The sequence below is a fragment of the Phalangium opilio genome, unplaced genomic scaffold (genome assembly GCF_054372755.1).
Source record: "Phalangium opilio isolate 3A_F unplaced genomic scaffold, DU_Popi_V2 ptg000037l_1, whole genome shotgun sequence".
Classification (NCBI taxonomy): domain Eukaryota; kingdom Metazoa; phylum Arthropoda; class Arachnida; order Opiliones; family Phalangiidae; genus Phalangium; species Phalangium opilio.
In genome coordinates, this window is record NW_028324160.1 from 2,317,048 (window position 1) to 2,389,136 (window position 72,089).

Below are 72,089 nucleotides of genomic sequence, written 5' to 3' on the forward strand. Positions count from 1 at the left end.
ACTTTTTGTCTCACTTATTGTTAGAAGGTTACTTTTGATTTTTGAAAATAAACTTTGCAGGCTCGTAACTCTGTTTCTACTGGAGATACGGGGATGTCCTTTGAGTATGTTATAGACCAATTTGTCCCCCATCTAGCCATACTAAGAATTAGGGCTACGACAAACAGTAGTCGAGTAATTAAGCTAATCGTAAACAAACAAACCCCTCCATAGGAAATACATTGGACTAAATTCTGGAGGCTCGTAACTCTGGTTCTACCAGAGATACGGGGATGTAAATAATGTGACCTTGACACAAATGTTCGGATAATTATAAAGGTCTTTGCATGTTCCAAGCAAAAAAAAACTTCGCGGTTTCGAACCTGTGGCCTTCCGGGAGGGAGGCGGATGCGATAACCGCTACACTAAAGATATGTTATTGTTTTTAATCGAAAGAACAGGGTCAAGTAATTAAGCAATACGTGAACAAACAAACCCCTCCATAGAAAATGCATTAGACTATACTTTGCAGGATCGTAACTCTGTTTCTACTGTAGATACGGGGATGTCCTTTGAGTATGTTATAGTCCAATTTGTCCCCCATCTAACCATACTAAAAACATTGAGCTACGAAAAACAGGGGCCGAGTAATTAAGCTAAACGTAAACAAACAACCCGTCCAAAGGAAATGCATTAGACTATGCTTTGCAGGCCCATAACTCTGTGTTTACTAGAGATACGGGGATGTCCTTAGGATATGTTATAGTTCAAATTGTACCCCATCTAATCATACTAAAAACATTGAGCTACGACAAACAGGGGCCGAGATATTAAGCAAAATGTTCGTCAACTTTGGTATCGTCTCACTTATTTTTATTATGTTACTTATGATTTTTGCACTAAACTTTGGAGGCTCATAACTCTTGTTCTATAAGAGATACTGGGATCTCCTTTGGATATGTTATAGTACTCTTTGCTCCTCATACAAGGATACTTTAAACTTGAGGCTACCTCAATATCGTCGTCAACTTACTTTTTGTCTCACTTATTGTTAGAAGGTTACTTTTGATTTTTGAAAATAAACTTTGCAGGCTCGTAACTCTGTTTCTACTGGAGATACGGGGATGTCCTTTGAGTATGTTATAGACCAATTTGTCCCCCATCTAGCCATACTAAGAATTAGGGCTACGACAAACAGTAGTCGAGTAATTAAGCTAATCGTAAACAAACAAACCCCTCCATAGGAAATACATTAGACTAAATTCTGGAGGCTCGTAACTCTGGTTCTACCAGAGATACGGGGATTAAAATAATGTGACCTTGACACAAATGTTCGGATAATTATAAAGGTCTTTGCATGTTCCAAGCAAAAAAAAAACCTCGCGGTTTCGAACCTGTGGCCTTCCGGGAGTGAGGCGGATGCGATAACCGCTACACTAAAGATACGTTTTTATTTTTAATCGAAAGAACAGGGTCAAGTAATTAAGCAATACGTGAACAAACAAACCCCTCCATAGAAAATGCATTAGACTATATTTTGCAGGCTCGTAAATCTGTTTCTACTGTAGATACGGGGATGTCCTTTGAGTATGTTATAGTCCAATTTGTCCCCCATCTAACCATACTAAAAACATTGAGCTACGACAAACAGTAGTCGAGTAATTAAGCTAATCGTAAACAAACAAACCCCTCCATAGGAAATCCATTAGACTAAATTCTGGAGGCTCGTAACTCTGGTTCTACCAGAGATACGGGGATGTAAATAATGTGACCTTGACACAAATGTTCGGATAATTATAAAAAAAAACTTCGCGGTTTCGAACCTGTGGCCTTCCGGGAGTGAGGCGGATGCGATAACCGCTACACTAAAGATACGTTATTATTTTTAATCGAAAGAACAGGGTCAAGTAATTAAGCAATACATGAACAAACAAACCCCTCCATAGAAAATGCATTAGACTATACTTTGCAGGCTCGTAACTCTGTTTCTACTGTAGATACGGCGATGTCCTTTGAGTATGTTATATTCCAATTTGTCCCCCATCTAACCATACTAAAAACATTGAGCTACGGCAAACAGTAGTCGAGTAATTAAGCTAATCGTAAACAAACAAACCCCTCCATAGGAAATGCATTAGACTATATTTGCAGGCTCGTAACTCTGTTTCTACTGGAGATACGGGGATGTCCTTTGAATATGTTATAGTCCAATTTGTCCCCCATCTAACCATACTAAAAACATTGAGCTACGACAAACTGGGGCCGAGTAATTAAGCTAAACGTAAACAAACAACCCGTCCATAGGAAATGCATTAGACTATACTTTGCAGGCCCATAACTCTGTGTCTACTAGAGATACCGGGATGTCCTTAGGATATGTTATAGTCCAATTTGTCCTTCATCTAGCCATACTAAAAACATTGAGCTACGACAAACAGGGGCCGAGTAATTAAGCTAAACGTAAACAAACAACCCGTCCATAGGAAATGCATTAGACTATATTTTGCAGGCCCATAACTCTGTGTCTACTAGAGATAAGGGGATGTCCTTAGGATGTGATATAGTCCATATTGTCCCCCATCTAAACATACTAAAAACAGTGAGCTACGACAAACAGGGGCCGAGATATTAAGCAAAATGTTCGTCAACTTTGGTATCGTCTCACTTATTTTTATTATGTTACTTATGATTTTTGCACTAAACTTTGGAGGCTCATAACTCTTGTTCTACAAGAGGTACTGGGATCTCCTTTGGATATGTTATAGTACTCTTTGCTCCCCATACAAGGATACTTTAAACTTGAGGCTACCTCAATATCGTCGTCAACTTACTTTTTGTCTCACTTATTGTTAGAAGGTTACTTTTGATTTTTGAAAATATACTTTGCAGTCTCGTAAATCTGTTTCTACTGGAGATACGGGGATGTCCTTTGAGTATGTTATAGACCAATTTGTCCCCCATCTAGCCATACTAAGAATTAGGGCTTCGACAAACAGTAGTCGAGTAATTAAGCTAATCGTAAACAAACAAACCCCTCCATAGGAAATACATTAGACTAAATTCTGGAGGCTGGTAACTCTGGTTCTACCAGAGATACGGGGATGTAATTAATGTGACCTTGACACAAATGTTCGGATAATTATAAAAAAAACTTCGCGGTTTCGAACCTGTGGCCTTCCGGGAGTGAGGCGGATGCGATAACTGCTACACTAAAGATATGTTATTATTTTTAATCGAAAGAACAGGGTCAAGTAATTAAGCAATACGTGAACAAACAAACCCCTCCATAGAAAATGCATTAGACTATACTTTGCAGGCTCGTAACTCTGTTTCTACTGGAGATACGGGGATGTCCTTTGAGTATGTTTTAGTCCAATTTGTCTGTCATCTAACCATACTAAAAACATTGAGCTACGACAAACAGGGGCCGAGATATTAAGCAAAATGTTCGTCAACTTTGGTATCGTCTCACTTATTTTTATTATGTTACTTATGATTTTTGCACTAAACTTTGGAGGCTCATAACTCTTGTTCTACAAGAGATACTGGGATCTCCTTTGGATATGTTATAGTACTCTTTGCTCCCCATACAAGGATGCTTTAAACTTGAGGCTACCTCAATATCGTCGTCAACTTATTTTTTGTCTCACTTATTGTTAGAAGGTTAGCTTTGATTTTTGAAAATAAATTTTGCAGGCTCGTAACTCTGTTTCTACTGGAGATACGGGGATGTCCTTTGAGTATGTTATAGACCAATTTGTCCCCCATCTAGCCATACTAAGAATTAGGGCTACGACAAACAGTAGTCGAGTAATTAAGCTAATCTCCAGTAGAAACAGAGTTACGAGCCTGCAAAGTATAGTCTAATGCATTTCCAACGGAGGGGTTGTTTGTTTACGTTTAGCTTAATTACTCGGCCCCTGTTTGTCGTAGCCCAAAGTTTTTAGTATGGTTAGATGGGGGCAATTTGGACTATATCATATCCTAAGGACATCCCCGTATCTCTAGTAGAAACAGAGTTACGAGCCTGCAAAGTATAGTCTAATGCATTTTCTATGGAGGGGTTTGTTTGTTCACGTATTGCTTAATTACTTGACCCTGTTCTTTCGATTAAAAATAATAACATATCTTTAGTGTAGCGGTTATCGCATCCGCCTCACTCCCGGAAGGCCACAGGTTCGAAACCGCGAAGTTTTTTTTTATAATTATCCGAACATTTGTGTCAAGGTCACATTATTTACATCCCCGTATCTCTGGTAGAACCAGAGTTACCAGCCTCCAGAATTTAGTCTAATGTATTTCCTATGGAGGGGTTTGTTTGTTTACGATTAGTTTAATTACTCGACTACTGTTTGTCGAAGCCCTAATTCTTAGTATGGCTAGATGGGGGACAAATTGGTCTATAACATACTCAAAGGACATCCCCGTATCTCCAGTAGAAACAGAGTTACGAGCCTGCAAAGTTTATTTTCAAAAATCAAAAGTAACCTTCTAACAATAAGTGAGACAAAAAATAAGTTGACGACGATATCGAGGTAGCCTCAAGTTTAAAGTATCCTTGTATGGGGAGCAAAGAGTACTATAACATATCCAAAGGAGATCCCAGTATCTCTTGTAGAACAAGAGTTATGAGCCTCCAAAGTTTAGTGCAAAAATCATAAGTAACATAATAAAAATAAGTGAGACGATACCAAAAATGACGAACATTTTGCTTAATATCTCGGCCCTTGTTTGTCGTAGCTCAATGTTTTTAGTATGGTTAGATGGGGGACAATTTGGACTATAACATATCCTAAGTACATCCCCGTATCTCTAGTAGACACAGAGTTATGGGCCTGCAAAGTATAGTCTAATGCATTTCCTAAGGACGGGTTGTTTGGTTACGTTTGGCTTAATTACTCGGCCCCTGTTTGTCGTAGCCCAAAGTTTTTAGTATGGTTAGATGGGGGACAATTTGGACTATATCATACCCTAAGGACATCCCCGTATCTCCAGTGGAAACAGAGTTACGAGCCTGCAAAGTATAGTCTAACTCATTTCCTATGGAGGGGGTTTGTTTCTTTACGTTTTGCTTAAGTACTCGGCCCCTGTTTGTCGTAGCCCAAAGTTTTTAGTATGGTTAGATGAAGGACAAATTGGACCATAACATATCCTAAGGACATCCCGGTATCTCTAGTAGACACAGAGTTATGGGCCTTGCAATGTATAGTCTAATGCATTTTCTATGGAGGGGTTTGTTTATTCACGTATTGCATAATTACTTGACCCTGTTCTTTCGATTAAAAATAATAACTTATCTTTAGTGTAGCGGTTATCGCATCCGCCTCACTCCCGGAAGGCCACAGGTTCGAAACCGCGAAGTTTTTTTTTTGCTTGGAACATGCAAAGACCTTTATAATTATCCGAACATTTGTGTCAAGGTCACATTATTTACATCCCCGTATCTCTGGTAGAACCAGAGTTACGAGCCTGCAAAGTTTATTTTCAAAAATCAAAAGTAACCTTCTAACAATAAGTGAGACAAAAAATAAGTTGACGACGATATTGAGGTAGCCTCAAGTTTAAAGTATCCTTGTATGGGGAGCAAAGAGTACTATAACATATCCAAAGGAGATCCCAGTATCTCTTGTAGAACAAGAGTTATGAGCCTCCAAAGTTTAGTGCAAAAATCATAAGTAACATAATAAAAATAAGTGAGACGATACAAAAGTTGACGAACATTTTGCTTAATATCTCGGACCCTGTTTGTCCTAGCTCAATGTTTTTAGTATGGTTAGATGGGGGACAATTTGGACTATAACATATCCTAAGGACATCCCCGTATCTCTAGTAGACACAGAGTTATGGGCCTGCAAAGTATAGTCTAATGCATTTGCTATGGACGGGTTGTTTGTTTACGTTTAGCTTAATTACTCGGCCCCTGTTTGTCGTAGCTCAATGTTTTTAGTATGGTTAGATGGGGGACAAATTGGACTATAACATACTCAAAGGACATCCCCGTATCTCCAATAGAAACAGAGTTACGAGCCTGCAAACTATAGTCTAATGCATTTCATATGGAGGGGGTTTGTTTCGTTACGTTTTGCTTAAGTTCTCGGCCCCTGTTTGTCGTAGCCCAAAGTTTTTAGTATGGTTAGATGGGGGACAATTTGGACTATAACATATCCTAAGGACATCCCCGTATCTCTAGTAGACACAGAGTTATGGGCCTGCAAAATATAGTCTAATGCATTTCCTATGGACGGGTTGTTTGTTTACGTTTAGCTTAATTACTCGGCCCTTGTTTGTCGTAGCTCATTATTTGTAGTATGGTTAGATGGGGGACAAATTGGACTATAACATACTCAAAGGACATCCCCGTATCTCCAGTAGAAACAGATTTACGAGCCTGCAAAGTATAGTCTAATGCATTTCCTATGGAGGGGGTTTGTTTCGTTACGTTTTGCTTAAGTTCTCGGCCCCTGTTTGTCGTAGCCCAAAGTTTTTAGTATGGTTAGATGGGGGACAATTTGGACTATAACATATCCTAAGGACATCCCCGTATCTCTAGTAGACACAGAGTTATGGGCCTGCAAAATATAGTCTAATGCATTTCCTATGGACGGGTTGTTTGTTTACGTTTAGCTTAATTACTCGGCCCTTGTTTGTCGTAGCTCATTATTTGTAGTATGGTTAGATGGGGGACAAATTGGACTATAACATACTCAAAGGACATCCCCGTATCTCCAGTAGAAACAGATTTACGAGCCTGCAAAGTATAGTCTAATGCATTTCCTATGGAGGGGGTTTGTTTCGTTACGTTTTGCTTAAGTTCTCGGCCCCTGTTTGTCGTAGCCCAAAGTTTTTAGTATGGTTAGATGGGGGACAATTTGGACTATAACATACTCAAAGGACATCCCCGTATCTCCAGTAGAAACAGAGTTACGAGCCTGCAAAGTATAGTCTAATGCATTTTCTATGGAGGGGTTTGTTTGTTCACGTATTGCTTAATTACTTGACCCTGTTCTTTCGATTAATAATAATAACATATCTTTAGTGTAGCGGTTATCGCATCCGCCTCACTCTCGGAAGGCCGCAGGTTCGAAACCGCGAAGTTTTTTTTTTGCTTGGAACATGCAAAGACCTTTATAATTATCCGAACATTTGTGTCAAGGTCACATTATTTACATCCCCGTATCTCTGGTAGAACCAGAGTTACGAACCTGCAAAGTTTATTTTCAAAAATCAAAAGTAACCTTCTAACAATAAGTGAGACAAAAAATAAGTTGACGACGATATTGAGTAGCCTCAAGTTTAAAGTATCCTTGTATGGGGAGCAAAGAGTACTATAACATATCCAAAGGAGATCCCAGTATCTCTTGTAGAACAAGAGTTATGAGCCTCCAAAGTTTAGTGGAAAAATCATAAGTAACATAATAAAAATAAGTGAGACGATACCAAAGTTGACGAACATTTTGCTTAATATCTCGGCCAACGTTTGTCGTAGCTCAATGTTTTTAGTATGGGTATATGGGGGACAATTTGGACTATAACATATCCTAAGGACATCCCCGTATCTCTAGTAGACACAGAGTTATGGGCCTGCAAAATATAGTCTAATGCATTTCCTATGGACGGGTTGTTTGTTTACGTTTAGCTTAATTACTCGGCCCTTGTTTGTCGTAGCTCATTATTTGTAGTATGGTTAGATGGGGGACAAATTGGACTATAACATACTCAAAGGACATCCCCGTATCTCCAGTAGAAACAGATTTACGAGCCTGCAAAGTATAGTCTAATGCATTTCCTATGGAGGGGGTTTGTTTCGTTACGTTTTGCTTAAGTACTCGGCCCCTGTTTGTCGTAGCCCAAAGTTTTTAGTATGGTTAGATGGGGGACAATTTGGACTATAACATATCCTAAGGACATCCCCGTATCTCTAGTAGACACAGAGTTATGGGCCTGCAAAATATAGCCTAATGCATTTCCTATGGACGGGTTGTTTGTTTACGTTTAGCTTAATTACTCGGCCCTTGTTTGTCGTAGCTCATTATTTGTATTATGGTTAGATGGGGGACAAATTGGACTATAACATACTCAAAGGACATCCCCGTATCTCCAGTAGAAACAGATTTACGAGCCTGCAAAGTATAGTCTAATGCATTTCCTATGGAGGGGGTTTGTTTCGTTACGTTTTGCTTAAGTTCTCGGCCCCTGTTTGTCGTAGCCCAAAGTTTTTAGTATGGTTAGATGGGGGACAATTTGGACTATAACATACTCAAAGGACATCCCCGTATCTCCAGTAGAAACAGAGTTACGAGCCTGCAAAGTATAGTCTAATGCATTTTCTATGGAGGGGTTTGTTTGTTCAAGTATTGCTTAATTACTTGACCCTGTTCTTTCGATTAATAATAATAACATATCTTTAGTGTAGCGGTTATCGCATCCGCCTCACTCTCGGAAGGCCACAGGTTCGAAACCGCGAAGTTTTTTTTTGCTTGGAACATGCAAAGACCTTTATAATTATCCGAACATTTGTGTCAAGGTCACATTATTTACATCCCCGTATCTCTGGTAGAACCAGAGTTACGAACCTGCAAAGTTTATTTTCAAAAATCAAAAGTAACCTTCTAACAATAAGTGAGACAAAAAATAAGTTGACGACGATATTGAGGTAGCCTCAAGTTTAAAGTATCCTTGTATGGGGAGCAAAGAGTACTATAACATATCCAAAGGAGATCCCAGTATCTCTTGTAGAACAAGAGTTATGAGCCTCCAAAGTTTAGTGGAAAAATCATAAGTAACATAATAAAAATAAGTGAGACGATACCAAAGTTGACGAACATTTTGCTTAATATCTCGGCCAACGTTTGTCGTAGCTCAATGTTTTTAGTATGGGTATATGGGGGACAATTTGGACTATAACATATCCTAAGGACATCCCCGTATCTCTAGTAGACACAGAGTTATGGGCCTGCAAAATATAGTCTAATGCATTTCCTATGGACGGGTTGTTTGTTTACGTTTAGCTTAATTACTCGGCCCTTGTTTGTCGTAGCTCATTATTTGTAGTATGGTTAGATGGGGGACAAATTGGACTATAACATACTCAAAGGACATCCCCGTATCTCCAGTAGAAACAGATTTACGAGCCTGCAAAGTATAGTCTAATGCATTTCCTATGGAGGGGGTTTGTTTCGTTACGTTTTGCTTAAGTACTCGGCCCCTGTTTGTCGTAGCCCAAAGTTTTTAGTATGGTTAGATGGGGGACAATTTGGACTATAACATATCCTAAGGACATCCCCGTATCTCTAGTAGACACAGAGTTATGGGCCTGCAAAATATAGCCTAATGCATTTCCTATGGACGGGTTGTTTGTTTACGTTTAGCTTAATTACTCGGCCCTTGTTTGTCGTAGCTCATTATTTGTAGTATGGTTAGATGGGGGACAAATTGGACTATAACATACTCAAAGGACATCCCCGTATCTCCAGTAGAAACAGATTTACGAGCCTGCAAAGTATAGTCTAATGCATTTCCTATGGAGGGGGTTTGTTTCGTTACGTTTTGCTTAAGTTCTCGGCCCCTGTTTGTCGTAGCCCAAAGTTTTTAGTATGGTTAGATGGGGGACAATTTGGACTATAACATACTCAAAGGACATCCCCGTATCTCCAGTAGAAACAGAGTTACGAGCCTGCAAAGTATAGTCTAATGCATTTTCTATGGAGGGGTTTGTTTGTTCAAGTATTGCTTAATTACTTGACCCTGTTCTTTCGATTAATAATAATAACGTATCTTTAGTGTAGCGGTTATCGCATCCGCCTCACTCTCGGAAGGCCACAGGTTCGAAACCGCGAAGTTTTTTTTTTGCTTGGAACATGCAAAGACCTTTATAATTATCCGAACATTTGTGTCAAGGTCACATTATTTACATCCCCGTATCTCTGGTAGAACCAGAGTTACGAACCTGCAAAGTTTATTTTCAAAAATCAAAAGTAACCTTCTAACAATAAGTGAGACAAAAAATAAGTTGACGACGATATTGAGGTAGCCTCAAGTTTAAAGTATCCTTGTATGGGGAGCAAAGAGTACTATAACATATCCAAAGGAGATCCCAGTATCTCTTGTAGAACAAGAGTTATGAGCCTCCAAAGTTTAGTGGAAAAATCATAAGTAACATAATAAAAATAAGTGAGACGATACCAAAGTTGACGAACATTTTGCTTAATATCTCGGCCAACGTTTGTCGTAGCTCAATGTTTTTAGTATGGGTATATGGGGGACAATTTGGACTATAACATATCCTAAGGACATCCCCGTATCTCTAGTAGACACAGAGTTATGGGCCTGCAAAATATAGTCTAATGCATTTCCTATGGACGGGTTGTTTGTTTACGTTTAGCTTAATTACTCGGCCCTTGTTTGTCGTAGCTCATTATTTGTAGTATGGTTAGATGGGGGACAAATTGGACTATAACATACTCAAAGGACATCCCCGTATCTCCAGTAGAAACAGATTTACGAGCCTGCAAAGTATAGTCTAATGCATTTCCTATGGAGGGGGTTTGTTTCGTTACGTTTTGCTTAAGTACTCGGCCCCTGTTTGTCGTAGCCCAAAGTTTTTAGTATGGTTAGATGGGGGACAATTTGGACTATAACATATCCTAAGGACATCCCCGTATCTCTAGTAGACACAGAGTTATGGGCCTGCAAAATATAGCCTAATGCATTTCCTATGGACGGGTTGTTTGTTTACGTTTAGCTTAATTACTCGGCCCTTGTTTGTCGTAGCTCATTATTTGTAGTATGGTTAGATGGGGGACAAATTGGACTATAACATACTCAAAGGACATCCCCGTATCTCCAGTAGAAACAGATTTACGAGCCTGCAAAGTATAGTCTAATGCATTTCCTATGGAGGGGGTTTGTTTCGTTACGTTTTGCTTAAGTTCTCGGCCCCTGTTTGTCGTAGCCCAAAGTTTTTAGTATGGTTAGATGGGGGACAATTTGGACTATAACATACTCAAAGGACATCCCCGTATCTCCAGTAGAAACAGAGTTACGAGCCTGCAAAGTATAGTCTAATGCATTTTCTATGGAGGGGTTTGTTTGTTCAAGTATTGCTTAATTACTTGACCCTGTTCTTTCGATTAATAATAATAACGTATCTTTAGTGTAGCGGTTATCGCATCCGCCTCACTCTCGGAAGGCCACAGGTTCGAAACCGCGAAGTTTTTTTTTTGCTTGGAACATGCAAAGACCTTTATAATTATCCGAACATTTGTGTCAAGGTCACATTATTTACATCCCCGTATCTCTGGTAGAACCAGAGTTACGAACCTGCAAAGTTTATTTTCAAAAATCAAAAGTAACCTTCTAACAATAAGTGAGACAAAAAATAAGTTGACGACGATATTGAGGTAGCCTCAAGTTTAAAGTATCCTTGTATGGGGAGCAAAGAGTACTATAACATATCCAAAGGAGATCCCAGTATCTCTTGTAGAACAAGAGTTATGAGCCTCCAAAGTTTAGTGGAAAAATCATAAGTAACATAATAAAAATAAGTGAGACGATACCAAAGTTGACGAACATTTTGCTTAATATCTCGGCCAACGTTTGTCGTAGCTCAATGTTTTTAGTATGGGTATATGGGGGACAATTTGGACTATAACATATCCTAAGGACATCCCCGTATCTCTAGTAGACACAGAGTTATGGGCCTGCAAAATATAGTCTAATGCATTTCCTATGGACGGGTTGTTTGTTTACGTTTAGCTTAATTACTCGGCCCTTGTTTGTCGTAGCTCATTATTTGTAGTATGGTTAGATGGGGGACAAATTGGACTATAACATACTCAAAGGACATCCCCGTATCTCCAGTAGAAACAGATTTACGAGCCTGCAAAGTATAGTCTAATGCATTTCCTATGGAGGGGGTTTGTTTCGTTACGTTTTGCTTAAGTACTCGGCCCCTGTTTGTCGTAGCCCAAAGTTTTTAGTATGGTTAGATGGGGGACAATTTGGACTATAACATATCCTAAGGACATCCCCGTATCTCTAGTAGACACAGAGTTATGGGCCTGCAAAATATAGCCTAATGCATTTCCTATGGACGGGTTGTTTGTTTACGTTTAGCTTAATTACTCGGCCCTTGTTTGTCGTAGCTCATTATTTGTAGTATGGTTAGATGGGGGACAAATTGGACTATAACATACTCAAAGGACATCCCCGTATCTCCAGTAGAAACAGAGTTACGAGCCTGCAAAATTTATTTTCAAAAATCAAAAGTAACCTTCTAACAATAAGTGAGACAAAAAATAAGTTGACGACGATATTGCGGTAGCCTCAAGTTTAAAGTATCCTTGTATGGGGAGCAAAGAGTACTATAACATATCCAAAGGAGATCCCAGTATCTCTTGTAGAACAAGAGTTATGAGCCTCCAAAGTTTAGTGCAAAAATCATAAGTAACATAATAAAAATAAGTGAGACGATACAAAAGTTGACGAACATTTTGCTTAATATCTCGGACCCTGTTTGTCCTAGCTCAATGTTTTTAGTATGGTTAGATGGGGGACAATTTGGACTATAACATATCCTAAGGACATCCCCGTATCTCTAGTAGACACAGAGTTATGGGCCTGCAAAATATAGCCTAATGCATTTCCTATGGACGGGTTGTTTGTTTACGTTTAGCTTAATTACTCGGCCCTTGTTTGTCGTAGCTCATTATTTGTAGTATGGTTAGATGGGGGACAAATTGGACTATAACATACTCAAAGGACATCCCCGTATCTCCAGTAGAAACAGATTTACGAGCCTGCAAAGTATAGTCTAATGCATTTCCTATGGAGGGGGTTTGTTTCGTTACGTTTTGCTTAAGTTCTCGGCCCCTGTTTGTCGTAGCCCAAAGTTTTTAGTATGGTTAGATGGGGGACAATTTGGACTATAACATACTCAAAGGACATCCCCGTATCTCCAGTAGAAACAGAGTTACGAGCCTGCAAAGTATAGTCTAATGCATTTTCTATGGAGGGGTTTGTTTGTTCAAGTATTGCTTAATTACTTGACCCTGTTCTTTCGATTAATAATAATAACGTATCTTTAGTGTAGCGGTTATCGCATCCGCCTCACTCTCGGAAGGCCACAGGTTCGAAACCGCGAAGTTTTTTTTTTGCTTGGAACATGCAAAGACCTTTATAATTATCCGAACATTTGTGTCAAGGTCACATTATTTACATCCCCGTATCTCTGGTAGAACCAGAGTTACGAACCTGCAAAGTTTATTTTCAAAAATCAAAAGTAACCTTCTAACAATAAGTGAGACAAAAAATAAGTTGACGACGATATTGAGGTAGCCTCAAGTTTAAAGTATCCTTGTATGGGGAGCAAAGAGTACTATAACATATCCAAAGGAGATCCCAGTATCTCTTGTAGAACAAGAGTTATGAGCCTCCAAAGTTTAGTGGAAAAATCATAAGTAACATAATAAAAATAAGTGAGACGATACCAAAGTTGACGAACATTTTGCTTAATATCTCGGCCAACGTTTGTCGTAGCTCAATGTTTTTAGTATGGGTATATGGGGGACAATTTGGACTATAACATATCCTAAGGACATCCCCGTATCTCTAGTAGACACAGAGTTATGGGCCTGCAAAATATAGTCTAATGCATTTCCTATGGACGGGTTGTTTGTTTACGTTTAGCTTAATTACTCGGCCCTTGTTTGTCGTAGCTCATTATTTGTAGTATGGTTAGATGGGGGACAAATTGGACTATAACATACTCAAAGGACATCCCCGTATCTCCAGTAGAAACAGATTTACGAGCCTGCAAAGTATAGTCTAATGCATTTCCTATGGAGGGGGTTTGTTTCGTTACGTTTTGCTTAAGTACTCGGCCCCTGTTTGTCGTAGCCCAAAGTTTTTAGTATGGTTAGATGGGGGACAATTTGGACTATAACATATCCTAAGGACATCCCCGTATCTCTAGTAGACACAGAGTTATGGGCCTGCAAAATATAGCCTAATGCATTTCCTATGGACGGGTTGTTTGTTTACGTTTAGCTTAATTACTCGGCCCTTGTTTGTCGTAGCTCATTATTTGTAGTATGGTTAGATGGGGGACAAATTGGACTATAACATACTCAAAGGACATCCCCGTATCTCCAGTAGAAACAGATTTACGAGCCTGCAAAGTATAGTCTAATGCATTTCCTATGGAGGGGGTTTGTTTCGTTACGTTTTGCTTAAGTTCTCGGCCCCTGTTTGTCGTAGCCCAAAGTTTTTAGTATGGTTAGATGGGGGACAATTTGGACTATAACATACTCAAAGGACATCCCCGTATCTCCAGTAGAAACAGAGTTACGAGCCTGCAAAGTATAGTCTAATGCATTTTCTATGGAGGGGTTTGTTTGTTCAAGTATTGCTTAATTACTTGACCCTGTTCTTTCGATTAATAATAATAACGTATCTTTAGTGTAGCGGTTATCGCATCCGCCTCACTCTCGGAAGGCCACAGGTTCGAAACCGCGAAGTTTTTTTTTTGCTTGGAACATGCAAAGACCTTTATAATTATCCGAACATTTGTGTCAAGGTCACATTATTTACATCCCCGTATCTCTGGTAGAACCAGAGTTACGAACCTGCAAAGTTTATTTTCAAAAATCAAAAGTAACCTTCTAACAATAAGTGAGACAAAAAATAAGTTGACGACGATATTGAGGTAGCCTCAAGTTTAAAGTATCCTTGTATGGGGAGCAAAGAGTACTATAACATATCCAAAGGAGATCCCAGTATCTCTTGTAGAACAAGAGTTATGAGCCTCCAAAGTTTAGTGGAAAAATCATAAGTAACATAATAAAAATAAGTGAGACGATACCAAAGTTGACGAACATTTTGCTTAATATCTCGGCCAACGTTTGTCGTAGCTCAATGTTTTTAGTATGGGTATATGGGGGACAATTTGGACTATAACATATCCTAAGGACATCCCCGTATCTCTAGTAGACACAGAGTTATGGGCCTGCAAAATATAGTCTAATGCATTTCCTATGGACGGGTTGTTTGTTTACGTTTAGCTTAATTACTCGGCCCTTGTTTGTCGTAGCTCATTATTTGTAGTATGGTTAGATGGGGGACAAATTGGACTATAACATACTCAAAGGACATCCCCGTATCTCCAGTAGAAACAGATTTACGAGCCTGCAAAGTATAGTCTAATGCATTTCCTATGGAGGGGGTTTGTTTCGTTACGTTTTGCTTAAGTACTCGGCCCCTGTTTGTCGTAGCCCAAAGTTTTTAGTATGGTTAGATGGGGGACAATTTGGACTATAACATATCCTAAGGACATCCCCGTATCTCTAGTAGACACAGAGTTATGGGCCTGCAAAATATAGCCTAATGCATTTCCTATGGACGGGTTGTTTGTTTACGTTTAGCTTAATTACTCGGCCCTTGTTTGTCGTAGCTCATTATTTGTAGTATGGTTAGATGGGGGACAAATTGGACTATAACATACTCAAAGGACATCCCCGTATCTCCAGTAGAAACAGAGTTACGAGCCTGCAAAATTTATTTTCAAAAATCAAAAGTAACCTTCTAACAATAAGTGAGACAAAAAATAAGTTGACGACGATATTGCGGTAGCCTCAAGTTTAAAGTATCCTTGTATGGGGAGCAAAGAGTACTATAACATATCCAAAGGAGATCCCAGTATCTCTTGTAGAACAAGAGTTATGAGCCTCCAAAGTTTAGTGCAAAAATCATAAGTAACATAATAAAAATAAGTGAGACGATACAAAAGTTGACGAACATTTTGCTTAATATCTCGGACCCTGTTTGTCCTAGCTCAATGTTTTTAGTATGGTTAGATGGGGGACAATTTGGACTATAACATATCCTAAGGACATCCCCGTATCTCTAGTAGACACAGAGTTATGGGCCTGCAAAGTATAGTCTAATGCATTTGCTATGGACGGGTTGTTTGTTTACGTTTAGCTTAATTACTCGGCCCCTGTTTGTCGTAGCTCAATGTTTTTAGTATGGTTAGATGGGGGACAAATTGGACTATAACATACTCAAAGGACATCCCCGTATCTCCAGTAGAAACAGATTTACGAGCCTGCAAAATATAGTCTAATGCATTTCCTATGGAGGGGGTTTGTTTCGTTACGTTTTGCTTAAGTACTCGGCCCCTGTTTGTCGTAGCCCAAAGTTTTTAGTATGGTTAGATGGGGGACAATTTGGACTATAACATATCCTAAGGACATCCCCGTATCTCTAGTAGACACAGAGTTATGGGCCTGCAAAGTATAGTCTAATGCATTTCCTATGGAGGGGTTTGTTTGTTTACGATTAGCTTAATTACTCGACTGCTGTTTGTCGTAGCTCAATGTTTTTAGTATGGTTAGATGGGGGACAAATTGGACTATAACATACTCAAAGGACATCCCCGTATCTCCAGTAGAAACAGAGTTACGAGCCTGCAAAGTATAGTCTAATGCATTTTCTATGGAGGGGTTTGTTTGTTCACGTATTGCTTAATTACTTGACCCTGTTCTTTCGATTATAAATGATAACATATCTTTAGTGTAGCGGTTATCGCATCTGCCTCACTCTCGGAAGGCCACAGGTTCGAAACCACGAAGTTTTTTTTTTGTTTGGAACATGCAAAGACCTTTATAATTATCCGAACATTTGTGTCAAGGTCACATTATTTACATCCCCGTATCTCTGGTAGAACCAGAGTTACGAGCCTCCAGAATTTAGTCTAATGTATTTCCTATGGAGGGGTTTGTTTGTATACGATTAGCTTAATTACTCGACTACTGTTTGTCGTAGCCCAAATTCTTAGTATGGCTAGATGGGGGACAAATTGTTCTATAACATACTCAAAGGACATCCCCGTATCTCCAGTAGAAACAGAGTTACGAGCCTGCAAAGTATATTTTCAAAAATCAAAAGTAACCTTCTAACAATAAGTGAGACAAAAAGTAAGTTGACGACGATATTGAGGTAGCCTCAAGTTTAAAGTATCCTTGTATGGGGAGCAAAGAGTACTATAACATATCCAAAGGAGATCCCAGTATCTCTTGTAGAACAAGAGTTATGAGCCTCCAAAGTTTAGAGCAAAAATCATAAGTAACATAATAAAAATAAGTGAGACGATACCAAAGTTAACGAACATTTTGCTTAATATCTCGGCTCTACGACAAACAGGGGCCGAACCACCAACCTATTGGTTAACAGCCGAACGCGCTAACCATTGCGCCACGGAAGCCCAAAAGTTAAATGCTCGTCAGGTATCGTGTAAAAACCTTGACTTTTTACGTCACATCTGAGACGTCACAATACCGCTCCTGGATGGGCTCGAACCACCAACCTTTCGATTAACAGCCGAACGCGCTAACCATTGCGCCACGGACGCCCAAAAATTAAATGGTTGTCAGGTACTGTGTAAAAACCTTGACTTTTTACGTCAAATCTGAGACCTCACAACACCGTTCCCGGATGGGCTCGAACCACTAACGTATTGGTTAAAAGCCGAACGCGCTAACCATTGAGCCACGGAAGCTCAGAAATTAAATGGTTGTCACGTATTGTGGAAAAGTTATGACCTTTTACGCTACATCTGAGACCCCACAACACCTCTCCCGGGTGGGCTCGTACCACCAACCTTTCGATTAACAGCTGATCGCGCTAACCATTGCGCCACGGAAGCCCAAAAATTCAATGTTCGACAGGTATTGTGGAAAAACTCTGACATTTTTTGTTACATTTGAGACGTCACAACACCGCTCCCGGGAGGGCTCAAACCACCAGTCTTTTGAATAGCAGCTGAACGTGCTAACCATTGCGCCACGGAAGCCCAAAAATTAAATGGTCGTCAGGTATTTTGGAAAAACCTTGACTTTTAACGTCACATCTGAGACGTCACAATACCGCTCCCGGATGGGCTCGAACCACCAACCTGTTGGTTAACAGCCGAACGCGCTAACCATTGAGCCACGAAAGCTCAGAAATTAAATGGTTGTCACGTATTGTGGAAAAACTTTGGCTTTCTACGTTACATTTGAGACCCCACAACACCTCTCCCGGGTGGGCTCGAACCACCAACCTTTCGATTAACAGCTGAACGCGCTAACCATTGTGCCACGGAAGCCCAAAAGTTAAATGCTCGTTAGGTATTGTGTAAAAACCTTGACTTTTTACGTCACATCTGAGACCTCACAACACCGCTCCCGGATGGGCTCGAACCACCAACCTATTGGTTAACAGCCGAACGCGCTAACCATTGTGCCACGGAAGCCCAAAAGTTAAATGCTCGTTAGGTATTGTGTAAAAACCTTGACTTTTTACGTCACATCTGAGACCTCACAACACCGCTCCCGGATGGGCTCGAACCACCAACCTATTGGTTAACAGCCGAACGCGCTAACCATTGCGACACGGAAGCCCAAAAGTTAAATGCTCGTCAGGTATTATGTAAAAACCTTGACTTTTTACGTCACATCTGAGACCTCAGAACACCGCTCCCGGATGGGCTCGAACCACCAACCTATTGGTTAACAGCCGAACGCTCAAACCATTGCGCCACGGAAGCCCAAAAGTTAAATGCTCGTCAGGTATTGTGTAAAAACCTTGACTTTTTACGTCACATCTGAGACCTCACAACACCGCTCCCGGATGGGCTCGAACCACCAACCTATTGGTTAACAGCCGAACGCGCTAACCATTGCGCCACGGAAGCCCAAAAGTTAAATGCTTGTTAGGTATTGTGTAAAAACCTTGACTTTTTACGTCACATCCGAGACCTCACAACACCGCTCCCGGATGGGCTCGAACCACCAACCTATTGGTTAACAGCCGAACGCGCTAACCATTGCGCCACGGAAGCCCAAAAGTTAAATGCTCGTCAGGTATTATGTAAAAACCTTGACTTTTTACGTCACATCTGAGACCTCACAACACCGCTCCCGGATGGGGTCGAACCACCAACCTATTGGTTAACAGCCGAACGCGCTAACCATTGCGCCACGGAAGCCCAAAAATTAAATGGTCGTCATTTATTGTGCAAAAACTTTGGCTTTCTACGTTACATTTCAGATCCCACAACACCGCTCCCGGGTGGGCTCGAACCACCAACCTATTGGTTAACAGCCGAACGCGCTAACCATTGAGCCACGGGAGCTCAGAAATTAAATGGTTGTCAGGTATTGTGGAAAACCTTGACTTTTTACGTCACATCTGAGACCTCACAACACCGCTCCCGGATGGGTTCGAACCACCAACCTATTGGTTAACAGCCGAACGCGCTAACCATTGCGCCACGGAAGCCCAAAAGTTAAATGCTCGTCAGGTATTGTGTAAAAACCTTGACTTTTTACGTCACATCTGAGACCTCACGACACCGCTCCCGGATGGGCTCGAACCACCAACCTATTGGTTAACAGCCGAACGCGCTAACCATTGAGCCACGGAAGCTCAGAAATTAAATTGTTGTCAGGTATTGTGGAAAAACTTTGGCTTTCTACGTTACATTTGAGACCCCACAACACCACTCCCGGGTGGGCTCGAACCACCAACCTTTCGATTAACAGCTGAACGCGCTAACCATTGTGGCACGGAAGCCCAAATATTAAATGCTCGTCAGGTATTGTGTAAAAACCTTGACTTTTTACGTCACGTCTGAGACCTCACAACACCGCTCCCGGATGGGCTCGAACCACCAACCTATTGGTTAACAGCCGAACGCGCTAACCATTGCGCCACGGAAGCCCAAAAATTAAATGGTCGTCAGGTATTGTGGAAAAACTTTGGCTTTCTACGTTACATTTGAGATCACACAACACCGCTCCCGGGTGGGCTCAAACCACCAACCTATTGGTTAACAGCTGAACGCGCTAACCATTGAGCCACGGAAGCTCAGAAATTAAACGGTTGTCAGGTATTGTGGAAAAACTTTGGCTTTTTACGTTACATTTGAGACCCCACAACACCTCTCCCGGGTGGGCTCGAACTTCAACCTTTCGATTAACAGCTGAACGCGCTAACCATTGCGCCACGGAAGCCCAAAAATTAGATGCTCGTCAGATATTGTGTAAAAACCTTGACTTTTTACGTCACATCTTAGACCTCACAACACCGCTCCCGGATGGGCTCGAACCACCAACCTATTGGTTAATAGCCGAACGCGCTAACCATTGCGCCACGGAAGCCCAAAAGTTAAATGCTCGTCAGGTATCGTGTAAAAACCTTGACTTTTTACGTCACATCTGAGACGTCACAACACCGCTCCTGGATGGGCTCGAACCACCAAACTTTCGGTTAACAGCCGAACGCGCTAACCATTGCGCCACGGACGCCCAAAAATTAAATGGTTGTCAGGTATTGTTAAAAAGTTACGACTTTTCACGCTACTTCTGAGACCCCACAAATCCTCTCTCGTTTGGGCTCGAACCACCAACCTTTCGGTTAACAGCTGAACGCGCTAACCATTGCGCCACTGAGGCCCAAAAATTAAATGGTCGTCAGGTATTGTGGAAAAACTTTGGCTATTTACGTTACATTTGAGATCCCAAAACACCGCTCCCGGGTGGGCTCGAACCACCAACCTATTGGATAACAGCCGAACGCGCTAACCATTGAGCCACGGAAGCTCAGAAAATAAGTGGTTATCACGTATTATGGAAAAAGTTTGACTTTTCACGCTACATCTGAGACCACACAATACCTCTTCCGGGCGGGCTCGAACCACGAACCTTTCGATTAACAGCTGAACGCGCTAACCATTGCGCCACGGAAGCCCAAAAGTTAAATGTTCGTCAGGTGTTGTGGAAAAACTCTGACATTTTACGTTACATCTGAGACGTCACAACACCGCTCCCGGGAGGGCTCGAACCACCAACCTTTCGGTTAACAGCTGAACGCGCTGACCATTGCGCCACTGAAGCCCAAAAATTAAATTTTCGTCAGGTATTGAGGTAAAACCTTGACTTTTTACTTCACATCTGAGACCTCACAACACCGCTCCCGGATGGGCTCGAACCACCAACCTTTCGGTTAACAGCCGAACGCGCTAACCATTCGCCACGGACGCCCAAAAATTAAATGGTCGTCAGGTATTGTGGAAAAACTTTGGCTATTTACGTTACATTTGAGATCCAAAAACACCGCTCCCGGGTGGGCACGAACCACCAACCTATTGGTTAACAGCCGAACGCGCTAACCATTGAGCCAAGGAAGATCAGAAATTAAATGGTTGTCACGTATTGTGGAAAAGTTTTGACTTTTAACGCAACATCTGAGACCCCACAACACCTCTTCCGGGTGGGCTCGAACCACCAACCTTTCGATTAAGAGCTGGACGCGCTAATTACTGCGCCACGGAAGCCCAAAAATTAAATGTTCGTCAGGTATTGTGGAAAAGTTACGACTTTTCTCGCTACATCTGAGACGACACAACACCGCTCCCGGGAGGGCTCGAACCACCAACCTTTCGGTTAACAGCTGAACGCGCTGACCATTGCGCCACTGAAGCCCAAAAATTAAATTTTCGTCAGGTATTGAGGTAAAACTTTGACTTTTTACTTCACATCCGAGACCTCACAACAGCGCTCCCGGATGGGCTCGAACCACCAACCTTTCGATTAACAGCCGAACGCGCTAACCATTGAGCCACGGAAGCTCAGAAAATAAATGGTTATCACGTATTGTGGAAAAAGTTTGACTTTTCACGCTACATCTGAGACCTCACAACACCTCTCCCGGGTGGGCTCGAACCACCAACCTTTCGATTAACAGCTGAACGCGCTAACCATTGCGCCACGGAAGCCCAAATATTAAATGCTCGTCAGGTATTGTGGAAAAACTCTGACATTTTACGTTACATCTGAGACGTCACAACACCGCTCCCGGGAGGGCACGAACCACCAACCTTTCGGTTAACAGCCGAACGCGCTAACCATTCGCCACGGACGCCCAAAAATTAAATGTTCGTCAGGTATTGTGGAAAAACTCTGACATTTTACGTTATATCTGAGACGACACAACACCGCTCCCGGGAGGGCTCGAACCACCAACCTTTCGATTAACAGCTGAACGCGCTAACCATTGCGCCACGGAAGCCCAAATATTAAATGCTCGTCAGGTATTGTGGAAAAACTCTGACATTTTACGTTACATCTGAGACGTCACAACACCGCTCCCGTGAGGGCTCGAACCACCAACCTTTCGGTTAACAGCCGAACCCGCTAACCATTCGCCACGGACGCCCAAAAATTAAATGTTCGTCAGGTATTGTGGAAAAACTCTGACATTTTACTTCACATCTGAGGCCTCACAACACCGCTCTAGGATGAACTCGAACCACCAACCTTTCGGTTAACAGCCGAACGCGCTAACCATTCGCCACGGACGCCCAAAAATTAAATGGTCGTCAGGTATTGTGGAAAAACTTTGGCTATTTATGTTACATTTGAGATCCAAAAACACCGCTCCCGGGTGGGCTCGAACCACCAACCAATTGGTTAACAGCCGAACGCGCTAACCATTGAGCCACAGAAGCTCAGAAATTAAATGGTTGTTAGGTTTTGTGGATAAGTTATGACTTTTTTTGTTACATCTGAGACCCTACAACACTTCTCCCAGGTGGGCTCGAACCACCATCCTTTCGGTTAACAGCCGAACGCGCTAACCATTGCGCCAAGGAAGCCCAAAAATTAAATGGTAGTCAGGTATTGTGGAAAAACTTTGGTTTTCTACGTTACATTTGAGATCCCACAACACCGCTCCCGGGTGGGCTCGAACCACCAACCTTTCGATTAACAGCTGGACGCGCTAATTATTGCGCCACGGAAGCCCAAAAATTAAATGTTCGTCAGGTATTGTGGAAAAACTCTGACATTTTACGTAACATCTGAGACGTCACAACACCGCTCCCGGATGGGCTCGAACCACCAACCTTTCGGTTAACAGCCGAACGCGCTAACCATTGCGCAACGGAGGCCAAATATTAAATGGTCGTCAGGTATTGAGGTAAAACTTTGACTTTTTACTTCACATCTGAGACCTCACAACACCGCTCCCGGATGGGCTCGAACCACCAACCTATTGGTTAACAGCCGAACGCGCTCACCATTGAGCCACGGAAGCTCAGAAATTAAATGGTTGTCACGTATTGTGGAAAAGTTTTGACTTTTTACGCTACATCTGAGACCCCACAACACCTCTCCCGGGTGGGCTCGAACCTTCAAAATTTCGATTAACAGCTGAACGCGCTAATCATTGCGCCACGGAAGCCCAAAAATTAAATGTTCGTCAGGTATGGTGGAAAAACTCTGACATTTTACGTTACACCTGAGACCTCACAACACCGCTCCCGGATGGGCTCGAACCACCAACCTATTGGTTAACAGCCGAACGCGCTAACCATTGCGCCACGGAAGCCCAAAAATTAAATGGTCGTCAGGTGTTGTGGAAAAAACCTTGACTTTTTACGTCACATCTGAGACCTCACAACACCGCTCCCGGATGGGCTCGAACCATCAACCTATTGGTTAACAGCCGAACGCGCTAACCATTGAGCCACGGAAGCTCAGAAATTAAATGGTTGTCACGTATCGTGGATAAGTTATGACTTTTTACGTTACATCTGAGACCCTACAACACCTCTTCCGGTTGGGCTCGAACCACCAACCTTTCGGTTAACAGCCGAACGCGCTAACCATTGCGCCAAGGAAGCCCAAAAATTTAATGGTCGTCAGGTATTGTGGCAAATCTTTGGCTTTCTACGTTACATTTGAGATCCCACACCACCGCTCCCGGGTGGGCTCGAACCACCAACCTATTGGTTAACAGCCGAACGCGCTAACCATTGAGCCACGGAAGCTCAGAAATTAAATGGTTGTCACGTATTGTGGATAAGTTTTGACTTTTTACGCTACATGTGAGACCCCACAACACCTCTTCCGGGTGCGCTTGAACCACCAGCCTTTCGATTAACAGTTGAACGCGCTAATAATTGCGCCACGGAAGCCCAAAAATTAAATGTTCGTCAGGTATTGTGGAAAAACTCTGACATTTTACGTTACATCTGAGACGTCACAACACCGCTCCCGGATGGGCTCGAACCACCAACCTTTCGGTTAACAGCTGAACGCGCTGACCATTGCGCCACGGAAGCCCAAAAATTAAATGGTCGTCAGGTATTGTGGAAAAATTTTGGCTTTCAACGTTACATTTGAGATCCCAAAACACCGCTCCCGGGTGGGCTCGAACCACCAACCTATTTGTTAACAGCCGAATTCGCTAACCATTGAGCCACGGAAGCTCAGAATTTAAATGGTCGTCAGGTGTTGTGGAAAAAACCTTGACTTTTTACGTCACATCTGAGACGTCACAACACCGCTCCCGGATGGGCTCGAACCAAACACCTATTGGTTAACAGCCGAACGCGCTAACCTTTGAGCCACGGAAGCTCAGAAATTAAATGGTTGTCAGGTATTGTAGATAAGTTAAGACTTTTTACGTTACATCTGAGACCCTACAACACCTCTCCCGGGTGGGCTCGAACCTTCAACCTTTCGATTAACAGCTGAACGCGCTAATCATTGCGCCACGGAAGCCCAAAAATTAAATGTTCGTCAGGTATTGTGGAAAAACTCTGACATTTTACGTTACATCTGAGACCTCACAACACCGCTACCGGATGGGCTCGAACCACCAACCTATTGGTTAACAGCCGAACGCGCTAACCATTGCGCCACGGAAGCCCAAAATTTAAATGGTCGTCAGGTGTTGTGGAAAAAACCTTGACTTTTTACGTCACATCTGAGACGTCACAACACCGCTCCCGGATGGGCTCGAACCACACACCTATTGGTTAACAGCCGAACGCGCTAACCTTTGAGCCACGGAAGCTCAGAAATTAAATGGTTGTCAGGTATTGTAGATAAGTTAAGACTTTTTACGTTACATCTGAGACCCTACAACACCTCTCCCGGGTGGGCTCGAACCTTCAACCTTTCGATTAACAGCTGAACGCGCTAATCATTGCGCCACGGAAGCCCAAAAATTAAATGTTCGTCAGGTATTGTGGAAAAACTCTGACATTTTACGTTACATCTGAGACCTCACAACACCGCTACCGGATGGGCTCGAACCACCAACCTATTGGTTAACAGCCGAACGCGCTGACCATTGCGCCACGGAAGCCCAAAAATTAAATGGTCGTCAGGTATTGTGGAAAAATTTTGGCTTTCAACGTTACATTTGAGATCCCAAAACACCGCTCCCGGGTGGGCTCGAACCACCAACCTATTTGTTAACAGCCGAATTCGCTAACCATTGAGCCACGGAAGCTCAGAATTTAAATGGTCGTCAGGTGTTGTGGAAAAAACCTTGACTTTTTACGTCACATCTGAGACGTCACAACACCGCTCCCGGATGGGCTCGAACCAAACACCTATTGGTTAACAGCCGAACGCGCTAACCTTTGAGCCACGGAAGCTCAGAAATTAAATGGTTGTCAGGTATTGTAGATAAGTTAAGACTTTTTACGTTACATCTGAGACCCTACAACACCTCTCCCGGGTGGGCTCGAACCTTCAACCTTTCGATTAACAGCTGAACGCGCTAATCATTGCGCCACGGAAGCCCAAAAATTAAATGTTCGTCAGGTATTGTGGAAAAACTCTGACATTTTACGTTACATCTGAGACCTCACAACACCGCTACCGGATGGGCTCGAACCACCAACCTATTGGTTAACAGCCGAACGCGCTAACCATTGCGCCACGGAAGCCCAAAATTTAAATGGTCGTCAGGTGTTGTGGAAAAAACCTTGACTTTTTACGTCACATCTGAGACGTCACAACACCGCTCCCGGATGGGCTCGAACCACACACCTATTGGTTAACAGCCGAACGCGCTAACCTTTGAGCCACGGAAGCTCAGAAATTAAATGGTTGTCAGGTATTGTAGATAAGTTAAGACTTTTTACGTTACATCTGAGACCCTACAACACCTCTCCCGGGTGGGCTCGAACCTTCAACCTTTCGATTAACAGCTGAACGCGCTAATCATTGCGCCACGGAAGCCCAAAAATTAAATGTTCGTCAGGTATTGTGGAAAAACTCTGACATTTTACGTTACATCTGAGACCTCACAACACCGCTACCGGATGGGCTCGAACCACCAACCTATTGGTTAACAGCCGAACGCGCTAACCATTGCGCCACGGAAGCCCAAATTTTAAATGGTCGTCAGGTGTTGTGGAAAAAACCTTGACTTTTTACGTCACATCTGAGACGTCACAACACCGCTCCCGGATGGGCTCGAACCACACACCTATTGGTTAACAGCCGAACGCGCTAACCTTTGAGCCACGGAAGCTCAGAAATTAAATGGTTGTCAGGTATTGTAGATAAGTTATGACTTTTTACGTTACATCTGAGACCCTACAACACCTCTTCCGGTTGGGCTCGAACCTTCAACCTTTCGATTAACAGCTGAACGCGCTAATCATTGCGCCACGGAAGCCCAAAAATTAAATGGTCGTCAGGTATTGTGGAAAAACTTTGGCTTTCTACGTTACGTTTGAGATCCCACAACACCGCGCCCGGGAGGGCTCGAACCACCAACCTATTGGTTAACAGCCGAACGCCCTAACCATTGCGCCACGGAAGCCCAAAAATTAAATGATCGTCAGGTATTGTGGAAAAACTTTGGCTTTCTACGTTACATTTGAGATCCCACAACGCCGCTCCCGGGTGGGCTCGAACCACTAACCTATTGGTTAACAGCCGAACACGCTAACCATTGAGCCACGGAGGCTCAGAAATTAAATGGTTGTCACGTATTGTAGATAAGTTATGACTTTTTACGTTACATCTGAGACCCTACAACACCTCTTACCGGTTGGGCTCGAACCACCAACCTTTCGGTTAACAGCCGAACGCACTAACAATTGCGCCACGGAAGCCCAAAAATTAAATGCTCGTCAGGTATTGTGTAAAAACCTTGACTTTTTACGTCACATCTGAGACCTCACAACACCGCTCCCGGATGGGCTCGAACCACCAACCTATTGGTTAACAGCCGAAAGCGCTAACCATTGAGCCACGGAAGCTCAGAAATTAAATGGTTGTCAGGTATTGTGGATAAGTTATGACTTATTACGTTACATCTGAGACCCTACAACACCTCTCCCGGTTGGGCTCGAACCACCAACCTTTCGGTTAACAGCCGAACGCGCTAACCGTTGCGCCAAGGAAGCCCAAGAATTAAATGTTCGTCAGGTATTGTGGAAAAAACCTTGACTTTTTACGTCACTTCTGAGACCTCACAACACCGCTCCCGGATGGGCTCGAACCACCAACCTATTGGTTAACAGCCGAACGCGCTAACCATTGAGCCACGGAAGCTCAGAAATTAAATGGTCGTCACGTATTGTGGAAAAACTTTGGCTTTCTACGTTACATTTGAGATCCCACAACACCGCTCCCGGGTGGGCTCGAAAAACCAACCTATTGGTTAACAGCCGAACGCGTTAACCATTGCGCCACGGAAGCCCAAAAATTAAATGGTCGTCAGGTATTGTGGAAAAACTTTGGCTTTCTACGTTACGTTTGAGATCCCACAACACCGCGCCCGGGAGGGCTCGAACCACCAACCTATTGGTTAACAGCCGAACGCCCTAACCATTGCGCCACGGAAGCCCAAAAATTAAATGATCGTCAGGTATTGTGGAAAAACTTTGGCTTTCTACGTTACATTTGAGATCCCACAACGCCGCTCCCGGGTGGGCTCGAACCACTAACCTATTGGTTAACAGCCGAACGCGCTAACCATTGAGCCACGGAGGCTCAGAAATTAAAAGGTTGTCACGTATTGTGGAAACGTTTTGACTTTTTACGCTACATCTGAGACCCCACAACACCTCTCCCGGGTGGGCTCGAACCACCAACCTTTCGATTAACAGCTGATCGCGCTAACCATTGCGCCACGGAAGCCCAAAAATTCAAATGTGACGTCTCAGATGTAACGTAAAATGTCAGAGTTTTTCCACAATACCTGACGAACATTTAATTTTTGGGCTTCCGTGGCGCAATTATTAGCGCGTTCAACTGTTAATCGAAAGGCTGGCGGTTCAAGCCCACCCGGAAGAGGTGTTGTGGGGTCTCAGATGTAGTGTAAAAAGTCAAAACCTATCCACAATACGTGACAACCATTTAATTTCTGAGCTTCCGTGGCTCAATGGTTAGCGCGTTCGGCTGTTAACCAATAGGTTGGTGGTTCGAGCCCACCCGGGACCGGTGGTGTGGGATCTCAAATGTAACGTAGAATGCCAAAGTTTTGCCACAATACCTGACGACCATTAAATTTTTGGGCTTCCTTGGCTCAAAGGTTAGCGCGTTCGGCTGTTAACGAATAGGTGTGTGGTTCGAGCCCATCCGGGAGCGGTGTTGTGACGTCTCAGATGTGACGTAAAAAGTCAAGGTTTTTTCCACAGCACCTGACGACCATTTAATTTTTGGGCTTCCGTGGCGCATTGATTAGCGCGTTCAGCTGTTAATCGAAAGGTTGAAGGTTCGAGCCCACCCGAGAGAGGTGTTGTGGGGTCTCAGATGTAGCGTAAAAAGTCAAAACTTTTCCGCAATACGTGACAACCATTTAAATTCTGACCTTCCGTGGCTCAATGGTTAGCGCGTTCGCCTGTTAACCAATAGGTTGGTGGTTCGAGCCCATCCGGGAGCGGTGTTGTGACGTTTCAGATGTGACGTACAAAGTCAAGGTTTTTCCACAATACCGGACGACCATTTAATTTTTGGGCTTCCGTGGCGCAATCGTTAGCGCGTTCGGCTGTTAACAGAAAGGCTGGTGGTTCGAGCACACCCGGGAGCGGTGCTATGAGGTCTCAGATGTTACGTAAAAAGTCAAAGTTTTTCCACAATACCGGACGACCATTTAATTTTTGGGCTTCTGTTGCGCAATGGTTAGCGCGTTCAGCTGCTGTTCAAAAGACTGGTGGTTTGAGCCCTCCCGGGAGCGGTGTTGTGACGTCTCAGATGTAACATAAAATGTCAGAGTTTTTCCACAATACCTGACGAACATTGAATTTTTGGGCTTCCGTGGCGCAATGGTTAGCGCGTTCAGCTGTTAATCGAAAGGTTGGTGGTTCGAGCCCACCCGGGAGAGGTGTTGTGGGGTCTCAGATGTAGCGTAAAAAGTCAAAACGTTTCCACAATACGTGACAACCATTTAATTTCTGAGCCTCCGTGGCTCAATGGTTAGCGCGTTCGGCTGTTAACCAATAGGTTAGTGGTTCGAGCCCACCCGGGAGCGGCGTTGTGGGATCTCAAATGTAACGTAGAAAGCCAAAGTTTTTCCACAATACCTGACGATCATTTAATTTTTGGGCTTCCGTGGCGCAATGGTTAGGGCGTTCGGCTGTTAACCAATAGGTTGGTGGTTCGAGCCCTCCCGGGCGCGGTCTTGTGGGATCTCAAACGTAACGTAGAAAGCCAAAGTTTTTCCACAATACCTGACGACCATTTAATTTTTGGGCTTCCGTGGCGCAATGGTTAACGCGTTCGGCTGTTAACCAATAGGTTGGTTTTTCGAGCCCACCCGGAAGAGGTGTTGTAGGGTCTCAGATGTAACGTAAAAAGTCATAACTTATCTACAATACCTGACAACCATTTAATTTCTGAGCTTCCGTGGCTCAAAGGTTAGCGCGTTCGGCTGTTAACCAATAGGTGTGTGGTTCGAGCCCATCCGGGAGCGGTGTTGAGACGTCTCAGATGTGACGTAAAAAGTCAAGGTTTTTTCCACAACACCTGACGACCATTTGAATTTTGGGCTTCCGTGGCGCAATGGTTAGCGCGTTCGGCTGTTAACCAATAGGTTGGTGGTTCGAGCCCATCCGGTAGCGGTGTTGTGAGGTCTCAGATGTAACGTAAAATGTCAGAGTTTTTCCACAATACCTGACGAACATTTAATTTTTGGGCTTCCGTGGCGCAATGGTCAGCGCGTTCAGCTGTTAACCGAAAGGTTGGTGGTTCAAGCCCATCCGGGAGCGGTGTTGTGACGTCTCAGATGTAACGTAAAATGTCAGAGTTTTTCCACAATACCTGACGAACATTTAATTTTTGGGCTTCCGTGGCGCAATGGTTAACGCGTTCGGCTGTTAACCAATAGGTTGGTTTTTCGAGCCCACCCGGGAACGGTGTTGTGGGATCTCAAATGTAACGTAGAAAGCCAAAGTTTTTCCACAATACGTGACGACCATTTAATTTCTGAGCTTCCGTGGCTCAATGGTTAGCGCGTTCGGCTGTTAACCAATAGGTTGGTGGTTCGAGCCCATCCGGGAGCGGTGTTGTGAGGTCTCAGAAGTGACGTAAAAAGTCAAGGTTTTTTCCACAATACCTGACGAACATTTAATTCTTGGGCTTCCTTGGCGCAACGGTTAGCGCGTTCGGCTGTTAACCGAAAGGTTGGTGGTTCGAGCCCAACCGGGAGAGGTGTTGTAGGGTCTCAGATGTAACGTAATAAGTCATAACTTATCCACAATACCTGACGAGCATTTAATCTTTGGGCTTCCGTGGCGCAATGGTTAGCGCGTTCAGCTTTTAACCAATAGGGTGGTGGTTCGAGCCCACCCGGGAGCGGTGTTGTGGGATCTCATATGTAACGTAGAAAGCCAAAGTTTTGCCACAATACCTGACGACCATTAAATTTTTGGGCCTTCTTGGCGCAATTGTTAGTGCGTTCGGCTGTTAACCGAAAGGTTGGTGGTTCGAGCCCAACCGGAAGAGGTGTTGTAGGGTCTCAGATGTAACGTAAAAAGTCATAACTTATCTACAATACGTGACAACCATTTAATTTCTGAGCCTCCGTGGCTCAATGGTTAGCGCGTTCGGCTGTTAACCAATAGGTTAGTGGTTCAAGCCCACCCGGGAGCGGCGTTGTGGGATCTCAAATGTAACGTAGAAAGCCAAAGTTTTTCCACAATACCTGACGATCATTTAATTTTTGGGCTTCCGTGGCGCAATGGTTAGGGCGTTCGGCTGTTAACCAATAGGTTGGTGGTTCGAGCCCTCCCGGGCGCGGTGTTGTGGGATCTCAAACGTAACGTAGAAAGCCAAAGTTTTTCCACAATACCTGACGACCATTTAATTTTTGGGCTTCCGTGGCGCAATGATTAGCGCGTTCAGCTGTTAATCGAAAGGTTGAAGGTTCGAGCCCAACCGGAAGAGGTGTTGTAGGGTCTCAGATGTAACGTAAAAAGTCATAACTTATCTACAATACCTGACAACCATTTAATTTCTGAGCTTCCGTGGCTCAAAGGTTAGCGCGTTCGGCTGTTAACCAATAGGTGTGTGGTTCGAGCCCATCCGGGAGCGGTGTTGTGACGTCTCAGATGTGACGTAAAAAGTCAAGGTTTTTTCCACAACACCTGACGACCATTTGAATTTTGGGCTTCCGTGGCGCAATGGTTAGCGCGTTCGGCTGTTAACCAATAGGTTGGTGGTTCGAGCCCATCCGGGAGCGGTGTTGTGACGTCTCAGATGTAACGTAAAATGTCAGAGTTTTTCCACAATACCTGACGAACATTTAATTTTTGGGCTTCCGTGGCGCAATTATTAGCGCGTCCAGCTGTTAATCGAAAGGTTGGTGGTTCGAGCCCACCCGGGAGCGGTGTTGTGGGATCTCAAATGTAACGTAGAAAACCAAAGTTTTTCCACAATACCTGACTACCATTTAATTTTTGGGCTTCCTTGGCGCAATGGTTAGCGCGTTCGGCTGTTAATCGAAAGGCTGGTGGTTCAAGCGCACCCGGAAGAGGTGTTGTGGGGTCTCAGATGTAGCGTAAAAAGTCAAAACTTATCCACAATACGTGACAACCATTTAATTTCTGAGCTTCCGTGGCTCAATGGTTAGCGCGTTCGGCTGTTAACCAATAGGTTGGTGGTTCGAGCCCACCCGGGAGCGGTGGTGTGGGATCTCAAATGTAACGTAGAAAGCCAAAGTTTTGCCACAATACCTGACGACCATTAAATTTTTGGGCTTCCTTGGCGCAATGGTTAGCGCGTTCGGCTGTTAACCGAAAGGTTGGTGGTTCGAGCCCAACCGGAAGAGGTGTTGTAGGGTCTCAGATGTAACGTAAAAAGTCATAACTTATCCACGATACCTGACAACCATTTGATTTCTGAGCTTCCTTGGCTCAAAGGTTAGCGCGTTCGGCTGATAACAAATAGGTTGATGGTTCGAGCCCATCCGGGAGCGGTGTTGTGAGGTCTCAGATGTGACGTAAAATGTCAAGGTTTTTTCCACAACACCTGACGACCATTTAATTTTTGGGCTTCCGTGGCGCAATGGTTAGCGCGTTCGGCTGTTAACCAATAGGTTGGTGGTTCGAGCCCATGCGGGAGCGGTGTTGTGAGGTCTCAGGTGTAACGTAAAATGTCAGAGTTTTTCCACCATACCTGACGAACATTTAATTTTTGGGCTTCCGTGGCGCAATGATTAGCGCGTTCAGCTGTTAATCGAAATTTTGAAGGTTCGAGCCCACCCGGGAGAGGTGTTGTGGGGTCTCAGATGTAGCGTAAAAAGTCAAAACTTTTCCACAATACGTGACAACCATTTAATTTCTGAGCTTCCGTGGCTCAATGGTGAGCGCGTTCGGCTGTTAACCAATAGGTTGGTGGTTCGAGCCCATCCGGGAGCGGTGTTGTGAGGTCTCAGATGTGAAGTAAAAAGTCAAAGTTTTACCTCAATACCTGACGACCATTTATTATTTGGCCTCCGTTGCGCAATGGTTAGCGCGTTCGGCTGTTAACCGAAAGGTTGGTGGTTCGAGCCCACCCGGGAGCGGTGTTGTGGGATCTCTAATGTAACGTAAAAAGCCAAAGTTTTTCCACAATACCTGACGACCATTTTTTTTGGGCGTCCGTGGCGCAATGGTTAGCGCGTTCGGCTGTTAACCGAAAGGTTGGTGGTTCGAGCCCATCCGGGAGCGGTGTTGTGACGTCTCAGATGTTACGTAAAATGTCAGAGTTTTTCCACAATACCTGACGAACTTTTAATTTTTGGGCTTCCGTGGCGCAATAATTAGCGCGTCCAGCTGTTAATCGAAAGGTTGGTGGTTCGAGCCCACCCGGGAGCGGTGTTGTGGGATCTCAAATGTAACGTAGAAAACCAAAGTTTTTCCACAATACCTGACTACCATTTAATTTTTGGGCTTCCTTGGCGCAATGGTTAGCGCGTTCGGCTGTTAACCGAAAGGATGGTGGTTCGAGCCCACCTGGGAGAAGTGTTGTAGGGTCTCAGATGTAACGTAAAAAGTCATAACTTATCCACAAAACCTAACAACCATTTAATTTCTGAGCTTCTGTGGCTCAATGGTTAGCGCGTTCGGCTGTTAACCAATTGGTTGGTGGTTCGAGCCCACCCGGGAGCGGTGTTTTTGGATCTCAAATGTAACATAAATAGCCAAAGTTTTTCCACAATACCTGACGACCATTTAATTTTTGGGCGTCCGTGGCGAATGGTTAGCGCGTTCGGCTGTTAACCGAAAGGTTGGTGGTTCGAGCCCATCCGGGAGCGGTGTTGTGAGGCCTCAGATGTGAAGTAAAATGTCAGAGTTTTTCCACAATACCTGACGAACATTTAATTTTTGGGCGTCCGTGGCGAATGGTTAGCGGGTTCGGCTGTTAACCGAAAGGTTGGTGGTTCGAGCCCACCCGGGAGCGGTGTTGTGGGATCTCAAATGTAACGTAGAAAACCAAAGTTTTTCCACAATACCTGACTACCATTTAATTTTTGGGCTTCCTTGGCGCAATGGTTAGCGCGTTCGGCTGTTAATCGAAAGGCTGGTGGTTCAAGCGCACCCGGAAGAGGTGTTGTGGGGTCTCAGATGTAGCGTAAAAAGTCAAAACTTATCCACAATACGTGACAACCATTTAATTTCTGAGCTTCCGTGGCTCAATGGTTAGCGCGTTCGGCTGTTAACCAATAGGTTGGTGGTTCGAGCCCACCCGGGAGCGGTGGTGTGGGATCTCAAATGTAACGTAGAAAGCCAAAGTTTTGCCACAATACCTGACGACCATTAAATTTTTGGGCTTCCTTGGCGCAATGGTTAGCGCGTTCGGCTGTTAACCGAAAGGTTGGTGGTTCGAGCCCAACCGGAAGAGGTGTTGTAGGGTCTCAGATGTAACGTAAAAAGTCATAACTTATCCACGATACCTGACAACCATTTGATTTCTGAGCTTCCGTGGCTCAAAGGTTAGCGCGTTCGGCTGATAACAAATAGGTTGATGGTTCGAGCCCATCCGGGAGCGGTGTTGTGAGGTCTCAGATGTGACGTAAAATGTCAAGGTTTTTTCCACAACACCTGACGAGCATTGAATTTTTGGGCTTCCGTGGCGCAATGGTTAGCGCGTTCGGCTGTTAACCAATAGGTTGGTGGTTCGAGCCCATGCGGGAGCGGTGTTGTGAGGTCTCAGGTGTAACGTAAAATGTCAGAGTTTTTCCACCATACCTGACGAACATTTAATTTTTGGGCTTCCGTGGCGCAATGATTAGCGCGTTCAGCTGTTAATCGAAAATTTGAAGGTTCGAGCCCACCCGGGAGAGGTGTTGTGGGGTCTCAGATGTAGCGTAAAAAGTCAAAACTTTTCCACAATACGTGACAACCATTTAATTTCTGAGCTTCCGTGGCTCAATGGTGAGCGCGTTCGGCTGTTAACCAATAGGTTGGTGGTTCGAGCCCATCCGGGAGCGGTGTTGTGAGGTCTCAGATGTGAAGTAAAAAGTCAAAGTTTTACCTCAATACCTGACGACCATTTATTATTTGGCCTCCGTTGCGCAATGGTTAGCGCGTTCGGCTGTTAACCGAAAGGTTGGTGGTTCGAGCCCACCCGGGAGCGGTGTTGTGGGATCTCTAATGTAACGTAAAAAGCCAAAGTTTTTCCACAATACCTGACGACCATTTTTTTTTGGGCGTCCGTGGCGCAATGGTTAGCGCGTTCGGCTGTTAACCGAAAGGTTGGTGGTTCAAGCCCATCCGGGAGCGGTGTTGTGACGTCTCAGATGTTACGTAAAATGTCAGAGTTTTTCCACAATACCTGACGAACTTTTAATTTTTGGGCTTCCGTGGCGCAATAATTAGCGCGTCCAGCTGATAATCGAAAGGTTGGTGGTTCGAGCCCACCCGGGAGCGGTGTTGTGGGATCTCAAATGTAACGTAGAAAACCAAAGTTTTTCCACAATACCTGACTACCATTTAATTTTTGGGCTTCCTTGGCGCAATGGTTAGCGCGTTCGGCTGTTAACCGAAAGGATGGTGGTTCGAGCCCACCTGGGAGAAGTGTTGTAGGGTCTCAGATGTAACGTAAAAAGTCATAACTTATCCACAAAACCTAACAACCATTTAATTTCTGAGCTTCTGTGGCTCAATGGTTAGCGCGTTCGGCTGTTAACCAATTGGTTGGTGGTTCGAGCCCACCCGGGAGCGGTGTTTTTGGATCTCAAATGTAACATAAATAGCCAAAGTTTTTCCACAATACCTGACGACCATTTAATTTTTGGGCGTCCGTGGCGAATGGTTAGCGCGTTCGGCTGTTAACCGAAAGGTTGGTGGTTCGAGCCCATCCGGGAGCGGTGTTGTGAGGCCTCAGATGTGAAGTAAAATGTCAGAGTTTTTCCACAATACCTGACGAACATTTAATTTTTGGGCGTCCGTGGCGAATGGTTAGCGGGTTCGGCTGTTAACCGAAAGGTTGGTGGTTCGAGCCCTCCCGGGAGCGGTGTTGTGACGTCTCAGATGTAACGTAAAATGTCAGAGTTTTTCCACAATACCTGACGAGCATTTAATATTTGGGCTTCCGTGGCGCAATGGTTAGCGCCTTCAGCTGTTAATCGAAAGGTTGGTGGTTCGAGCCCTCCCGGGAGCGGTGTTGTGTCGTCTCAGATATAACGTAAAATGTCAGAGTTTTTCCACAATACCTGACGAACATTTAATTTTTGGGCGTCCGTGGCGAATGGTTAGCGCGTTCGGCTTTTAACCGAAAGGTTGGTGGTTCGTGCCCTCCCGGGAGCGGTGTTGTGACGTCTCAGATGTAACGTAAAATGTCAGAGTTTTTCCACAATACCTGACGAGCATTTAATATTTGGGCTTCCGTGGCGCAATGGTTAGCGCGTTCAGCTGTTAATCGAAAGGTTGGTGGTTCGAGCCCACCCGGGAGAGGTGTTGTGAGGTCTCAGATGTAGCGTGAAAAGTCAAACTTTTTCCATAATACGTGATAACCATTTATTTTCTGAGCTTCCGTGGCTCAATGGTTAGCGCGTTCGGCTGTAAATCGAAAGGTTGGTGGTTCGAGCCCATCCGGGAGCGCTGTTGTGAGGTCTCGGATGTGAAGTAAAAAGTCAAAGTTTTACCTCAATACCTGACGAAAATTTAATTTTTGGGCTTCAGTGGCGCAATGGTCAGCGCGTTCAGCTGTTAACCGAAAGGTTGGTGGTTCGAGTCCTCCCGGGAGCGGTGTTGTGTCGTCTCAGATGTAGCGAGAAAAGTCGTAACTTTTCCACAATACCTGACGAACATTTAATTTTTGGGCTTCCGTGGCGCAGTAATTAGCGCGTCCAGCTCTTAATCGAAAGGTTGGTGGTTCGAGCCCACCCGGAAGAGGTGTTGTGGGGTCTCAGATCTTGCGTTAAAAGTCAAAACTTTTCCACAATACGTGACAACCATTTAATTTCTGATCTTCCTTGGCTCAATGGTTAGCGCGTTCGGCTGTTAACCAATAGGTTGGTGGTTCGTGCCCACCCGGGAGCGGTGTTTTTGGATCTCAAATGTAACGTAAATAGCCAAAGTTTTTCCACAATACCTGACGACCATTTAATTTTTGGGCGTCCGTGGCGAATGGTTAGCGCGTTCGGCTGTTAACCGAAAGGTTGGTGGTTCGAGCCCATCCGGGAGCGGTGTTGTGAGGTCTCAGATGTGAAGTAAAAAGTCAAGGTTTTACCTCAATACCTGACGAAAATTTAATTTTTGGGCTTCAGTGGCGCAATGGTCAGCGCGTTCAGCTGTTAACCGAAAGGTTGGTGGTTCGAGCCCTCCCGGGAGCGGTGTTGTGACGTCTCAGATGTAACGTAAAATGTCAGAGTTTTTCCACAACACCTGACGAACATTTAACTTTTGGGCTTCCGTGGCGCAATGGTTAGCGCGTTCAGCTGTTAATCGAAAGGTTCGTGGTTCGAGCCCGCCCGGAAGAGGTATTGTGTGGTCTCAGATGTAGCGTAAAAAGTCAAAATTCTGGAGGCTCGTAACTCTGGTTCTACCAGAGATACGGGGATGTAAATAATGTGACCTTGACACAAATGTTCGGATAATTATAAAAAAAAACTTCGCGGTTTTGAACCTGTGGCTTTCCGGGAGTGAGGCGGATGCGATAACCGCTACACTAAAGATATGTTATTATTATTAATCGAATGAACAGGGTCAAGTAATTAAGCAATACGTGAACAAAAAAACCCCTCCATAGAAAATGCATTAGACTATACTTTGCAGGCTCGTAACTCTGTTTCTACTGGAGATACGGGGATGTCCTTTGAGTATGTTATAGTCCAATTTGTCCCCCATCTAACCATAATAAAAATATTGAGCTACGACCAACAGGGGCCGAGTAATTAAGCTAAACGTAAACAAACAACCCGTCCATAGGAAATGCAGTAGACTATATTTTGCAGGCCCATAACTCTGTGTCTACTAGAGATACGGGGATGTCCTTAGGATATGTTATAGTCCAAATTGTCCCCCATCTAACCATACTAAAAACATTGAGCTACGACAAACAGGGGCCGAGTAATTAAGCTAAACGTAAACAAACAACCCGTCCATAGGAAATGCATTAGACTATACTTTGCAGGCCCATAACTCTGTGTCTACTAGATACGGGGATGTCCTTAGGATATGATATAGTCGAAATTGTCCCCCATCTAACCATACTAAAAACATTGAGCTACGACAAACAGGGGCCGAGTAATTAAGCTAAACGTAAACAAACATGCCGTCCATAGGAAATGCATTAGACTATACTTTGCAGGCCCATAACTCTGTGTCAACTAGAGATACGGGGATGTCCCTAGGATATGTTATAGTCCAAATTGTCCCCCATCTAACCATAGTAAAGACGTTGGGCTACGACAAACAGGGGCCGAGTAATTAAGTTAAACGTAAAAAAACAACCCCTCCATAGGAAATGCATTAGACTATACTTTGCAGGCTCGTAACTCTGTTTCTACTGGAGATACGGGGATGTCCTTTGAGTATGTTTTAGTCCAATTTGTCTGTCATCTAACCATACTAAAAACATTGAGCTACGACAAACAGGGGCCGAGATATTAAGCAAAATGTTCGTCAACTTTGGTATCGTCTCACTTATTTTTATTATGTTACTTATGATTTTTGCACTAAACTTTGGAGGCTCATAACTCTTGTTCTACAAGAGATACTGGGATCTCCTTTGGATATGTTATAGTACTCTTTGCTCCCCATACAAGGATGCTTTAAACTTGAGGCTACCTCAATATCGTGGTCAACTTATTTTTTGTCTCACTTATTGTTAGAAGGTTACTTTTGATTTTTGAAAATAAACTTTGCAGGCTCGTAACTCTGTTTCTACTGGAGATACGGGGATGTCCTTTGAGTATGTTATAGACCAATTTGTCCCCCATCTAGCCATACTAAGAATTAGGGCTACGACAAACAGTAGTCGAGTAATTAAGCTAATCGTAAACAAACAAACCCCTTCATAGGAAATACATTAGACTAAATTTTGGAGGCTCGTAACTCTGGTTCTACTAGAGATACGGGGATGTAAATAATGTGACCTTGACACAAATGTTCGGATAATTATAAAGAAATTTGCATGTTCCAATAAAAAAAAACTTCGCGGTTTCGAACCTGTGGCCTTCTTGGAGTGAGGCGAATGCGATAACCGCTAGACCAAAGATATGTTATTATTTTTAATCGAAAGAACAGGGTTGTTGTGTAGTTGAATGTAAGTAACTGCGAGTGAGATTTAAGCTAAATATACTTTATTACTGAATAACAGCTAGTCATTATAAGAACTTTACAATAGAAGTTTAACCCGTGAATGCGTGGTGTACAAAAGGAATACCCGATATTTATACAATGTAAATTAGACTAAAAAACTAAATAGTAGATGAGTCGGGTTTTTTAATAAAGCGGCAGTAGAGTTTTTTATGGATACGACACTTCCCTCTCCGTTTTAATTTCTGTCACTTCTGGTAATACGTTAAGCGATCAGGTGCTTTGGTAGTTCTTGAGGATCTTCTTAGCGTAGAGTTTGTGTCTTGCTCCGCTTGGTTTGTTGGTACGGAAATAGCCGGTATGATTGCTGACGAGGATGGCGCCGGTTCCCAATGTTGTGGCAGCGTGATCAGAGGTTGTGCTTCTGGAGAATCTCCGATGCTGGTAAGGGACGATGTAGGAACATTTGGAACTCGTGGTCTTATTTGATTGACGTGTCTGCGTATGTTTCCAAGTGGTGTCGCAACAGATAGCATGACTCTGCCGATAGGTCCCAAAACAGATCCTTCGAACCAACTTGGTCCCTGTCCGTAGTTCTTCGCCCATACTTCTTGACCTGAACGGAATTTCCTGTTGACTGCGAATTTCTCTTGCTGTACTGGAGTGGTTGCAGTTGCAGGAACAGGTTTCAGCAAATCCAGACGGCTACGCAGCTCTCTATGTAGGAAAAGGAAGGATGGCGTCTTCCCTTCCTCGTTGGGTGATTTTCGATGGGCAAACAAGATTTTCGCCAAGCGAGTCTTCATGGAGCCTTCTGTCAGCTTGGCAAGACCGTGTTTGACCGTAGCGACTGCTCTTTCTGCGTGTCCGTTTGAGGATGGTTGGTACGGCGCTGTGGTCAAGTGTTTTATACCGTTTTGGCTGGTGAACTGTCTGAATTCTTCGCTAGTGAAGTTGGTACCGTTGTCTGAAACGAGGCATTTCGGCAATCCGTAGCGAGCGAAGATATCCCTCAGAATGTCTATGGTGGTTGAGGACGTGGTCGATTCTGTTGAAACCGCTTCTATCCAGTTGGAGTATGAGTCGATGAAAACCAGTATCATTTTCTTATCGACGGGTCCGAGGTAATCGATGTGGACTCGTTCCATTGGAGCAGAAGTTTTTGGCCAATGAGTAGTGACGTTTTTGGGCATTGGATGGTTTTGCTGACAGGCGTGACAATTTGAAACCAAGTTCTCAATTTCTTGATCGATGTTTGGCCACCAGACGGTAGTTCTGGCTAATCGTTTCGTCTTGGTCATGCCTAAATGTCCTTCGTGGAGCTCTTCCAGTACTTTCTGACGGTATCGCTCAGGAATGTACGTTCGATTGTGCCATAGTATTATTCCAGAAACGGCTGTAAGCTCGTTTCTTCGTGAACTGAAGAGCTTCAGATGGTCCGGAACATTCTTTGGCCAGCCATTTTTGATGAAGTCCAGTAGTTGCTTGGTAGTGTCGTCTGTTTCCAACGTTGTTCTTATGTCCTTGATGGTGATTGGACCGGAATTTGCGTCGTCGAGTAGCATGACGTATTCCATTGGTTGCGGAGTTGTTTCGCAAGTGTCCGGCAAGGGTAATCTACTCATAGCGTCCGCGTTACCGTTTTGACTACCAGGCCGATATTTGATTTCATAATCGTAGGCTGCCAAGGTGATAGCCCAACGTTGTATACGTGCTGCAGTTGTTGTTGGTGTTTGCTTGTTGTCCGCTAGTAGAATTGCCAAAGGGCTGTGGTCCGTAAGCAATGTGAAACGTCGTCCGAGTAAGTATTCCCGGAAACGAGTTACGCCGAAGACCAAGGATAAGGCTTCCTTTTCAATTTGGCTGTAGTTTCTTTCGGCGGAAGACAGCGTTCTCGATGCGAAGACAATTGGACGGTCGGACTTGTCGGCTTCAACATGCGACAGGACTGCACCGAGTCCTACAGGAGAGGCATCGCAGGCAAGGACTAGTGGCTTTGTTGGATCGTAATGTACTAGCACCGTGGATGAGGCTAGTATTCCTTTGGCCTTGACGAAAGCTTCATTGGTTTCTTTGTCCCATATCCAAGGTTGCTCCTTTCTGGTAAGTTTGTACAGAGGGTTGAGCAGGTCCGACATATTTGGCACGAACTTGAAATAGTAGGTTATTAGTCCCAAGAAGGATTTCAGCTCCATTACGTTTGTTGGCTCGGGGGCTTCCAGGATAGGTCTTAAGTTCTTCTCAGAAGGTGAGAGACCCCTTTCGTCCAACAAGTGTCCAAGATATTCGACAGAATTCGTAAGGAAAACGCATTTTTCTCGTCTCAGCTTCAATCCAGCTTCTTCTAGTCGAGATAGGACTGTTTCCAAGTTTTTGAAGTGCTCTTCATCGTTTGGTCCAGTAATCAGAAGATCGTCTTGAAAGATTGCGACATTGGGAATATTGGCCAGTAGACGCTCGATTTCTCGTTGAAAAACCGCTGGAGCTGAAGACACGCCGAAGGGTAGTCGTCGGTAACGAAATAGTCCCTTCTGTGTGGTGATCACGACCAGATTTCTTGACTCTTCGTCCAGTTCTAGCTGGTTATACGCGTCCCGAAGATCAAGCTTAGTAAACTTCTTTCCGCCGTTGAGAGTGGAGAAAATTTCGTTGATCTTCGGTAAAGGGTACTGTTCGGTTAACGTAGCCTTGTTTGCTGTTAGTTTGAAATCGCCGCAAATTCTTATTTTCTTGCTGGCCTTGAGTACCGGAACGATCGGAGCTGCTGATTTAGCAGTTTTAACTGGTTCGATGATTCCCGCTTTTAATAGTCTTTCCAACTCTTCATCGACTAGGTCCCTAACGGCAAAAGGTACTGGTCTGGGCTTGAAGATTCTGTGGACATAATCGGGTCTTTGGTGTAGGTGAACTTGCACGCCTTTCATCAAACCGAGTCCTGGTGAAAACAGAGACTCGTGTTGCTTGAGGATTTTGTCTGTCCGTGAAGTGGACGTAACGTTGTCGATGAAGACTTGTTGTTTTATAACTGGTGGTGCCAAGTTGAATGCATCGATCCAATTTCTCCCGCAAAGGCTAGGTAGCGGTTGAGTAACTACTATGAGAGGTAGTTTGGCGGTGACGTCTTGCAACTTTGCGGTGACTTCGATGAAACCCTTCGTGGCCACTGGCATTCCATTGTAAGCCTTTAAGGCTGTGGTTGTTGGTTGAAGCTCAGGCATTTCGGTTCGTTGTTTAAGTTCTGCGTACGTTGAAGCCGAAATGACGGAGTAGGATGCTCCGGAATCGTGTTCCATTTGAGTCTTCACTCCATTGACCAGGAAATCGTACAAGTATGGCCTTGGAGCAGGTTGTAAGGTAGGCGTATCTTCTGCTGAGAGCTGGAAAATGTCGTATTCCAGTGTAGTTGTGCTGGGCGGTAATGTCGAAGTTGTTGCAGCGTTAGTGGATAGTTGTGCGTCTCGTAGAAAATGAACTCTGTTAGTCTTGTTCTTTGTACGACGCGTAGTATTGGCTGGACCTTGACCATCGTTCTTGGCAGATAAGCAAACTTTTTCCAGGTGTCCCGTCTTCTTGCAATAGTTGCAAACGGCCGTTGAGTATTTGCAGGTGTTTGCCTTATGGTTTACGTCTCCACATCTGTAGCATAGGTTTGGAGGTAGACGGGCAAGTTTGTGTTTTGTGGGCTTCAGCGGACGTCGGGAATGGTTATTGTCGCTTTTGGTAGACAACCGGTGAAGTTCATCCGAACCCTTGACTCCTGAGGTACTTCCGTTTATGTCGTTCAGGTGCCTTGCTGCAGACTCCATATTCAGGGCTATGTCGATGGCTCTTTTTAGAGTCAAATCCTGTGGTGGCTCGGTAATGAATCGGGCTTGGACGGCTTGATTTTGTATTCCCGCCACCAGGCGGTCCTTGAGCATCGTCTCTAGATTGGCTCCAAACTTGCAATGTTCGGCTAGTTTACGCAGGTGCGCTATGTACGCGGAAACCGATTCGCCAGGAGCGCGGTCTCTCTTCGAAAATCGGATGCGTTCTGTAATTTCCGATGGTGGTGGGTTGAAATGAGTCGTAAGCAGGAGTACCAGTTCATCGTATGTCTTGTCTGCAGGTTTTGCCGGACTCACGAGGCTTCGTAGCAGGGCGTAAGTATGTGATCCGAGTAGTGTCAGGAAAATTGCTACCTTCTTGTCTGCATTGGTGATATCGTTTGCCTTAAGGTAGAGGTCTATTCGTTCAGCGTAATGGCACCATGGTTCGATGTTGTCGTAAGGCTCGAAATGTCCCGTAATGATTCCCCTGGTAGAAGTAGACGTATTGGCGGGTAACGCCATGGCTGTAGTGATGTCGATAGCAGCAATAGTAGTAACGGTGACGCAAAGGTAGTGACGTATGAATAGCTAATGTAGTAGAATCTCTATCTCGCCTCCGTCGCCATTGTTGTGTAGTTGAATGTAAGTAACTGCGAGTGAGATTTAAGCTAAATATACTTTATTACTGAATAACAGCTAGTCATTATAAGAACTTTACAATAGAAGTTTAACCCGTGAATGCGTGGTGTACAAAAGGAATACCCGATATTTATACAATGTAAATTAGACTAAAAAACTAAATAGTAGATGAGTCGGGTTTTTTAATAAAGCGGCAGTAGAGTTTTTTATGGATACGACAAGGGTCAAGTAATTAAGCAATACGTGAACAAACAAACCCCTCCATAGAAAATGCATTAGACTATATTTTGCAGGCTCGTAACTCTGTTTCTACTGGAGATACGGGGATGTCCTTTGAGTATGTTATAGTCCAATTTGTCCCCCATCTAACCATACTAAAAACATTGAGCTACGACAAACAAGGGCCGAGATATTAAGCAAAATGTTCGTCAACTTTGGTATCGTCTCACTTATTTTTATTATGTTACTTATGATTTTTGCACTAAATTTTGGAGGCTCATAACTCTTGTTCTACAAGAGATACTGGGATCTCCTTTGGATGTGTTTTAGTACTCTTTGCTCCCCATACAAGGATACTTTAAACTTGAGGCTACCTCAATATCGTCGTCAACTTTTTTTGTCTCACTTATTGTTAGAAGGTTACTTTTGATTTTTGAAAATAAACTTTGCAGGCTCGTAACTCTGTTTCTACTGAAGATACGGGGATGTCCTTTGAGTATGTTATAGACCAATTTGTCCCCCATCTAGCCATACTAAGAATTAGGGCTACGACAAACAGTAGTCGAGTAATTAAGCTAATCGTAAACAAACAAACCCCTTCATAGGAAATACATTAGACTAAATTCTGGAGGCTCGTAACTCTGGTTCTACCAGAGATACGGGGATGTAAATAATGTGACCTTGACACAAATGTTCGGATAATTATAAAGGTCTTTGCATGTTCCAAGCAAAAAAAAACTTCGCGGTTTCGAACCTGTGGCCTTCCGGGAGTGAGGCGGATGCGATAACCGCTACACTAAAGATATGTTATTATTTTTAATCGAAAGAACAGGGTCAAGTAATTAAGCAATACGTGAACAAACAAACCCCTCCATAGAAAATGCATTAGACTATACTTTGCAGGCTCGTAACTCTGGTTCTACTAGAGATACGGGGATGTAAATAATGTGACCTTGACACAAATGTTCGGATAATTATAAAGAAATTTGCATGTTCCAATAAAAAAAAACTTCGCGGTTCGAACCTGTGGCCTTCCGGGAGTGAGGCGGATGCGATAACCGCTACACCAAAGATTTGTTATTATTTTTAATCGAAAAAACAGGGTCAAGTAATTAAGCAATAAGTGAACAAACAAACCCCTCCATAGAAAATGCATTAGACTATATTTTGCAGGCTCGTAACTCTGTTTCTACTGGAGATACGGGGATGTCCTTTGAGTATGTTATAGTCCAATTTGTCCCCCATCTAACCATACTAAAAACATTGAGCTACGACAAACAAGGGCCGAGATATTAAGCAAAATGTTCGTCAACTTTGGTATCGTCTCACTTATTTTTATTATGTTACTTATGATTTTTGCACTAAATTTTGGAGGCTCATAACTCTTGTTCTACAAGAGATACTGGGATCTCCTTCGGATGTGTTTTAGTACTCTTTGCTCCCCATACAAGGATACTTTAAACTTGAGGCTACCTCAATATCGTCGTCAACTTTTTTTTGTCTCACTTATTGTTAGAAGGTTACTTTTGATTTTTGAAAATAAACTTTGCAGGCTCGTAACTCTGTTTCTACTGAAGATACGGGGATGTCCTTTGAGTATGTTATAGACCAATTTGTCCCCCATCTAGCCATACTAAGAATTAGGGCTACGACAAACAGTAGTCGAGTAATTAAGCTAATCGTAAACAAACAAACCCCTTCATAGGAAATACATTAGACTAAATTCTGGAGGCTCGTAACTCTGGTTCTACCAGAGATACGGGGATGTAAATAATGTGACCTTGACACAAATGTTCGGATAATTATAAAGGTCTTTGCATGTTCCAAGCAAAAAAAAACTTCGCGGTTTCGAACCTGTGGCCTTCCGGGAGTGAGGCGGATGCGATAACCGCTACACTAAAGATATGTTATTATTTTTAATCGAAAGAACAGGGTCAAGTAATTAAGCAATACGTGAACAAACAAACCCCTCCATAGAAAATGCATTAGACTATACTTTGCAGGCTCGTAACTCTGTTTCTACTGGAGATACGGGGATGTCCTTTGAGTATGTTATAGTCCAATTTGTCCCCCATCTAACCATACTAAAAAACATTGAGCTACGACAAACAGTAGTCGAGTAATTAAGCTAATTTAAACAATCAAACCCCTCCATAGGAAATGCATTAGACTATACTTTGCAGGCCCATAACTCTGTGTCTAGTAGAGATACGGGGATGTCCTTAGGATATGTTATAGTCCAAATTGTCCCCCATCTAACCATACTAAAAACATTGAGCTAGGACAAACAGGGTCCGAGATATTAAGCAAAATGTTCGTCAACTTTTGTATCGTCTCACTTATTTTTATTATGGTACTTATGATTTTTGCACTAAACTTTGTAGGCTCATAACTCTTGTTCTACAAGAGATACTGGGATCTCCTTTGGATATGTTATAGTACTCTTTGCTCCCCATACAAGGATACTTTAAACTTGAGGCTACCGCAATATCGTCGTCAACTTATTTTTTGTCTCACTTATTGTTAGAAGGTTACTTTTGATTTTCGAAAATAAACTTTGCAGGCTCGTAACTCTGTTTCTACTGGAGATACGGGGATGTCCTTTGAGTATGTTATAGACCAATTTGTCCTTCATCTAGCCATACCAAGAATTAGGGCTACGACAAACAGTGGTCGAGTAATTAAGCTAATCGTAAACAAACAAACCCCCTCCAACAAGAGTTATGAGCCTCCAAAGTTTAGTGCAAAAATCATAAGTAACATAATAAAAATAAGTGAGACGATACCAAAGTTGACGAACATTTTGCTTAATATCTCGGCCAATGTTTGTCGTAGCTCAATGTTTTTAGTATGGTTAGATGGGGGACAATTCGGACTATAACATATCCTAAGGACATCCCCGTGTCTCTAGTAGACACAGAGTTATGGGCCTGCAAAATATAGTCTAATGCATTTCCTAAGGACGGGTTGTTTGTTTACGTTTAGCTTAATTACTCGGCCCCTGTTGGTCGTAGCTCAATATTTTTAGTATGGTTAGATGGGGGACAAATTGGACTATAACATACTCAAAGGACATCCCCGTATCTCCAGTAGAAACAGAGTTAGGAGCCTGCAAAGTATAGTCTAATGCATTTTCTATGGAGGGGTTTGTTTTTTCACGTATTGCTTAATTACTTGACCCTGTTCTTTCGATTAAAAATAATAACATATCTTTAGTGTAGCGGTAATCGCATCCGCCTCACTCCCGGAAGGCCACAGGTTCGAAACCGCGAAGTTTTTTTTTATAATTATCCGAACATTTGTGTCAAGGTCACATTATTTACATCCCCGTATCTCTGGTAGAACCAGAGTTACGAGCCTCCAGAATTTAGTCTAATGTATTTCCTATGGAGGGGTTTGTTTGTATACGATTAGCTTAATTACTCGACTACTGTTTGTCGTAGCCCTAATTCTTAGTATGGCTAGATGGGGGACAAATTGGTCTATACTTGACAATGTTCTTTCGATTAAAAATAATAACATATCTTTAGTGTAGCAGTTATCGCATCCGCCTCACTCCCGGAAGGCCACAGGTTCGAAACCGCGAAGTTTTTTTTTTGCTTGGAACATGCAAAGACCTTTATAATTATCCGAACATTTGTGTCAAGGTCACATTATTTACATCCCCGTATCTCTGGTAGAACCAGAGTTACGAGCCTGCAAAGTATATTTTCAAAAATCAAAAGTAACCTTCTAACAATAAGTGAGACAAAAAGTAAGTTGACGACGATATTGAGGTAGCCTCAAGTTTAAAGTATCCTTGTATGGGGAGCAAAGAGTACTATAACATATCCAAAGGAGATCCCAGTATCTCTTGTAGAACAAGAGTTATGAGCCTCCAAAGTTTAGAGCAAAAATCATAAGTAACATAATAAAAATAAGTGAGACGATACCAAAGTTGACGAACATTTTGCTTAATATCTCGGCTCTACGACAAACAGGGGCCGAACCACCAACCTATTGGTTAACAGCCGAACGCGCTAACCATTGCGCCACGGAAGCCCAAAAATTTAATGCTCGTCAGGTATTGTGTAAAAACCTTGACTTTTTACGTCAAATCTGAGACCTCACAACACCGTTCCCGGATGGGCTCGAACCACTAACCTATTGGTTAACAGCCGAACGCGCTAACCATTGAGCCACGGAAGCTCAGAAATTAAATGGTTGTCACGTATTGTGGAAAAGTTATGACCTTTTACGCTACATCTGAGACCCCACAACACCTCTCCCGGGTGGGCTCGTACCACCAACCTTTCGATTAACAGCTGATCGCGCTAACCATTGCGCCACGGAAGCCCAAAAATTCAATGTTCGACAGGTATTGTGGAAAAACTCTGACATTTTATGTTACATTTGAGACGTCACAACACCGCTCCCGGGAGGGCTCAAACCACCAGTCTTTTGAATAGCAGCTGAACGCGCTAACCATTGCGCCACGGAAGCCCAAAAATTAAATGGTCGTCAGGTATTTTGGAAAAACCTTGACTTTTAACGTCACATCTGAGACGTCACAATACCGCTCCCGGATGGGCTCGAACCACCAACCTATTGGTTAACAGCCGAACGCGCTAACCATTGAGCCACGAAAGCTCAGAAATTAAATGGTTGTCACGTATTGTGGAAAAACTTTGGCTTTCTACGTTACATTTGAGACCCCACAAAACCTCTCCCGGGTGGGCTCGAACCACCAACCTTTCGATTAACAGCTGAACGCGCTAACCATTGTGCCACGGAAGCCCAAAAGTTAAATGTTCGTTAGGTATTGTGTAAAAACCTTGACTTTTTACGTCACATCTGAGACCTCACAACACCGCTCCCGGATGGGCTCGAACCACCAACCTATTGGTTAACAGCCGAACGCGCTAACCATTGCGACACGGAAGCCCAAAAGTTAAATGCTCGTCAGGTATTATGTAAAAACCTTGACTTTTTACGTCACATCTGAGACCTCAGAACACCGCTCCCGGATGGGCTCGAACCACCAACCTATTGGTTAACAGCCGAACGCGCTAACCATTGCGCCACGGAAGCCCAAAAATTAAATGGTCGTCAGGTATTGTGGAAAAACTTTGGCTTTCTACGTTACATTTGAGATATCACAACACCGCTCCCGGGTGGGCTCGAACCACCAACCTATTGGTTAACAGCTGAACGCGCTAACCATTGAGCCACGGAAGCTCAGAAATTAAACGGTTGTCAGGTATTGTGGAAAAACTTTGGCTTTCTACGTTACATTTGAGACCCCACAACACCTCTCCCGGGTGGGCTCGAACCACCAACCTTTCGATTAACAGCTGAACGCGCTAACCATTGCGCCACGGAAGCCCAAAAATTAGATGCTCGTCAGATATTGTGTAAAAACTTTGACTTTTTACGTCACATCTGAGACCTCACAACACCGCTCCCGGATGGGCTCGAACCACCAACCTATTGGTTAACAGCCGAACGCGCAAACCATTGCGCCACGGAAGCCCAAAAGTTAAATGCTCGTCAGGTATTGTGTAAAAACCTTGACTTTTTACGTCACATCTGAGACCTCATACCACCGCTCCCGGATGGGCTCGAACCACCAACCTATTGGTTAACAGCCGAACGCGCTAACCATTGCGCCACGGAAGCCCAAAAGTTAAATGCTTGTTAGGTATTGTGTAAAAACCTTTACTTTTTACGTCACATCCGAGACCTCACAACACCGCTCCCGGATGGGCTCGAACCACCAACCTATTGGTTAACAGCCGAACGCGCTAACCATTGCGCCACGGAAGCCCAAAAGTTAAATGCTCGTCAGGTATTATGTAAAAACCTTGACTTTTTACGTCACATCTGAGACCTCACAACACCGCTCCCGGATGGGGTCGAACCACCAACCTATTGGTTAACAGCCGAACGCGCTAACCATTGCGCCACGGAAGCCCAAAAATTAAATGGTCGTCATTTATTGTGCAAAAACTTTGGCTTTCTACGTTACATTTCAGATCCCACAACACCGCTCCCGGGTGGGCTCGAACCACCAACCTATTGGTTAACAGCCGAACGCGCTAACCATTGAGCCACGGAAGCTCAGAAATTAAATTGTTGTCAGGTATTGTGGAAAAACTTTGGCTTTCTACGTTACATTTGAGACCCCACAACACCACTCCCGGGTGGGCTCGAACCACCAACCTTTCGATTAACAGCTGAACGCGCTAACCATTGTGCCACGGAAGCCCAAATATTAAATGCTCGTCAGGTATTGTGTAAAAACCTTGACTTTTTACGTCACGTCTGAGACCTCACAACACCGCTCCCGGATGGGCTCGAACCACCAACCTATTGGTTAACAGCCGAACGCGCTAACCATTGCGGCACGGAAGCCCAAAAATTAAATGGTCGTCAGGTATTGTGGAAAAACTTTGGCTTTCTACGTTACATTTGAGATCACACAACACCGCTCCCGGGTGGGCTCAAACCACCAACTTATTAGTTAACAGCTGAACGCGCTAACCATTGAGCCACGGAAGCTCAGAAATTAAACGGTTGTCAGGTATTGTGGAAAAACTTTGGCTTTTTACGTTACATTTGAGACCCCACAACACCTCTCCCGGGTGGGCTCGAACCACCAACTTTTCGATTAACAGCTGAACGCGCTAACCATTGCGCCACGGAAGCCCAAAAATTAGATGCTCGTCAGATATTGTGTAAAAACCTTGACTTTTTACGTCACATCTGAGACCTCACAACACCGCTCCCGGATGGGCTCGAACCACCAACCTATTGGTTAACAGCCGAACGCGCTAACCATTGCGCCACGGAAGCCCAAAAGTTAAATGCTCGTCAGGTATCGTGTAAAAACCTTGACTTTTTACGTCACATCTGAGACGTCACAACACCGCTCCTGGATGGGCTCGAACCACCAACCTTACGGTTAACAGCCGAACGCGCTAACCATTGCGCCACGGACGCCCAAAAATTAAATGGTTGTCAGGTATTGTTAAAAAGTTACGACTTTTCACGCTACTTCTGAGACCCCACAAATCCTCTCTCGTTTGGGCTCGAACCACCAACCTTTCGGTTAACAGCTGAACGCGCTAACCATTGCGCCACTGAGGCCCAAAAATTAAATGGTCGTCAGGTATTGTGGAAAAACTTTGGCTATTTACGTTACATTTGAGATCCCAAAACACCGCTCCCGGGTGGGCTCGAACCACCAACCTATTGGATAACAGCCGAACGCGCTAACCATTGAGCCACGGAAGCTCAGAAAATAAGTGGTTATCACGTATTATGGAAAAAGTTTGACTTTTCACGCTACATCTGAGACCTCACAACACCGCTCCCGGATGGGCTCGAACCACCAACGTTTCGATTAAAAGCCGAACGCGCTAACCATTGAGCCACGGAAGCTCAGAAATTAAATGGTTGTCACGTATTGTGGAAAAGTTTTGACTTTTTACGCTACATCTGAGACCACACAATACCTCTTCCGGGCGGGCTCGAACCACGAACCTTTCGATTAACAGCTGAACGCGCTAACCATTGCGCAACGGAAGCCCAAAAGTTAAATGTTCGTCAGGTGTTGTGGAAAAACTCTGACATTTTACGTTACATCTGAGACGTCACAACACCGCTCCCGGGAGGGCTCCAACCACCAACCTTTCGGTTAACAGCTGAACGCGCTGACCATTGCGCCACTGAAGCCCAAAAATTAAATTTTCGTCAGGTATTGAGGTAAAACCTTGACTTTTTACTTCACATCTGAGACCTCACAACACCGCTCCCGGATGGGCTCGAACCACCAACCTTTCGGTTAACAGCCGAACGCGCTAACCATTCGCCACGGACGCTCAAAAATTAAATGGTCGTCAGGTATTTTGGAAAAACTTTGGCTATTTACGTTACATTTGAGATCCAAAAACACCGCTCCCGGGTGGGCACGAACCACCAACCTATTGGTTAACAGCCGAACGCGCTAACCATTGAGCCAAGGAAGATCAGAAATTAAATGGTTGCCACGTATTGTGGAAAAGTTTTGACTTTTAACGCAACATCTGAGACCCCACAACACCTCTTCCGGGTGGGCTCTAACCCCCAACCTTTCGATTAAGAGCTGGACGCGCTAATTACTGCGCCACGGAAGCCCAAAAATTAAATGTTCGTCAGGTATTGTGGAAAAACTTTGGTTTTTTACGTTACATTAGAGATCCCACAACACCGCTCCCGGGTGGGCTCGAACCACCAACCTTTCGGTTAACAGCCGAACGCGCTAACCATTGCGCAACGGAGGCCAAATATTAAATGGTCGTCAGGTATTGAGGTAAAACTTTGACTTTTTACTTCACATCTGAGACATCACAACACCGCTCCCGTATGGGCTCGAACCACCAACCTATTGGTTAACAGCCGAACGCGCTCACCATTGACCCACGGAAGCTCAGAAATTAAATGGTTGTCACGTATTGTGGAAAAGTTTTGATTTTTTACGCTACATCTGAGACCCCACAACTCCTCTCCCGGGTGGGCTCGAACCTTCAAAATTTCGATTAACAGCTGAACGCGCTAATCATTGCGCCACGGAAGCCCAAAAATTAAATGTTCGTCAGGTATGGTGGAAAAACTCTGACATTTTACGTTACACCTGAAACCTCACAACACCGCTCCCGGATGGGCTCGAACCACCAACCTATTGGTTAACAGCCGAACGCGCTAACCATTGCGCCACGGAAGCCCAAAAATTAAATGGTCGTCAGGTGTTGTGGAAAAAACCTTGACTTTTTACGTCACATCTGAGACCTCACAACACCGCTCCCGGATGGGCTCGAACCATCAACCTATTTGTTATCAGCCGAACGCGCTAACCTTTGAGCCACGGAAGCTCAGAAATCAAATGGTTGTCAGGTATCGTGGATAAGTTATGACTTTTTACGTTACATCTGAGACCCTACAACACCTCTTCCGGTTGGGCTCGAACCACCAACCTTTCGGTTAACAGCCGAACGCGCTAACCATTGCGCCAAGGAAGCCCAAAAATTTAATGGTCGTCAGGTATTGTGGCAAAACTTTGGCTTTCTACGTTACATTTGAGATCCCACACCACCGCTCCCGGGTGGGCTCGAACCACCAACCTATTGGTTAACAGCCGAACGCGCTAACCTTTGAGCCACGGAAGCTCAGAAATTAAATGGTTGTCAGGTATTGTAGATAAGTTAAGACTTTTTACGTTACATCTGAGACCCTACAACACCTCTCCCGGGTGGACTCGAACCTTCAACCTTTCGATTAACAGCTGAACGCGCTAATCATTGCGCCACGGAAGCCCAAAAATTAAATGTTCGTCAGGTATTGTGGAAAAACTCTGACATTTTACGTTACATCTGAGACCTCACAACACCGCTACCGGATGGGCTCGAACCACCAACCTATTGGTTAACAGCCGAACGCGCTAACCATTGCGCCACGGAAGCCCAAAATTTAAATGGTCGTCAGGTGTTGTGGAAAAAACCTTGACTTTTTACGTCACATCTGAGACGTCACAACACCGCTCCCGGATGGGCTCGAACCACACACCTATTGGTTAACAGCCGAACGCGCTAACCTTTGAGCCACGGAAGCTCAGAAATTAAATGGTTGTCAGGTATTGTAGATAAGTTATGACTTTTTACGTTACATCTGAGACCCTACAACACCTCTTCCGGTTGGGCTCGAACCTTCAACCTTTCGATTAACAGCTGAACGCGCTAATCATTGCGCCACGGAAGCCCAGAAATTAAATGGTCGTCAGGTATTGTGGAAAAACTTTGGCTTTCTACGTTACGTTTGAGATCCCACAACACCGCGCCCGGGAGGGCTCGAACCACCAACCTATTGGTTAACAGCCGAACGCCCTAACCATTGCGCCACGGAAGCCCAAAAATTAAATGATCGTCAGGTATTGTGGAAAAACTTTGGCTTTCTACGTTACATTTGAGATCCCACAACGCCGCTCCCGGGTGGGCTCGAACCACTAACCTATTGGTTAACAGCCGAACGCGCTAACCATTGAGCCACGGAGGCTCAGAAATTAAATGGTTGTCACGTATTGTAGATAAGTTATGACTTTTTACGTTACATCTGAGACCCTACAACACCTCTTCCGGTTGGGCTCGAACCACCAACCTTTCGGTTAACAGCCGAACGCACTAACAATTGCGCCAAGAAGGCCCAAAAATTTAATGGTCGTCAGGTATTGTGGCAAAACTTTGGCTCTCTACGTTACATATGAGATCCCACAACACCGCTCCCGGGTGGGCTCGAACCACCACCCTATTGGTTAAAAGCTGAACGCGCTAACCATTGCGCCACGGAAGCCCAAAAATTAAATGCTCGTCAGGTATTGTGGATAAGTTATGACTTATTACGTTACATCTGAGACCCTACAACACCTCTCCCGGTTGGGCTCGAACCACCAACCTTTCGGTTAACAGCCGAACGCGCTAACCGTTGCGCCAAGGAAGCCCAAGAATTAAATGTTCGTCAGGTATTGTGGAAAAAACCTTGACTTTTTACGTCACTTCTGAGACCTCACAACACCGCTCCCGGATGGGCTCGAACCACCAACCTATTGGTTAACAGCCGAACGCGCTAACCATTGAGCCACGGAAGCTCAGAAATTAAATGGTCGTCACGTATTGTGGAAAAACTTTGGCATTCTACGTTACATTTGAGATCCCACAACACCGCTCCCGGGTGGGCTCGAAAAACCAACCTATTGGTTAACAGCCGAACGCGTTAACCATTGCGCCACGGAAGCCCAAAAATTAAATGGTCGTCAGGTATTGTGGAAAAACTTTGGCTTTCTACGTTACGTTTGAGATCCCACAACACCGCGCCCGGGAGGGCTCGAACCACCAACCTATTGGTTAACAGCCGAACGCCCTAACCATTGCGCCACGGAAGCCCAAAAATTAAATGATCGTCAGGTATTGTGGAAAAACTTTGGCTTTCTACGTTACATTTGAGATCCCACAACGCCGCTCCCGGGTGGGCTCGAACCACTAACCTATTGGTTAACAGCCGAACGCGCTAACCATTGAGCCACGGAGGCTCAGAAATTAAATGGTTGTCACGTATTGTGGAAACGTTTTGACTTTTTACGCTACATCTGAGACCCCACAACACCTCTCCCGGGTGGGCTCGAACCACCAACCTTTCGATTAACAGCTGAACGCGCTAACCATTGCGCCACGGAAGCCCAAAAATTCAATGTTCGTCAGGTATTGTGGAAAAACTCTGACATTTTATGTTACATCTGAGACGTCACAACACCGCTCCCGGGAGGGCTCAAACCACCAGTCTTTTGAACAGCAGCTGAACGCGCTAACCATTGCGCAACGGAAGCCCAAAAATTAAATGGTCGTCCGGTATTGTGGAAAAACTTTGACTTTTTACGTAACATCTGAGACCTCATAGCACCGCTTCCGGGTGTGCTCGAACCACCAACCTTTCTGTTAACAGCCGAACGCGCTAACGATTGCGCCACGGAAGCCCAAAAATTAAATGGTCGTCCGGTATTGTGGAAAAACCTTGACTTTGTACGTCACATCTGAGACGTCACACCACCGCTCCCGGATGGGCTCGAACCACCAACCTATTGGTTAACAGGCGAACGCGCTAACCATTGAGCCACGGAAGCTCAGAATTTAAATGGTTGTCACGTATTGCGGAAAAGTTTTGACTTTTTACGCTACATCTGAGACCCCACAACACCTCTCTCGGGTGGGCTCGAACCTTCAACCTTTCGATTAACAGCTGAACGCGCTAATCATTGCGCCACGGAAGCCCAAAAATTAAATGGACGTCAGGTGCTGTGGAAAAAACCTTGACTTTTTACGTCACATCTGAGACGTCACAACACCGCTCCCGGATGGGCTCGAACCACACACCTATTCGTTAACAGCCGAACGCGCTAACCTTTGAGCCAAAGAAGCCCAAAAATTTAATGGTCGTCAGGTATTGTGGCAAAACTTTGGCTTTCTACGTTACATTTGAGATCCCACACCACCGGTCCCGGGTGGGCTCGAACCACTAACCTATTGGTTAACAGCCGAACGCGCTAACCATTGAGCCACGGAAGCTCAGAAATTAAATGGTTGTCACGTAATGTGGATAGGTTTTGACTTTTTACACTACATCTGAGACCCCACAACACCTCTTCCGGGTGGGCTCGAACCACCAACCTTTCGATTAACAGCTGAACGCGCTAACCATTGCGCCACGGAAGCCCAAAAATTAGATGCTCGTCAGATATTGTGTAAAAACCTTGACTTTTTACGTCACATCTGAGACCTCACAACACCGCTCCCGGATGGGCTCGAACCACCAACCTATTGGTTAACAGCCGAACGCGCTAACCATTGCGCCACGGAAGCCCAAAAGTTAAATGCTCGTCAGGTATCGTGTAAAAACCTTGACTTTTTACGTCACATCTGAGACGTCACAACACCGCTCCTGGATGGGCTCGAACCACCAACCTTACGGTTAACAGCCGAACGCGCTAACCATTGCGCCACGGACGCCCAAAAATTAAATGGTTGTCAGGTATTGTTAAAAAGTTACGACTTTTCACGCTACTTCTGAGACCCCACAAATCCTCTCTCGTTTGGGCTCGAACCACCAACCTTTCGGTTAACAGCTGAACGCGCTAACCATTGCGCCACTGAGGCCCAAAAATTAAATGGTCGTCAGGTATTGTGGAAAAACTTTGGCTATTTACGTTACATTTGAGATCCCAAAACACCGCTCCCGGGTGGGCTCGAACCACCAACCTATTGGATAACAGCCGAACGCGCTAACCATTGAGCCACGGAAGCTCAGAAAATAAGTGGTTATCACGTATTATGGAAAAAGTTTGACTTTTCACGCTACATCTGAGACCTCACAACACCGCTCCCGGATGGGCTCGAACCACCAACGTTTCGATTAAAAGCCGAACGCGCTAACCATTGAGCCACGGAAGCTCAGAAATTAAATGGTTGTCACGTATTGTGGAAAAGTTTTGACTTTTTACGCTACATCTGAGACCACACAATACCTCTTCCGGGCGGGCTCGAACCACGAACCTTTCGATTAACAGCTGAACGCGCTAACCATTGCGCAACGGAAGCCCAAAAGTTAAATGTTCGTCAGGTGTTGTGGAAAAACTCTGACATTTTACGTTACATCTGAGACGTCACAACACCGCTCCCGGGAGGGCTCGAACCACCAACCTTTCGGTTAACAGCTGAACGCGCTGACCATTGCGCCACTGAAGCCCAAAAATTAAATTTTCGTCAGGTATTGAGGTAAAACCTTGACTTTTTACTTCACATCTGAGACCTCACAACACCGCTCCCGGATGGGCTCGAACCACCAACCTTTCGGTTAACAGCCGAACGCGCTAACCATTCGCCACGGACGCCCAAAAATTAAATGGTCGTCAGGTATTTTGGAAAAACTTTGGCTATTTACGTTACATTTGAGATCCAAAAACACCGCTCCCGGGTGGGCACGAACCACCAACCTATTGGTTAACAGCCGAACGCGCTAACCATTGAGCCAAGGAAGATCAGAAATTAAATGGTTGCCACGTATTGTGGAAAAGTTTTGACTTTTAACGCAACATCTGAGACCCCACAACACCTCTTCCGGGTGGGCTCTAACCACCAACCTTTCGATTAAGAGCTGGACGCGCTAATTACTGCGCCACGGAAGCCCAAAAATTAAATGTTCGTCAGGTATTGTGGAAAAACTTTGGTTTTTTACGTTACATTAGAGATCCCACAACACCGCTCCCGGGTGGGCTCGAACCACCAACCTTTCGGTTAACAGCCGAACGCGCTAACCATTGCGCAACGGAGGCCAAATATTAAATGGTCGTCAGGTATTGAGGTAAAACTTTGACTTTTTACTTCACATCTGAGACATCACAACACCGCTCCCGTATGGGCTCGAACCACCAACCTATTGGTTAACAGCCGAACGCGCTCACCATTGACCCACGGAAGCTCAGAAATTAAATGGTTGTCACGTATTGTGGAAAAGTTTTGATTTTTTACGCTACATCTGAGACCCCACAACACCTCTCCCGGGTGGGCTCGAACCTTCAAAATTTCGATTAACAGCTGAACGCGCTAATCATTGCGCCACGGAAGCCCAAAAATTAAATGTTCGTCAGGTATGGTGGAAAAACTCTGACATTTTACGTTACACCTGAGACCTCACAACACCGCTCCCGGATGGGCTCGAACCACCAACCTATTGGTTAACAGCCGAACGCGCTAACCATTGCGCCACGGAAGCCCAAAAATTAAATGGTCGTCAGGTGTTGGGAAAAAACCTTGACTTTTTACGTCACATCTGAGACCTCACAACACCGCTCCGGGATGGGCTCGAACCATCAACCTATTTGTTATCAGCCGAACGCGCTAACCTTTGAGCCACGGAAGCTCAGAAATCAAATGGTTGTCAGGTATCGTGGATAAGTTATGACTTTTTACGTTACATCTGAGACCCTACAACACCTCTTCCGGTTGGGCTCGAACCACCAACCTTTCGGTTAACAGCCGAACGCGCTAACCATTGCGCCAAGGAAGCCCAAAAATTTAATGGTCGTCAGGTATTGTGGCAAAACTTTGGCTTTCTACGTTACATTTGAGATCCCACACCACCGCTCCCGGGTGGGCTCGAACCACCAACCTATTGGTTAACAGCCGAACGCGCTAACCATTGAGCCACGGAAGCTCAGAAATTAAATGGTTGTCACGTATTGTGGAGAAGTTTTTACTTTTTACGCTACATCTGAGACCCCACAACACCTCTTCCGGGTGCGCTTGAACCACCAGCCTTTCGATTAACAGTTGAACGCGCTAATAATTGCGCCACGGAAGCCCAAAAATTAAATGTTCGTCAGGTATTGTGGAAAAACTCTGACATTTTACGTTACATCTGAGACGTCACAACACCGCTCCCGGATGGGCTCGAACCACCAACCTTTCGGTTAACAGCTGAACGCGCTCACCATTGCGCCACGGAAGCCCAAAAATTAAATGGTCGTCAGGTATTGTGGAAAAATTTTGGCTTTCAACGTTACATTTGAGATCCCAAAACACCGCTCCCGGGTGGGCTCGAACCACCAACCTATTTGTTAACAGCCGAATTCGCTAACCATTGAGCCACGGAAGCTCAGAATTTAAATGGTCGTCAGGTGTTATGGAAAAAACCTTGACTTTTTACGTCACATCTGAGACGTCACAACACCGCTCCCGGATGGGCTCGAACCACACACCTATTGGTTAACAGCCGAACGCGCTAACCTTTGAGCCACGGAAGCTCAGAAATTAAATGGTTGTCAGGTATTGTAGATAAGTTATGACTTTTTACGTTACATCTGAGACCCTACAACACCTCTTCCGGTTGGGCTCGAACCTTCAACCTTTCGATTAACAGCTGAACGCGCTAATCATTGCGCCACGGAAGCCCAAAAATTAAATGGTCGTCAGGTATTGTGGAAAAACTTTGGTTTTCTACGTTACATATGAGATCCCACAACACCGCTCCCGGGTGGGCTCGAACCACCACCCTATTGGTTAAAAGCTGAACGCGCTAACCATTGCGCCACGGAAGCCCAAAAATTAAATGCTCGTCAGGTATTGTGTAAAAACCTTGACTTTTTACGTCACATCTGAGACCTCACAACACCGCTCCCGGATGGGCTCGAACCACCAACCTATTGGTTAACAGCCGAAAGCGCTAACCATTGAGCCACGGAAGCTCAGAAATTAAATGGTTGTCAGGTATTGTGGATAAGTTATGACTTATTACGTTACATCTGAGACCCTACAACACCTCTCCCGGTTGGGCTCGAACCACCAACCTTTCGGTTAACAGCCGAACGCGCTAACCGTTGCGCCAAGGAAGCCCAAGAATTAAATGTTCGTCAGGTATTGTGGAAAAAACCTTGACTTTTTACGTCACTTCTGAGACCTCACAACACCGCTCCCGGATGGGCTCGAACCACCAACCTATTGGTTAACAGCCGAACGCGCTAACCATTGAGCCACGGAAGCTCAGAAATTAAATGGTCGTCAGGTATTGTGGAAAAACTTTGGCTTTCTACGTTACGTTTGAGATCCCACAACACCGCGCCCGGGAGGGCTCGAACCACCAACCTATTGGTTAACAGCCGAACGCCCTAACCATTGCGCCACGGAAGCCCAAAAATTAAATGATCGTCAGGTATTGTGGAAAAACTTTGGCTTTCTACGTTACATTTGAGATCCCACAACACCTCTCCCGGGTGGGCTCGAACCACCAACCTTTCGATGAACAGCTGAACGCGCTAACCATTGCGCCACGGAAGCCCAAAAATTCAAATGTGACGTCTCAGATGTTACGTAAAATGTCAGAGTTTTTCCACAATACCTGACGAACATTTAATTTTTGGGCTTCCGTGGCGCAATTATTAGCGCGTTCAACTGTTAATCGAAAGGCTGGTGGTTCAAGCGCACCCGGAAGAGGTGTTGTGGGGTCTCAGATGTAGCGTAAAAAGTCAAAACTTATCCACAATACGTGACAACCATTTAATTTCTGAGCTTCCGTGGCTCAATGGTTAGCGCGTTCGGCTGTTAACCAATAGGTTGGTGGTTCGAGCCCACCCGGGAGCAGTGGTGTGGGATCTCAAATGTAACGTAGAAAGCCAAAGTTTTGCCACAATACCTGACGACCATTAAATTTTTGGGCTTCCTTGGCGCAATGGTTAGCGCGTTCGGCTGTTAACCGAAAGGTTGGTGGTTCGAGCCCAACCGGAAGAGGTGTTGTAGGGTCTCAGATGTAACGTAAAAAGTCATAACTTATCCACGATACCTGACAACCATTTGATTTCTGAGCTTCCGTGGCTCAAAGGTTAGCGCGTTCGGCTGATAACAAATAGGTTGATGGTTCGAGCCCATCCGGGAGCGGTGTTGTGAGGTCTCAGATGTGACGTAAAAAGTCAAGGTTTTTTCCACAACACCTGACGACCATTTAATTTTTGGGCTTCCGTGGCGCAATGGTTAGCGCGTTCGGCTGTTAACCAATAGGTTGGTGGTTCGAGCCCATCCGGGAGCGGTGTTGTGAGGTTTCAGGTGTAACGTAAAATGTCAGAGTTTTTCCACCATACCTGACGAACATTTAATTTTTGGGCTTCCGTGGCGCAATGATTAGCGCGTTCAGCTGTTAATCGAAATTTTGAAGGTTCGAGCCCACCCGGGAGAGGTGTTGTGGGGTCTCAGATGTAGCGTAAAAAATCAAAACTTTTCCACAATACGTGACAACCATTTAATTTCTGAGCTTCCGTGGGTCAATGGTGAGCGCGTTCGGCTGTTAACCAATAGGTTGGTGGTACGAGCCCATACGGGAGCGGTGTTGTGATGTCTCAGATGTGAAGTAAAAAGTCAAAGTTTTACCTCAATACCTGACGACCATTTAATATTTGGCCTCCGTTGCGCAATGGTTAGCGCGTTCGGCTGTTAACCGAAAGGTTGGTGGTTCGAGCCCACCCGGGAGCGGTGTTGTGGGATCTCTAATGTAACGTAAAAAACCAAAGTTTTTCCACAATACCTGACGAACATTTAATTTTTGGGCTTCCGTGGCGCAGTAATTAGCGCGTCCAGCTCTTAATCGAAAGGTTGGTGGTTAGAGCCCACCCGGAAGAGGTGTTGTGGGGTCTCAGATGTTGCGTTAAAAGTCAAAACTTTTCCACAATACGTGGCAACCATTTAATTTCTGATCTTCCTTGGCTCAATGGTTAGCGCGTTCGGCTGTTAACCAATAGGTTGGTGGTTCGTGCCCACCCGGGAGCGGTGTTTTTGGATCTCAAATGTAACGTAAATAGCCAAAGTTTTTCCAAAATACCTGACGACCATTTAATTTTTGGGCGTCCGTGGCGAATGGTTAGCGCGATCGGCTGTTAACCGAAAGGTTGGTGGTTCGAGCCCATCCGGGAGCGGTGTTGTGAGGTCTCAGATGTGAAGTAAAAAGTCAAGGTTTTACCTCAATACCTGACGAAAATTTAATTTTTGGGCTTCAGTGGCGCAATGGTCAGCGCGTTCAGCTGTTAACCGAAAGGTTGGTGGTTCGAGCCCTCCCGGGAGCGGTGTTGTGACGTCTCAGATGTAACGTAAAATGTCAGAGTTTTTCCACAACACCTGACGAACATTTAACTTTTGGGCTTCCGTTGCGCAATGGTTAGCGCGTTCAGCTGTTAATCGAAAGGTTCGTGGTTCGAGCCCGCCCGGAAGAGGTATTGTGTGGTCTCAGATGTAGCGTAAAAAGTCAAAACTTTTCCACAATACGTGACAACCTTTTAATTTCTGAGCTTCCGTGGCTCAATGGTTAGCGCGTTCGGCTTTTAATCGAAACGTTGGTGGTTCGAGCCCATCCGGGAGCGGTGTTGTGAGGTCTCAGATGTAGCGTGAAAAGTCAAACTTTTTCCATAATACGTGATAACCACTTATTTTCTGAGCTTCCGTGGCTCAATGGTTAGCGCGTTCGGCTGTTATCCAATAGGTTGGTGGTTCGAGCCCACCCGGGAGCGGTGTTTTGGGATCTCAAATGTAACGTAAATAGCCAAAGTTTTTCCACAATACCTGACGACCATTTAATTTTTGGGCCTCAGTGGCGCAATGGTTAGCGCGTTCAGCTGTTAACCGAAAGGTTGGTGGTTCGAGCCCAAACGAGAGAGGATTTGTGGGGTCTCAGAAGTAGCGTGAAAAGTCGTAACTTTTTAACAATACCTGACAACCATTTAATTTTTGGGCGTCCGTGGCGCAATGGTTAGCGCGTTCGGCTGTTAACCGTAAGGTTGGTGGTTCGAGCCCATCCAGGAGCGGTGTTGTGACGTCTCAGATGTGACGTAAAAAGTCAAGGTTTTTACACGATACCTGACGAGCATTTAACTTTTGGGCTTCCGTGGCGCAATGGTTAGCGCGTTCGGCTGTTAACCAATAGGTTGGTGGTTCGAGCCCATCCGGGAGCGGTGTTGTGAGGTCTCAGATGTGACGTAAAAAGTCAAGGTTTTTTCCACAACACCTGACGACCATTTAAATTTTGGGCTTCCGTGGCGCAATGGTTAGCGCGTTCGGCTGTTAACCAATAGGTTGGTGGTTCGAGCCCATCCGGTAGCGGTGTTGTGAGGTCTCAGATGTAACGTAAAATGTCAGAGTTTTTCCACAATACCTGACGAACATTTAATTTTTGGGCTTCCGTGGCGCAATGATTAGCGCGTTCAGCTGTTAATCGAAAGGTTGAAGGTTCGAGTCCACCCGGGAGAGGTGTTGTAGGGTCTCAGATGTAACGTAAAAAGTCTTAACTTATCTACAATACCTGACAACCATTTAATTTCTGAGCTTCCGTGGCTCAAAGGTTAGCGCGTTCGGCTGTTAACCAATAGGTGTGTGTTTCGAGCCCATCCGGGAGCGGTGTTATGACGTCTCAGATGTGACGTAAAAAGTCAAGGTTTTTTCCACAAAACCTGACGACCATTTAAATTCTGAGCTTCCGTGGCTCAATGGTTAGCGAATTCGGCTGTTAACAAATAGGTTGGTGGTTCGAGCCCACCCGGGAGCGGTGTTTTGGGATCTCAAATGTAACGTTGAAAGCCAAAATTTTTCCACAATACCTGACGACCATTTAATTTTTGGGCTTCCGTGGCGCAATGGTCAGCGCGTTCAGCTGTTAACCGAAAGGTTGGTGGTTCGAGCCCATCCGGGAGCGGTGTTGTGACGTCTCAGATGTAACGTAAAATGTCAGAGTTTTTCCACAATACCTGACGAACATTTAATTTTTGGGCTTCCGTGGCGCAATTATTAGCGCGTTCAACTGTTAATCGAAAGGCTGGTGGTTCAAGCGCACCCGGAAGAGGTGTTGTGGGGTCTCAGATGTAGCGTAAAAAGTCAAAACTTATCCACAATACGTGACAACCATTTAATTTCTGAGCTTCCGTGGCTCAATGGTTAGCGCGTTCGGCTGTTAACCAATAGGTTGGTGGTTCGAGCCCACCCGGGAGCGGTGGTGTGGGATCTCAAAGTAAACGTAGAAAGCCAAAGTTTTGCCACAATACCTGACGACCATTAAATTTTTGGGCTTCCTTGGCGCAATGGTTAGCGCGTTCGGCTGTTAACCGAAAGGTTGGTGGTTCGAGCCCAACCGGAAGAGGTGTTGTAGGGTCTCAGATGTAACGTAAAAAGTCATAACTTATCCACGATACCTGACAACCATTTATTTCTGAGCTTCCGTGGCTCAAAGGTTAGCGCGTTCGGCTGATAACAAATAGGTTGATGGTTCGAGCCCATCCGGGAGCGGTGTTGTGAGGTCTCAGATGTGACGTAAAATGTCAAGGTTTTTTCCACAACACCTGACGACCATTTAATTTTTGGGCTTCCGTGGCGCAATGGTTAGCGCGTTCGGCTGTTAACCAATAGGTTGGTGGTTCGAGCCCATGCGGGAGCGGTGTTGTGAGGTCTCAGGTGTAACGTAAAATGTCAGAGTTTTTCCACCATACCTGACGAACATTTAATTTTTGGGCTTCCGTGGCGCAATGATTAGCGCGTTCAGCTGTTAATCGAAATTTTGAAGGTTCGAGCCCACCCGGGAGAGGTGTTGTGGGGTCTCAGATGTAGCGTAAAAAGTCAAAACTTTTCCACAATACGTGACAACCATTTAATTTCTGAGCTTCCGTGGCTCAATGGTGAGCGCGTTCGGCTGTTAACCAATAGGTTGGTGGTTCGAGCCCATCCGGGAGCGGTGTTGTGAGGTCTCAGATGTGAAGTAAAAAGTCAAAGTTTTACCTCAATACCTGACGACCATTTATTATTTGGCCTCCGTTGCGCAATGGTTAGCGCGTTCGGCTGTTAACCGAAAGGTTGGTGGTTCGAGCCCACCCGGGAGCGGTGTTGTGGGATCTCTAATGTAACGTAAAAAGCCAAAGTTTTTCCACAATACCTGACGACCATTTTTTTTTGGGCGTCCGTGGCGCAATGGTTAGCGCGTTCGGCTGTTAACCGAAAGGTTGGTGGTTCAAGCCCATCCGGGAGCGGTGTTGTGACGTCTCAGATGTTACGTAAAATGTCAGAGTTTTTCCACAATACCTGACGAACTTTTAATTTTTGGGCTTCCGTGGCGCAATAATTAGCGCGTCCAGCTGTTAATCGAAAGGTTGGTGGTTCGAGCCCACCCGGGAGCGGTGTTGTGGGATCTCAAATGTAACGTAGAAAACCAAAGTTTTTCCACAATACCTGACTACCATTTAATTTTTGGGCTTCCTTGGCGCAATGGTTAGCGCGTTCGGCTGTTAACCGAAAGGATGGTGGTTCGAGCCCACCTGGGAGAAGTGTTGTAGGGTCTCAGATGTAACGTAAAAAGTCATAACTTATCCACAAAACCTAACAACCATTTAATTTCTGAGCTTCTGTGGCTCAATGGTTAGCGCGTTCGGCTGTTAACCAATTGGTTGGTGGTTCGAGCCCACCCGGGAGCGGTGTTTTTGGATCTCAAATGTAACATAAATAGCCAAAGTTTTTCCACAATACCTGACGACCATTTAATTTTTGGGCGTCCGTGGCGAATGGTTAGCGCGTTCGGCTGTTAACCGAAAGGTTGGTGGTTCGAGCCCATCCGGGAGCGGTGTTGTGAGGCCTCAGATGTGAAGTAAAATGTCAGAGTTTTTCCACAATACCTGACGAACATTTAATTTTTGGGCGTCCGTGGCGAATGGTTAGCGGGTTCGGCTGTTAACCGAAAGGTTGGTGGTTCGAGCCCACCCGGGAGCGGTGTTGTGGGATCTCAAATGTAACGTAGAAAACCAAAGTTTTTCCACAATACCTGACTACCATTTAATTTTTGGGCTTCCTTGGCGCAATGGTTAGCGCGTTCGGCTGTTAATCGAAAGGCTGGTGGTTCAAGCGCACCCGGAAGAGGTGTTGTGGGGTCTCAGATGTAGCGTAAAAAGTCAAAACTTATCCACAATACGTGACAACCATTTAATTTCTGAGCTTCCGTGGCTCAATGGTTAGCGCGTTCGGCTGTTAACCAATAGTATGGTGGTTCGAGCCCACCCGGGAGCGGTGGTGTGGGATCTCAAATGTAACGTAGAAAGCCAAAGTTTTGCCACAATACCTGACGACCATTAAATTTTTGGGCTTCCTTGGCGCAATGGTTAGCGCGTTCGGCTGTTAACCGAAAGGTTGGTGGTTCGAGCCCAACCGGAAGAGGTGTTGTAGGGTCTCAGATGTAACGTAAAAAGTCATAACTTATCCACGATACCTGACAACCATTTGATTTCTGAGCTTCCGTGGCTCAAAGGTTAGCGCGTTCGGCTGATAACAAATAGGTTGATGGTTCGAGCCCATCCGGGAGCGGTGTTGTGAGGTCTCAGATGTGACGTAAAATGTCAAGGTTTTTTCCACAACACCTGACGACCATTTAATTTTTGGGCTTCCGTGGCGCAATGGTTAGCGCGTTCGGCTGTTAACCAATAGGTTGGTGGTTCGAGCCCATGCGGGAGCGGTGTTGTGAGGTCTCAGGTGTAACGTAAAATGTCAGAGTTTTTCCACCATACCTGACGAACATTTAATTTTTGGGCTTCCGTGGCGCAATGATTAGCGCGTTCAGCTGTTAATCGAAATTTTGAAGGTTCGAGCCCACCCGGGAGAGGTGTTGTGGGGTCTCAGATGTAGCGTAAAAAGTCAAAACTTTTCCACAATACGTGACAACCATTTAATTTCTGAGCTTCCGTGGCTCAATGGTGAGCGCGTTCGGCTGTTAACCAATAGGTTGGTGGTTCGAGCCCATCCGGGAGCGGTGTTGTGAGGTCTCAGATGTGAAGTAAAAAGTCAAAGTTTTACCTCAATACCTGACGACCATTTATTATTTGGCCTCCGTTGCGCAATGGTTAGCGCGTTCGGCTGTTAACCGAAAGGTTGGTGGTTCGAGCCCACCCGGGAGCGGTGTTGTGGGATCTCTAATGTAACGTAAAAAGCCAAAGTTTTTCCACAATACCTGACGACCATTTTTTTTTGGGCGTCCGTGGCGCAATGGTTAGCGCGTTCGGCTGTTAACCGAAAGGTTGGTGGTTCAAGCCCATCCGGGAGCGGTGTTGTGACGTCTCAGATGTTACGTAAAATGTCAGAGTTTTTCCACAATACCTGACGAACTTTTAATTTTTGGGCTTCCGTGGCGCAATAATTAGCGCGTCCAGCTGTTAATCGAAAGGTTGGTGGTTCGAGCCCACCCGGGAGCGGTGTTGTGGGATCTCAAATGTAACGTAGAAAACCAAAGTTTTTCCACAATACCTGACTACCATTTAATTTTTGGCCTTCCTTGGCGCAATGGTTAGCGCGTTCGGCTGTTAACCGAAAGGATGGTGGTTCGAGCCCACCTGGGAGAAGTGTTGTAGGGTCTCAGATGTAACGTAAAAAGTCATAACTTATCCACAAAACCTAACAACCATTTAATTTCTGAGCTTCTGTGGCTCAATGGTTAGCGCGTTCGGCTGTTAACCAATTGGTTGGTGGTTCGAGCCCACCCGGGAGCGGTGTTTTTGGATCTCAAATGTAACATAAATAGCCAAAGTTTTTCCACAATACCTGACGACCATTTAATTTTTGGGCGTCCGTGGCGAATGGTTAGCGCGTTCGGCTGTTAACCGAAAGGTTGGTGGTTCGAGCCCATCCGGGAGCGGTGTTGTGAGGCCTCAGATGTGAAGTAAAATGTCAGAGTTTTTCCACAATACCTGACGAACATTTAATTTTTGGGCGTCCGTGGCGAATGGTTAGCGGGTTCGGCTGTTAACCGAAAGGTTGGTGGTTCGAGCCCTCCCGGGAGCGGTGTTGTGACGTCTCAGATGTAACGTAAAATGTCAGAGTTTTTCCACAATACCTGACGAGCATTTAATATTTGGGCTTCCGTGGCGCAATGGTTAGCGCGTTCAGCTGTTAATCGAAAGGTTGGTGGTTCGAGCCCTCCCGGGAGCGGTGTTGTGTCGTCTCAGATATAACGTAAAATGTCAGAGTTTTTCCACAATACCTGACGAACATTTAATTTTTGGGCGTCCGTGGCGAATGGTTAGCGCGTTCGGCTGTTAACCGAAAGGTTGGTGGTTCGTGCCCTCCCGGGAGCGGTGTTGTGACGTCTCAGATGTAACGTAAAATGTCAGAGTTTTTCCACAATACCTGACGAGCATTTAATATTTGGGCTTCCGTGGCGCAATGGTTAGCGCGTTCAGCTGTTAATCGAAAGGTTGGTGGTTCGAGCCCACCCGGGAGAGGTGTTGTGAGGTCTCAGATGTAGCGTGAAAAGTCAAACTTTTTCCATAATACGTGATAACCATTTATTTTCTGAGCTTCCGTGGCTCAATGGTTAGCGCGTTCGGCTGTAAATCGAAAGGTTGGTGGTTCGAGCCCATCCGGGAGCGCTGTTGTGAGGTCTCGGATGTGAAGTAAAAAGTCAAAGTTTTACCTCAATACCTGACGAAAATTTAATTTTTGGGCTTCAGTGGCGCAATGGTCAGCGCGTTCAGCTGTTAACCGAAAGGTTGGTGGTTCGAGTCCTCCCGGGAGCGGTGTTGTGTCGTCTCAGATGTAGCGAGAAAAGTCGTAACTTTTCCACAATACCTGACGAACATTTAATTTTTGGGCTTCCGTGGCGCAGTAATTAGCGCGTCCAGCTCTTAATCGAAAGGTTGGTGGTTCGAGCCCACCCGGAAGAGGTGTTGTGGGGTCTCAGATCTTGCGTTAAAAGTCAAAACTTTTCCACAATACGTGACAACCATTTAATTTCTGATCTTCCTTGGCTCAATGGTTAGCGCGTTCGGCTGTTAACCAATAGGTTGGTAGTTCGTGCCCACCCGGGAGCGGTGTTTTTGGATCTCAAATGTAACGTAAATAGCCAAAGTTTTTCCACAATACCTGACGACCATTTAATTTTTGGGCGTCCGTGGCGAATGGTTAGCGCGTTCGGCTGTTAACCGAAAGATTGGTGGTTCGAGCCCATCCGGGAGCGGTGTTGTGAGGTCTCAGATGTGAAGTAAAAAGTCAAGGTTTTACCTCAATACCTGACGAAAATTTAATTTTTGGGCTTCAGTGGCGCAATGGTCAGCGCGTTCAGCTGTTAACCGAAAGGTTGGTGGTTCGAGCCCTCCCGGGAGCGGTGTTGTGACGTCTCAGATGTAACGTAAAATGTCAGAGTTTTTCCACAACACCTGACGAACATTTAACTTTTGGGCTTCCGTGGCGCAATGGTTAGCGCGTTCAGCTGTTAATCGAAAGGTTCGTGGTTCGAGCCCGCCCGGAAGAGGTATTGTGTGGTCTCAGATGTAGCGTAAAAAGTCAAAATTCTGGAGGCTCGTAACTCTGGTTCTACCAGAGATACGGGGATGTAAATAATGTGACCTTGACACAAATGTTCGGATAATTATAAAAAAAACTTCGCGGTTTTGAACCTGTGGCTTTCCGGGAGTGAGGCGGATGCGATAACCGCTACACTAAAGATATGTTATTATTATTAATCGAATGAACAGGGTCAAGTAATTAAGCAATACGTGAACAAAAAAACCCCTCCATAGAAAATGCATTAGACTATACTTTGCAGGCTCGTAACTCTGTTTCTACTGGAGATACGGGGATGTCCTTTGAGTATGTTATAGTCCAATTTGTCCCCCATCTAACCATAATAAAAATATTGAGCTACGACCAACAGGGGCCGAGTAATTAAGCTAAACGTAAACAAACAACCCGTCCATAGGAAATGCAGTAGACTATATTTTGCAGGCCCATAACTCTGTGTCTACTAGAGATACGGGGATGTCCTTAGGATATGTTATAGTCCAAATTGTCCCCCATCTAACCATACTAAAAACATTGAGCTACGACAAACAGGGGCCGAGTAATTAAGCTAAACGTAAACAAACAACCCGTCCATAGGAAATGCATTAGACTATACTTTGCAGGCCCATAACTCTGTGTCTACTAGATACGGGGATGTCCTTAGGATATGATATAGTCGAAATTGTCCCCCATCTAACCATACTAAAAACATTGAGCTACGACAAACAGGGGCCGAGTAATTAAGCTAAACGTAAACAAACATGCCGTCCATAGGAAATGCATTAGACTATACTTTGCAGGCCCATAACTCTGTGTCAACTAGAGATACGGGGATGTCCCTAGGATATGTTATAGTCCAAATTGTCCCCCATCTAACCATAGTAAAGACGTTGGGCTACGACAAACAGGGGCCGAGTAATTAAGTTAAACGTAAAAAAACAACCCCTCCATAGGAAATGCATTAGACTATACTTTGCAGGCTCGTAACTCTGTTTCTACTGGAGATACGGGGATGTCCTTTGAGTATGTTTTAGTCCAATTTGTCTGTCATCTAACCATACTAAAAACATTGAGCTACGACAAACAGGGGCCGAGATATTAAGCAAAATGTTCGTCAACTTTGGTATCGTCTCACTTATTTTTATTATGTTACTTATGATTTTTGCACTAAACTTTGGAGGCTCATAACTCTTGTTCTACAAGAGATACTGGGATCTCCTTTGGATATGTTATAGTACTCTTTGCTCCCCATACAAGGATGCTTTAAACTTGAGGCTACCTCAATATCGTGGTCAACTTATTTTTTGTCTCACTTATTGTTAGAAGGTTACTTTTGATTTTTGAAAATAAACTTTGCAGGCTCGTAACTCTGTTTCTACTGGAGATACGGGGATGTCCTTTGAGTATGTTATAGACCAATTTGTCCCCCATCTAGCCATACTAAGAATTAGGGCTACGACAAACAGTAGTCGAGTAATTAAGCTAATCGTAAACAAACAAACCCCTTCATAGGAAATACATTAGACTAAATTTTGGAGGCTCGTAACTCTGGTTCTACTAGAGATACGGGGATGTAAATAATGTGACCTTGACACAAATGTTCGGATAATTATAAAGAAATTTGCATGTTCCAATAAAAAATAACTTCGCGGTTTCGAACCTGTGGCCTTCTTGGAGTGAGGCGAATGCGATAACCGCTAGACCAAAGATATGTTATTATTTTTAATCGAAAGAACAGGGTTGTTGTGTAGTTGAATGTAAGTAACTGCGAGTGAGATTTAAGCTAAATATACTTTATTACTGAATAACAGCTAGTCATTATAAGAACTTTACAATAGAAGTTTAACCCGTGAATGCGTGGTGTACAAAAGGAATACCCGATATTTATACAATGTAAATTAGACTAAAAAACTAAATAGTAGATGAGTCGGGTTTTTTAATAAAGCGGCAGTAGAGTTTTTTATGGATACGACACTTCCCTCTCCGTTTTAATTTCTGTCACTTCTGGTAATACGTTAAGCGATCAGGTGCTTTGGTAGTTCTTGAGGATCTTCTTAGCGTAGAGTTTGTGTCTTGCTCCGCTTGGTTTGTTGGTACGGAAATAGCCGGTATGATTGCTGACGAGGATGGCGCCGGTTCCCAATGTTGTGGCAGCGTGATCAGAGGTTGTGCTTCTGGAGAATCTCCGATGCTGGTAAGGGACGATGTAGGAACATTTGGAACTCGTGGTCTTATTTGATTGACGTGTCTGCGTATGTTTCCAAGTGGTGTCGCAACAGATAGCATGACTCTGCCGATAGGTCCCAAAACAGATCCTTCGAACCAACTTGGTCCCTGTCCGTAGTTCTTCGCCCATACTTCTTACTTTTAATGAGTGTTTTATAGGGAATTAAGCTGAATTCGGTCAAAAATTTCTCCTGAAAAAAATGCATTCAAAAAAGTACCGAAAAAATCGCATGTTTTTCTTCTTCAAGATACAAAATCCGTGACAACGATTTCTTATTGAAAAATTTAATTTTAACAGTTTTTTGATTGAATATCGTTACATTTGCTTGAATTAAAGCAAAAAGTATAAAAATAATGCTTTCAGTGAACATATTTGAAAATAGTGAAGAAATACTCAAAGTATGCTTCTTTGGCCGTGAAACGTCGATTTTGAAAATATTATTAAAAATCGAGGTTAATTTTTAATTATTGTTCAATCGAGATGAAATCACTTTCAATGAGTGTTTTATAGGGAATTAAGCTGAATTCGGTCAAAAATTTCTCCAGAATAAAATTCATTCAAAAAAGTACCGAAAAAATCGCAGGTTTTTCTTCTTCAAGACACAAAATCCGTGAATACGATTTCTTATTGCAAAATTGAATTTTAACAGTTTTTTGAATGAATATCGTTACATTTGCTTGAATTAAAGCAAAAAGTATAAAAATAATGGTTTCAGTGGTTATTTTTGAAAATAGTGAAGAAATACTCAAAGTAAGCTTCTTTGGCCGTGAAACGTCGATTTTGAAAATGTT

At 44.5% G+C, this 72,089-nt stretch overlaps 3 non-coding genes across 3 annotated transcripts; 2 read left to right on the forward strand and 1 right to left on the reverse strand.

The window, feature by feature from the left end:
* Positions 1–20,104: 20,104 nt before the first annotated feature.
* Positions 20,105–20,177, reverse strand: TRNAN-AUU (transfer RNA asparagine (anticodon AUU)). Its single transcript has one exon. It is a non-coding gene; the product is annotated as a tRNA-Asn (tRNA).
* A 16,105-nt stretch (positions 20,178–36,282) lies between these two features.
* On the forward strand, positions 36,283–36,355 carry TRNAY-GUA (transfer RNA tyrosine (anticodon GUA)). The gene has a single exon. It is a non-coding gene; the product is annotated as a tRNA-Tyr (tRNA).
* Positions 36,356–68,088: 31,733 nt separating this feature from the next.
* TRNAY-GUA (transfer RNA tyrosine (anticodon GUA)) lies at positions 68,089–68,161 on the forward strand. The gene has a single exon. It is a non-coding gene; the product is annotated as a tRNA-Tyr (tRNA).
* The last annotated feature ends 3,928 nt before the right edge of the window (positions 68,162–72,089 follow it).